This window comes from Anarhichas minor, unplaced genomic scaffold (assembly GCF_050575085.1).
Source record: "Anarhichas minor isolate MPS153535 unplaced genomic scaffold, ASM5057508v1 ptg000014l, whole genome shotgun sequence".
Classification (NCBI taxonomy): domain Eukaryota; kingdom Metazoa; phylum Chordata; class Actinopteri; order Perciformes; family Anarhichadidae; genus Anarhichas; species Anarhichas minor.
The window spans coordinates 4,281,496-4,352,961 of record NW_027466460.1 but is presented as its reverse complement, the minus strand read 5'-3'; the positions used below and the strand labels follow the sequence as shown (position 1 = coordinate 4,352,961).

The following is a 71,466-nucleotide window of genomic DNA, read 5'->3' as shown; positions in this document are numbered from 1 at the left end:
TGATATTGTCACAGTTAGTGTTTATTGACATCGGTGCCGTCTCGTCACCATCACATTATATTCATGTAAAAAAAGGTTCTTAACGAACTTCTTTCATCATAGTTTTCGTAAACAAAATTGTTGTGTTAAGTCTGATACTGCTGGGCTAGCGCTGTTGATTTCAGTGCTGCAGGTAAAAAGACAAACACTTCCACAGTCCGTTGAGTTGCATGGCTGTAAATGTGTTAGCATGGTGTTTGAAGATACCCCACCTTACAGATGTATAACAGGGAACACAGTGGATACTAGCTTTAAAGATTATTGAAACAATAGACTAGCTTTCAGCATTGTCAGTTGACTACAGACACACACCATCTCATAGCCCTTTTGTTCAGTCTACAACTATACACCTCTCTCTCTCTCTCTCTCTCTCTCTCTCTCTCTCTCCCTGTCCATCTGTTCTGCTGAGTCGTGCGATCAGAAGAGGGTCTATACATCACCTCTCCACCTCCCTTGGGACAACGCAGTGGAGGAGGGGAGAAAAGGAATGGGGGAGAGATGGGCCTGGTGTTTTCTCTCTCTCTCTCTCTCTCTCTCTCTCTTACACACCACCAGCAGCAGCTGTTAGCAATGACAGCGATTGGAAGGTCCTTTCTCTCTTGTTGGTGACACAAACACATCCATGTACACATTTGTCTGCCTGTCTGTTTGCATGTGTGTAAGTTGGATTCGTGTTTTAGCTCCATTAGGAAGAGACCAGCACTCTCCATTTCCTACTTTTTGAGAACGGGCTGTTATCCGACGACTGATCGATGACACACTCATAGAGGGTCACATTGACAGAGAGAGAGAGAGAGAGGGATGAAGAGACAGAAAAAGAAAGTGAGAGACGAGGAAAGCAATAGAGGAACAGTGTGTGTGTGTGTTTGTGTGTGTGTGTGTGTGTGTGTGTGTGTGTGTGAGATAGATTGATTGATTGATTGATTGATTGATTGATTGATTGATTGATTGATGGAGGGAGGGGTATCGCCAAACAAGCAGAGCAAAAGAGACAAACAGAGTGAAATGGAGAGAATTTGGAGAAACACACAGTAATGCACCGAATGTGGGAGGGAGGGAGGCAGACAGTGAGAGAGATGAGTAGAATGCAATAATGTGATAAAGCAGCTGAGGAATGGAGGTTTTTCTACACTCTGACGCTTTTAGTCCCATTTCTACTTTTTACGGCAGATTTCATCATATTACCAAAGGCCATTTTGGCTCTATTGTGGATAATAGGCTGCTGTGGAATTATTGCAGATGCTGGCTTAGATAATGGTATCTCTCTCTTGCTCTCTCTGTCTCACGCTGTCTCTGTTTCCATATTTCTGTCCCTCGCTCTGTCCCCCCTGCATTAGAGAGGGAGAGGTAAGGCAGAGGAGGTAAAGGAGGAGAGAGATTAACGGCATACAAAGATGGGCCGAGGTCGAGGGCGATGGAGATAGCTGAAGGAGCAGCGCACAGAAAGGCAGCTAAATGTGTAAGACAAAAGGAAGTAAGGATAGGTTGTGCACTCTAGATAACGTTTTCTGTGTGTGCGCTGACTGATTCCTTCTAATACAATAAGTGGACAAGAAAATTTGATTTATTCATCATTATATCCCTTCTCCAGGCCGAGTATCCAGCAGATATAAGGCCTACAGTATGTTTAAAAACAACAACCACAGGGTATATAAACAGTGTGTGTGTGTGTGTATATATATATATATATATATATATATATATATATATATATATATATATACACATACACACATACAGTATGGAGTGTATGTAAGCACACCGCTACACTGGACTATCTCACTGGAATATGGTAGGATGGAGGGAAAGAGGGGTGGAGAAATCAAGATGGAGGTAGGGCGTAGAGGATGGAAGTGGAAGGCAGTCGGATGATGTGAAGACGAGAGAAGAAGGGGAGGGAAAAGGGGGGAGAGGAAAGAGCGCCTGAAGAAATGCAGAAAGAGAGAGATGGAGGGATGGAGGGAAGGGAAGGGGGAGCCTATTGCCCCGAGACTACGGCAGAGGGAAAAGAAAAGAGAGGGAGAGAGCGAGAGCAAAAGAGTGATAGCCTTACAGCAGCACCTAATGGCTTCTCTGGAGAGAGGGAGGGAGTGAAGAGGAGGAGAAGGCATAATGAGGGTGCTATGACAGAGGCAGAGATAGATTTAGAGAGGTAGATGAGGAGGGAGAGACAAAGAGAGGTGGAGGTTATACGGCCATTCGGTAAAGATGGAGTCAAAGGAACCAGGAGGAGAGAGTGAAATAGAGGAAAGCGGTAAATGGTGAAAGGAAGGACGAAGGACGAAGGAGCAGAATGATAGCTGCTGCCGAGGCAGGGACGGATCCAGACGTTAAATGAGCTATAGAGGGAATAAAGACGGATGAGCGTAGATGTTGAAAAACAAATGTGAAACAGGTAGAAAAACAAATGAAAGCGGAGGTGAAGTAAGAAGGAAGAGGAGGAGGAGAAATAGAGAGTGAAGCACTGTCGGGCGAATGAAGCAGGTGAGAAGAGGAAGCATCAGCCCTCGGGTGAACAAAGAAGAGAGGAATAAATGGAAGATGGATGGAGTCAAAGGGTGGACAGAGAACAAGGAAGGAAGGGCGGCGTAGGGCGAAGGAGTGGCTAGATGGAGGTATATGAGAAAAAATAGAGATGACTGAGAGAACGGTGGAAAAGGAGATATTGAATGAGAGAAGGAGGGATAGATAGAGTGAGACCAAAAAGGAAGACAGGAGCACAGAGCGCGTGGTGAGACGGTGAAGGAGGACATTGAAGAGGAGGTTAATCAGAAAGATGGATGATGGCTGGATGGATAAAAAGGCAGTTTACTGTCATGAGAGGGGGGGGGGGGGGGGGAGGTATGGAGGATGGACTGATGTGTGGAACTTATCTTTACCTCCATTAAGAGCCGTGTTATAGCACTGATCACAGCTGGGAATAATTCAAACCATCTAGTTGGGAATTCTCTCCGGGAAGAGACCGAATGTGATAGCCTCCCATTCACAGTCACACACACAACAGGGCACACTCACCTCAGTGTTTGATTTCCTCTCACTCTCTATTTACTGCTATACCTCCAGCTACAAGCTTTGTACATTACCCTCAATACACATATATGTGCGCACATATATGCACAGTGGTAATAAAGCAGGTTGTGGTGTGAAAGCGCTCAGTGATGGAGAGAGAAAGAGAAAACAGAAAGAGCAGTCCACCTGCTGTTGCTCTATGTCGTCACTCAGACGTACCATTCTCAGCCACCATGATTAGATTACACAGAAATACCTCAGACACACACACACTATTCTCCTGTTTTTTAAATACAGACACACTCTCCCAGACATGTCCTCTCGCCCGTGTGCGCACGTGTGTCTTTAAGGTCTCCATGGCGACCGTTTCCAGGGTGATTTACTATAGCACCTGGTCCCTCTCAGGGTGGTACACTTGTCTGCTCGCCACAATCACTCCCCGGCCACCAATGATCTCATCCCTTTTGCTCGGCTCACACTCCCGCCTCCTCGCTTGTTGTCACGAGCGTGATTTACTCCTGTCGTCTGTCCTCTCACCGCTCGTCGTACTCCGCTGTCTGCAACCGTTTATCCCCCTCAGTAATAACATTCATAAGAGGGAAATCATGTGGAGCTAAGAGCAAAGCAACTCCTCAGAAACAGTGTCTTAACTGCTTCACTGGGTCCAAACAAACAACAGTGAGAACGATGGGCCTGAAACAATATGTAATGATTAGTTTTAGGAGTTAGATAATGAAATTTAAATAATAAATCCTCTTTTTAAATCCAGGCTATAGAACAAGACTCAGCGGCCAATTCGCAAAGAAGATATTGCGATCGCTGATAGCGCCATGAATTGCGCTTTATTTGCAACCGCTATCTGCCCTTCTCAAGGTGCGCTTCACAAAAGATGTTGCGCTAATGATATTTCAGCGTAAACGGGCCCATAAAGTTGTGCAGCTGCAATTTTCCCCAGTGATTACACAATTTATGTTTGTCTTATTTGCACAGGCTTAGCTGCACTCTTTTTGTGAACTGCCCCTCAGACTCTATGACTATACTATACTCGGACACAGTGGTGCTTTGAGCTAAATGCTAACTTTGCAAACTTAGCAACTTGCACACATTCTCACAATGACAGAGGTAACATGCAGATGTTTAGCAGGTATATTGCTTTCCATGTACACCATCATAGTTTTGCGTGTTAGCACGATAACATGATTTCATTTTACTGTTCATGTTCATAAAGATATTGAACAAATTCACATTTTTAATCAGGGACTATCCAGGGATAAATGTTGCAAATTAGTTTTGTGTCATCAGTCTATAGAGTGAATATGAAATGCTTACTATGTCTGTAACTATAAAGACAAACATGGATAACACCTCTTTGTTTGGGTAAATTGTAATTTTAGGAATGTCATGCTACATGATTGCAAAAACAAACTGACATTCCAGGCTCTGTGCTGTCTGTGGGTGGCATCCCGTGTATGTCGAGAAATGCCTTGTTCAGAGTTACTGTGAGTCTGTTAAGCACAGTGCCTCCACACAGCTACAGGGATTCATTTACTTAAATTGATCCCCTCCTGCATGCCGACATGCATTTCACAGCATCCCTGCATGGCAACATGTTTGTTCATATATGGTTAAAGGATGATCTCAAGAAAACCTGTTAACCCAGTCTATTGTTTTTGAGAAGTAAGGGGTTATGTGCATTGCCCTTTAAATCCTATATGTGTGTGTGTGTGTGTGTGTGTGTGTGTGTGTGTGTGTGTGTGTGTGTGTGTGTGTGTGTGTGTGTGTGTGTGTGTGTGTGTGTGTGTGTGTGTGTGTGTGTGTGTGTGTGTGTGTGTGTGTGTGTGTGTGTGAGTGAGTGCGAGAGAGACATTCAGAAATAGGCCAGTTAGGGTTTAGAGCAGAGAGATGTTAAGAGATTAAACAGACCTCTGTGGGGAGCAAGACTCCTCTCCAGCAGTTTAAATATAACTCTCTTCAGGGACTAACTGTGTGTGTGTATTTGAGGGGGTGGGGTTTGAGTAGGTGTGTGGATGTGTTCGACACAACTGGTGGCTAGGAATCAAACCACTGGCTTTTGACTAGCAGCTATCCTTGTTACTGTGTGTGTAAGTCTGTGTGCGTGTATGTGTGCGTGTGTGTGTCAAAGTGATGTCTTCTTTACCTTTGGCGCTGGGGGGATAGTTTGATACTGTGAGGTCTGGCTCCACCATCTGCTGTGTGTATGTGTTTAGCATGTACATGTGTCGTTATGGTTGTGTGTCAGGTGCTGCATACTTATGTTTTAACCATGCGCTCTGATACACAACACATGTTTGTTTGTTTTCTTCGATAACAAATACTTTATGCTTCAACTCGACATCAGCACAGACAAACTGAGAATGTATGCTGACTCATGTCCTGTCATCTTAGTAGATGACTTAAAGGTATACTATCTAACATTTACGTATGAAATGTCTTAAAACGACTAGACATTTGTTATATGTTTTGTTGATTTGTGTACTTTCACAAATATTTCCAAACCTGGAGAAATCTATAATTTTGTTCAAGGTAACTGTGTTTTATTTAGTCACCTGTTAATGGCGTCATATGTCCTTTATTCCCTCAAGTTGCTCTAACTTCCGGATGATATGTCAGCGAGTGAAGCAAGTCAACTCTCTTGTTTACCGTTGAATTGAATTGAATTTGCCACATACCGTTAGCTACAGTAGCTGTATGGGTAGTCGACTCATCTAATGTAATGTTACATTAGGTGCAAGTTATCTACTACTTGTGGCTATTTCATTACAATGCAATGACATAACAAGAATAACTGACTGAAAGTAACGTGAATAAAACTTTAATACATTACATCATCCGTGAACATGATTTCAGCCTGAGTCACGTAAGATTTTCATCAACAATGGTGGTGGTTTAACAATAAAGACAACAACTCCCATGATCCATCGCTGCTTCACAACTTCATCAAAGTACATCTTTTGTTTTTGTTTTAATTACGGCGATTGCATGAGAGTCGATGGAGCACAACCGGTTAATACCATTTTCACAGATGTCATGAAGTAAAACTATTAAACTATGTGATTATGTAAAGTGGCTGCTTTGTATTGTTGAGTATGGTACTATAGATTGTGTATTATATAATCTACAATACTGTATACTGTAGCGGTAGCTTGCCCCTCCCTCTATGCATTGACAAATATAACCATGACAGCCTTTATATTCGTCTTTTTATTCATCCTACATACATCAATACTTGCTATCTACACATTTATTGATTCCGGCTGGATGTCAATGCTGAAACTACATTCCAGCTCACACTTTCTGTGAGACGAGCCGTCCGATTCTTACCAGTGTCTTTCAAAGCATTTTGATTTGCATATTTCTACAGACGTCACCAGCAGGGTCAGAGTGCGAGGTCAACCAGTGTGAAGCTCAAGGACATTCAGACGCTGATTAGCGCGAGCTGTGAATGAGATGTGAACCTGTGACCTTCCATCTTTAGCTCACTCCATGCATCTGTCTCACAAACCAGCAGCTGCTGCAACATCCAGCAAACTTCCAAATGCAGAATCCCCAAAAAAGAACACAGACAGATGTACTTCCTGTTCACTTTCTCGGTCTGATGGCAGCCGTAGTCTGCGTAAGAGTCTAATGAAGCATCCCCTCATCCATCCAGCCCTCACTCTCTGTTTCCTCTCTGCTCTCCTCTTCACACCCCCCCCCCCCCCCCCCCCTTTCTTCTCTTACACAAGTGGGTGACAGATGTGAGCCACTCTGGAGAGCACACAGACACCCAGCACTCTGCTGCCGGGCGCCGCTGCTCTTAGTGTGTGTGTGTGTGTGTGTGTGTGTGTGTGTGTGTGTGTGTGTGTGTGTGTGTGTGTGTGTGTGTGTGTGTGTGTGTGTGTGTGTGTGTGTGTGTGTGTGTGTGTGCGCGTGTGTGTGCGTGTGTGCGCACGCATGATGTGCAGTTGTGTTTCACCGAAAGCCTTTATGCATGAACTGTAAGGCATCATGTAGTGCTGTAGTAGTCTGTCCATCTGTGTTTGTCTTTGGTTTCTGAATGTGGTTGCTGTATTGTGTGCGTGTGTGTGTCAGGCTGAACATTGCTGTGTGTTAAACACATACACACATCGAATAAAGTAGACACTCATTTCTGCTCCATGAGACATAGGAATGAAATGGACAATCTCTCACACTATTTCTTCCCCCACCCTCTCACTTACACACATGCACACACACATTTCCGCTCACTTCACGTGTAATGTAATCACCTGGGCTCTCCATGCTTCCTAACTCAATAACGCTGACAGCCTCCACCACACACATGCGCGCGCACACACACAAACAAACACACACGCATACGTCCTCCGGAACAACCTGTGATACATTCACCTCTCCTTTCATTTTATCCGCTCTGATCCTTCCTGCTTCAAACTGATCTATTTTACAATTTGTAGTAGCTGATGCAGTTTCAAACTCTGTTTCTCTGTTCCTCCTGTAGTCAGGAGCAAACCACTGAGTCTCATTAGCTGCTGACCCATTTCTGTTGAAGAGCAAGGAACTCGGGACTGACTCGAGCCAGTCTAAGATGCCGGAACGAAGCGTCTGGGGGGGCGGACGGAGAAACAGAGGCAAAGACAGACGATACTGTAGATGCTCTTTGTTACATTATTCAACAACAGCCATGAGTTAGGACAGAGAGAATCAAAGATGTACTGATAAACCCAGAAAGAAGAGGTTGAAAGCCAAAGTAAAATTGGAGGATAAATGTGAGTCTGTTTGTGGAGGGTGACCAAGCACGGTGGCCATAACCGCTCCTCCAAGCGCCATCTGCTCCTCGCCGCAGCAACTGTTGCCAGGGTACCTGCTCTCCTCCCCTATAGCCCACCTTTCACTCCTCCTCTTTTGGCTCGTCACCTCCTCGTTTCCTCCTCTTTTTTTCTCCCACAACAAGATTTCCTCTCCTTTTCCCCTCTTTTTTTCAAATTCTACCTTCTCTCTTTCCTCACACATGTTCTTTTCTTTTCCCTTCAATTAATTTGAGGATACCTGCTTTCTATTCAAGTTTTATTGGCGTGACATTCAATTCAGTGTATATTAGCAACGCTTCAGCAAATTACTAATATCACTGAAGTACTAGTGATCCTTTCCCTCATGTGCTTCTCTCTTTTGCATGCCTTTATTTAACTATATACAGAGTATACATGCTTTAGTTTTAGTCATTTCTTCAGCTATAACTGCTAATCTGCTACTACACGGCAACACACACACACACCACCTCCACCAAAATCTTTAATTCTCTCAGACTTTCCCCCTCCTCCTTCCTTTGAAATCCATCTCTCTTCCGTTCCTTCGTTCCCTGGCAATTGTGCGGACATGACTCAGGGCCCCCTGTCTACAGAGAGGAAGAGAGAGAACCAGAGAAAGAGTGGAGAAAGGAGTTTGATGGTGGGGTGTTTAGAGGGAAGGGAAGAAAAGAGTGAGTGGGGGAGAGGGAGAGATCGTAGATCAGAACCGTCATGATTGAGCCATCTGCTGAGAGGAGGCCAGTGAGACTCAAACACACACACACACACACACACACACGTGCATGCTTAAAGATCACCACTGCCACCCGTTGGTCATTTTCTGACACTACGCCTCCTCTTTCCCCTCTCTGCTCCTTTCTTACACCGTCTCACTGCCGTCCGGTAAGAACATGCCAACCGGAGATGAGACACGTAGCTCTGAACATCGATCAGTCTGGTCTGGCTGTCTGGTGAGCCAGTCTTAAGCAGCCGATTCTGTTTGCTCCACGGGGTTTTTTGTGCTCTAATATATGAGGTTTATCTCCACCTAACTCCTTTCTAAGAAAAGCGGAGCCTCAATACGGATTATGAGGCTTTGGCTCTTTCAAAACATATTGAGTATAGTGATGTGTTACAGACTCTTGCCAATGCTACGATGCGCTGCTGTAATCCCGCTTTTGCTGTTTCATTCTTGTTTGTTCTTTCCCTGCAGTTAAATGTGATTTGTTGTACACTGTCTGTTCCTCTGTGTGGCTGTGTGTGTTGTTGCATTTTTACGTGTGCAAACACTCTTTACTGGCATGAATTGTTCTTTCTTCTCCTCTTTTACTGCCGGCAGGCCTAAACGATGTCCAGTCTCGTTCAGCTGTCTAACCTTTAATAGATTCATAAACGCTCCCCTCCCATTGGCCAGAGCAGGCCATTTCATCCTATTAGAGATTAGCATATGGCTGAGTGGAGGAGGAAGTGCTCTTTATATGCTAATGAGGAGATAATGTATGCAGCGAGGACCAACCAATGTCCCATTGGGAGGACTCAGGGTGGCCTGACGAGCTGAATCTTGAGGCAGTCCTGTCTTTATCTTGTATTTCACTCTCATTCACAGACAGCTGGATTGTGTTTTTGTGAGTTATCATACAGCATAATGGCTCCGTACGGTTGTATGCCTAAATCAGACCGTGCAACGGTGTCACTGTGGATGGCAACAATGCTGGGAGTGTTCTGAATATGCATTCTCTCTGTACCTGATCTCATTGTGAGCCATTCACTTGCGATAAAGAGCAGTAACAAAGGCACTGAAAAGGAGGTTTAAATAGTTTGAAATGGTTTTGTTTGGTTTTAGCCTTTAGCCTTCCACTAATGGAGATAAGAGTGGTGTCAATCTTCTCCCATAACTCTTGGCAATAAATCAAATGAGTGTATATCCCAACATGTTTATCTATTCCTTTGACTTGCTTTCTTGATAAGTGATTGTTCAACAGTCCATCTGACCCATCTGTCGCTACAGGAACAAGGTGTGGTGGGAATGTCACGACCACCAGGAGCCATCCCACCTCCTCACCCTGTTGGGGGCGTGGCCTCAGGGGTGGGCCCCAACCAGGGGTCAGGACCACCTCCGGGTTACGTGGGCAACCAGCAGCAAGCAGCCATGATGAAACAGATGATGGCGATGGAGCAGGAAAAGAGGGCGCAGATGCAAATGATGGAGCAGCAAAAACAGCAGCTCTTCAGAGAGCAGAGACAACAGCAGCAGCAGCAACTACTGGCCGAGCAGGTGAGTGTTTTTAAATCAGTGCGCTCATAGCATAATGGTAGTGTGATGGTGTGGTGATCAAACAAAACGGATAGGCCTCATGCATTCATTTCTAATTTTGTTTGTTCATACATTCCTGTATATGTGTCTGTCTGCAGCTCTAACAAGAGCAGCTCATCCGCTCCTCTTCCTTACTGTTGTCTGGTTGCATGTATAATTACCCTCAACCAGCCCCCTCTTCACCACTTTCTTTTCATCTCTGCTACGTGTGTGTGTGCATGTGCATGTGTGTGTTCTTGCCACATGCCGCCTGCTGTGATAATGTGGTGTTTTCTTTTTATTTCTCTCTCTGTGAGGGAATCAAGTGTTAAAGAGTTCTGAACTCTGGAGTCACCACCCACTATGTTGGTTTTAATTGGATCTGCAAAAACATACACAGACACACAAATATAGGTGTCTGAAAGGAAACACGTCCTGCTGGGGTTCAGTGTATGTTGCTAAATGGATATCATACCATTTAAATGAGCAACACCTTCTGCTTTCCAGGCACACATTCAGTTTTTTCCATTTCATTTTCTATACCTGCACCACAATTATGGCTACGATAGAGCATCAGGGCTGCCTTACGTTTCCTGTTTCATTATTATTTGTGTAAGAGAGCATCATGCAGATACTGTACACTCATCTAGTCCTGAAAGCACAGCTCTGTCTCTCTACTATACCAAACATCTGTCTCTACTGTACCAAACATATGTCTCACTTCTACTGTATCAAAACATCTGTTTGGGGCGACCGTGGCTCACTGGGTTAAGAGGGTTGTCTGGGAACTGGAAGGTCAACGGTTCGATCCTCGACTGGGACGTGTCACGTGTCGAAGTGTACCTGAGCAATACACTGAACCCCAGGCTCCCCGGGCGCCATTGGCAGCCCACTGCTCCCTATATACAGGGATGGGTCAAATGCAGAGACAAATTTCCTCCTTAAAGGGATCAATATAGTATAATTAATTAAAATTAAAAAAAAAAAATCTGTATGGACCAAACATCTGTCTCACCTCTACTGTACCAAACATCTGTCTCTACTGTGCCAAACATCTGTCTTAACCCTACTGTACCAAACATCTGTCTTAACCCTACTGTACCAAACATCTGTCTTAACCCTACTGTACCAAACATCGGTCTTACCTCTACTGTACCAAACATCTGTCTCTACTGTACCAAACATCTGTCTTAACCCTACTGTACCAAACATCGGTCTTACCTCTACTGTAGCAAACATCGGTCTTAACCCTACTGTACCAAACATCCATCTATACTGTACCTAAAATATGTCTCAACTCTACTGTATCAAAACATCTGTATGGACTAAACATCTGTCACACCTCTACTGTACCAAACATTGGTCGGTCTTTACTGTACCAAACATCTGTCTTAACCCTACTGTATCAAACATCTGTCTTAATCCTACTGTACCAAACATCGGTCTTACCTCTACTGTAGCAAACATCCATCTCTACTGTACCTAACATGTCTCATCTCTACTTCTGTATGGACCAAAACATCTATCACATCTCTACTGTACCAAACATCCGTCAAAACTATACCACACATCTGTGTCAACTAAACCAAACATCTGTCTCACCTCTACTGCACAAAACATCTGTCTCTACTGTATGACACATCTGTCTTAATGTATATCTACCAATATCATTTATACTAGACTAATGATTTAAATGAATTATCATCTATCAAAATTAAAAGTGAATGATTCGTAGTATTTGATGATAACAAATCAGGCAAATATGTTTGCCCACAATTAATCTCAAGTGACCAAAAGCCTGGTTTTGTTGTTATATACTAGCTCTGGAGCTAAGACTTCAGTGTGCATTTTGTTCAGAAAATCTGTTTTGTTTAACTGTTCTTTCTGTGTGACCCTTTTTCATGTCTATATCCCATTATGATACCAAATCCTGAATTCATGAAATAGATATGAAGGCATGTAACTCATTGCTAATCTCAACAATTGTGTGTGTGTGTGTGTGTGTGTGTGTGTGTGTGTGTGTGTGTGTGTGTGTGTGTGTGTGTGTGTGTGTGTGTGTGTGTGTGTGTGTGTGTGTGTGTGTGTGTGTGTGTGTGTGTGTGTGTGTGTGTGTGTGTGTGTGTAGCTCCAGCAGCAGCAGCATCTCCCCAGACAGATGGGGCAAGGCCAGAGGAATCCATACCCCCAAGTCAATCAGTACCAAGGTGAGACACACAAACATGTATCCATTTTGTCTGTGCAACAAAGCACACAAGTTGTGCAAAAACCAAAGAATAGGCAGCACCCCAATAGATTTTCTAATAAACAAGGCAATATCTGACCTAAATTCTTCAGCATTTTATTGATGGTCGCATTAGGAAATGCATTTTTGTCAATCAGTTTTTAGTTACACGAACAAATAGCACATGCACACTTGGTCTGCAACGAGTATGGTATACATGGTTGAGAGCCAAGACGTTTAACAGATTTTACAGTTCACTCTCTGACATATTCAGAAACAGACACTTAAAAACATGTATGCAAACATCAGTTGATCTCTTCCTCTCTCTGTCTCTCTCTCTGTCTCTCTCTGTCTGTCTTGTCTCTCTCTCTCTCTCTGTCTGTTTCTCTCTCTCTCTCTCTGTCTGTTTCTCTCCTCTTTCTCGCTCCCTATGAAAAAAAAAAAAAAAAAATAGAATATTCGTGCTCTGCCTGTTACCACGGCAACTTGTCTGTCCTGGATCCCCCAGAGTTCCGGTGAAGTCAGAGAGATGGATGAGAGAAGGGAAGTGGGAGAGGGGGAGAAAGGGGGAGGCTGGCAACAAGAGGAATAGGTAGATGATCCGGTAGGTAGAAGGAGAGATTGGGAACAAAAAGAAAGAGAGAGAGGAAGATGAGTGGGTGAGAGGATGATGGAGAGATGAAGATAAATACAGCGAGCGAGAAGGAGAGTCAAGTCGAAAACCATTTATAGCCACAAGAGAGTATGTCTGCAAGTCTAGGAGATAATATGGAAAAGAAGAGGGGGCTTCAGCATTCAAATCTGGGCTACAAAGTTATCGTTGTTCAGCTATCCAGCAGTGTGTCAGTGATTTTAAAAGCAATGATTGCGCTAGCATCACCTGCAATCAGAACGCAATTATACTCACAAAACTTACATATGAACATAAAGTTATATGTGGCTATTGTGTACTTACTTACGAGTCTGGAGTGTGTGATACTCTTCGTTCTGACCCTCTGTTACTGTTCCAGTCCAAACTGTGAGGTGAGGGATTAGTGGAATGATGTCAGACGTTTATTAGAGGATTCAAAGCCATTTCCACGCTAGCAGACTTCCTCAGCTCTGCCACTACCCAGGTTCTGAAAGGAAAGAAATGTGGAAGTGAGTGAGTGAAATGCTGGCTGTGTTAAGTTTTATTTTAGCGTTTAACTAAATTGGGAGGGAAAAATTTGTCTTCAAAGTAAACAGGTTGTCACAAAACATAAATCTTTGCCTCAGCACTGACTTATCAGTCTTACATGCTATTTGGTGATTTAAGTGGATCTCGTGTACATGCTTTAAAGCTGTTTCATGAAAGTCCAAGCTCCTTTGTGATTTCTGCCTCCATATGCATGTTTTACTCTTTTCCACCTCCATTGTCTCTGTTCTCTGGTTTCAACTCCTCTGGTTCTTCTCTCCTAGGTCCTCCTCAGGATCTGGCATCCAGAAGCCAGGCTCTCCAGAACATTCGGGCCGCCCGTCTCCTACAACAGCAGCAGCAGAACCAGCAGCAGATGGTCCAGATGAGTTCTGTTCAAGGACAGGGGGGCTCTGTGGGACCCCAAACTGACATGGGCTTACCCTACGGCAACCAGGGGTCCAACCAGGGTTCCTTGTATGGGCTCAACCCCTCCATGAGTCAAATGATCCACCAGCAGCAGCACCAGAGCCAAAGTGTCCAAGCCTCCATGGGTCTTCCACCACAGCACAACCCCGCCGGAGGGCCGCCCCGGCAAGCAGGTGCAGGTCCTGGGGTTGGAGGTATGCCTGGAGGCCCCGGAGGTGGTGGAGCTGGAGGATATGGAGCACAGGGGATGTTAATGAACTCCATGACCCAGCAACCCCTCAAAGGCCCTCCCAAAGCCCAAGCACAGAGACTGCAAAGCATGCTGGGAGCAGGAGGAGGAGGCGGTGCAATGGCGGCGGGTGGCTGGCCGCAGCAGCAAGGACAGAGTCTGCAGGCCATGGGGGGAGGAATCGGAAGGACTACAGGGGGAGGGGGAGGAGACATGGTAGGGTTCAGCTCCACGCAGGGTTATGGGATGCAGCCGGGTCAACCCCCGCGCATGACCAAGCAACACTTTCAGGGTCCGGGCCAGGGTATGAGCCAGGGAATGGACCCCAGAGTAGGCAACCCAGCGGCCGGTATGGCAGGCCCAATGATGGGCCCTCACATGGGCGGTCAGCCCAGGACCAACCAGCCCCGGCCCATGGTCATGAACCAGGGAATGAACCAGGGGATGATGGGCCAGGGGATGACTGGGATGGGGGTATTCGGGCCGGGCTCTGGGGGGCCGGGAATAGGGGCAGGGGGAGGAGGAGGTGGACCCTATGGACCAGGGGGAGTCGGGGTTGGAGGTCAGCCACCAGGCTACCAGAGGACAGCCAATCAGGACATGTCATCCTATGGATATGGGGGCGGGCCCTCGGGGGGAGGAGCCTTCGGATTGGGCGATGGCTCAGGGGCGGAGCTAGACTCAAGCGATGGTTGGATGGAGGAGTTCTTCCCTAACCAATAGCCAACGGGGAAACTGGAGATGAGTTTTTACTGTATGAACTAAACATTAAAGTGGGACAAATGTTAAAACCTGAGAAAGTAAAACAAAAAGGATGACATGATATGGACTGGCATGTTTTGTTTTTTGTAAAACATGAGCAAGGTTATAAATGAGTTCTTGTGTTATGGTTAGTGTGTGTGTGTGCGTGTGATGGAGAGAGTGAACATTATGTCTCGTGCATTTAAATGAAAACCCAATATAGAGATTAAGAAGTGTGTTTCATTAGTTTCCCTTTTTTCTCCACGGAATGAATTTTTCTCATGTTCAAGTGTTTGAAAGCGAGCCTCGTTTACACAGCAGCGCTTTGAGCCTGAGCTTCAGCAGGGGCTGATTGAACACCGCTGACTGATGAAGGGGAAGGAAGACATGTTCTCAAGACAGCAATTTATTTGTGTTTGTGTGCTTGTGCCACCCAGCTCAGTGCTTCAGATCTCTCAACTATGTGAGGAGCTGAAGGGAGGAGAAAGCACTCTCAGCGCTCCAATTTCCTCCCTTAGATTTGTGCCCCCCATATCCATAACACACACACACACACGCACAAATCTGTCGCCTTCACGCTCTCTTCACTTGATCTCTCTCTCTCTCTCTCTCTCCCTCTCATCCTCCTTCACTCTCTCTCCTCCGGTCTTTCCCACCCTCTCTCCAGAGACTCGTTCCTCGCTCTCAACACTCCTTTCTCTGTTTAAATTCTGAACATCACAACAGAACAAATGATGTTCCTCTACTGTGCCACACAAGCGCACTCCGTCCTCCAGTGCTTTTGCTAGGCAACGGACCTGGGTGGTGTTTTTTGGGGGGTTTCATTTCCTGCGCGTGGCTGTGGATGACGGGTAGGCATGCAGAGGAAGACAAAGAGAGTGGAAAGCAGAGAAAGGGGGAGAGAATAGGCAGCTAAAGCAAGCACTTGGACTCAAAAGCTCATGCACACACACACATACAGACAAATAAACATCAGCCTGGGAGGGTGAGCGAATGTGTGAGAGACAGCTAACGGAGCTAATATTGCATTAAACACTCTGCCTGTGTGGCACAAACCACATCACATGCAGCAGGCTGACACAAAGTAAAGCGATTGCTGGGCACTGAATGTATTCAAGCACCACAAGTGACTTCTTCTTTTTAAGGAAAAAAAAGCTCATTGAAAGCCCACCCACACATTTTGTTTGTTGCTTGTTTTATCTCTAACAATGATGCTGGTTGTGTCTTTGTCAATTAAAAGAAAAAAAAAGAAAAGAAAAAAAACGGAAAAGTTAGCCTTCTTTTAGTTTGTGTTGTCTTTTGAAAATTTGTTTGTCCTCCCGTCTTGCTGCACAACCTTCCCTCGCATTGTGACACAGCTGGTTGTCAATCACCGTAGCCCTGCTTTACATCGTGGCTTCTCTTGTACTGCAGCTGTAAAACGCCCTCGCTCCAAACTAGAACGTAACTGTGCTATACTGTAACACTACTGTGAAGAAATACGAGTTCTCCCCTTCCAGCGCTTTACAAGAAAAATGAACCACTGCTAAGCCTTGAGTTTGTTTTGTAGACAGTAGAAAAACTTCAGACAGCTGATTGAGCCTAAAGGGTGACGACGGTTAGCGCCAGTTAGCATCAAAACAATCAGTATTATCACTGAAGTCAGTGTCTCCCCGTCTTTGAGCTTACTTCAGTAAACTTTAGGCTTCAGGCCTTATAGATTTCATTCATCAACAACAAGCTGTCCACTCTTCTGCCCTAATGGTTGCATAATAAATATGTGTTTTAATACTGTAGTCATTGGTAAGACAACACCATACTTCTCTAACTGTTTTGTAATCTCGGTTAAAAGATGAGTGAACGCGTGTTTGTACTTGCATTACTTTGTATTTAGCTCATCAGAGTGAAAGTTTGGCGGATGATGCTGTAATCAACAAACCAAAAAGCCTTCTTCTCTGTAAACTATCTCCTTGCCATCAAAACATTTGTCCTCATGGTCGTTGATGTTGTATAATCCAACCCTTTAAATACAAATTGTAACCACCACGCCCATCGTCCTCTAAGCGTTGCTGCATTTGGTAGCACCCACGGGTTTTGTCACGTTTGGGGAGTAGAAAGTCCTCAGTCTCACTGTGTGGAGTCTGTAGGTCAACAACAGGCAGACGTTTAGGGATGTAGCGTTCCCCACTTTCATCAGGGGGAGATGGTGAAATATATAACAACTCTTTGTCAGTGTCTAGATAAACTCTTGGATTGTTTGAGCCTTCCTTGTGCAGGAAATGCAGTCGAGCTCTCACCGCTTCAATGGCTCCACTGCTCATGCTTCCAAAACTTTGATACCGCTCCAGTGCTCCAGGCCGGCTCAAATTAAATTTCAGTGTCAGACCAGTAAAATGGAGGCGGTGTGTAGGAAAACACCTGAGGTTTACCTCTCCAGACAGGAGGCAGGACGGTAGGGAAACACTTCTGGGTCAGTGTTAAGGTCACAGCCTTTGTGACCTTTTTGTCTTCAAAGTAGGGTTCATGATATGGTTTGAAATCCCTTCAGGAAGAGAATAGAAGCTTCCTCCAAATATCATTATGTACCGGGACCAAGTCTGTAGACAACATTTTAACAAAAATTGTTGTTGTTGATATTCTTTGTTGTTGTTTTTTATTTGTTGTTTTTTACTGGTGCTGACATATATGTGATTATGAGAAAAAGTATATAAAAGATGATGGCTATTTGTAAATATGTTTTTACAGGTTTAAATACACCAGATAATACAGTCTCTACTCTGTAAAGAATTTACTGTTTGTTAAAAAATAGAGAAGTATTTTTATTTTGAAGTTTTTTGGTTTCACGTTTAACCCATCTGAGCTATGCCATTGCACTTCAGACAATGTCTTACTACTAATTTGTATTGTAAACCTCTCTTTTTTGGAATTTTTTTCATTTGTTTTTTCTAGTTTGAGATTTGACTGTTCTAAAGCAGTGCTTATTTCTTTTTATCCTGTACAGAATTCTGAAATGTTAACAAAAGAGAATTACAAAAGACCTTTTTTTTTTTTTCTTTTTTTTTCAAAAAGATACAATAAAGAGAGACTGTTCTCGCTGATCATATTAAATGAAAGTTTCTGTTATTTATTGGGTTCATTTTTTAAATGCAGACATAAGACCACGACTGTGCCCCAAAAGACAAAGTCAAAAATGAATACATAAAAAATATACATGAAGTTCGCAACTAAATGCTGACAAAGTTGGCCAGCCAGCTACTGAAAGCTTTTAGTTTAGTTTAACATGAAAAGAAAACATATTAAATCACACACATATACAATATGTCAAGGATGACACATTATTTTATTTGTTTATTTATTTTGCAGGGACAATGCACACCAAAGTCAAACTGTAAGTTAGCCAGAGAGGCTAGTTTTCATCTGCTGTCCCCAGCCAGATGTTTGCAGGCAGCCTAAAATTACAAAATTTCAAATTAAAATGGAATTAAAATTCATAGATAAACAGACAGTAACATATAGACAAAACCAATACACATACAGTATAAGCAAAAGAAAAGTGTACGACACTAGAGCAGAGCAGACATAACAGGCTGCAGCATGCGTCAAGCAAAACAAACCCACCTAACGTACAAGCACATATATAACACTGAGGCACATAACATACACAGCAAAATGGAAAATAGCAACACTGAACAAGACAAAAGCACAGACAGCACATCAATGATTACACACCTGATTGGCGTGAAAGATAGATGGAGAGTGTAGGTAACTTTGTTAGCCTTCTGGCTAAAATGCTTTAGCTAGCTGTTACAAGATTTTAGACAGTGATGCTATACAGCAGTATAGCACAATATGTGGATGATTAACAATACATTGCACTGGCAGTTGTAGTTTTATGACAAAAGTTAGATTGAACAGGTATCTTGCCAAAGAGCTTGCTGGTGATCTCTGTGTTTAGCCACCAATGTTTTTAGTTAAGCTAGCCTGCCACACATCCCTCTGCAGTGATCATACACAAACAAACACGCAAACCCTGGACCAATCACTGATCTGTACATGCATGGACACGGCCATCTTGTGATTCAAAGGAAAGTAAGATTTTATTTATTTATTTGAAATTTCAATGCAATTTCATCGATTGGTTCGTGGTTATTGTTCATTTCGGGGCTCCATGCACAACAACACTTTGTCCACGAATACACAACAACATCAATATTACCCAGTTAGCTGACGAGAGAGTTGTTTCATTTCAGGGTCGCAAGACTGACGGAGACAAATGCACACACATTCATGTAGCGCCTAAAACCAGACTGACTAACTGCTGTAGTAATGTTTTGTCTAACAGCCCTGATTTGCATAATTAGACTTGCATATGCTAAAGAGCAGAGCCTTAATTCTGTCTGGCAGTAATAGCGACGATGAATCATGGACTCCCTGATGGTGTCAGCAGACAGACAGACAGACAGACAGACAGACAGACCATACGCAGGGCCGGGACCTTTTTGTTGTAATTCATCTTTTCCGCCCCTCTCAAACTCACTTCTCCTCATCCTCAGTCAGCCACACCCCCTTTTCCTGATCTCTCCTCTTCATCATGACCACCTTCCTCTACCTTTTCTCCTCACATTCCTGCTACATCTTTCCTTTCTCCTCTACCTAGCTGCCTCGTTTCTCCTCCACTCTCTACCCCCACCCACCAGCACCACACTGACACACACACACACACACATATGCACCACACTCCTGCTTCCCATTTGACATTGATAAATGGAGACTAACAGAGATGACAACATCATTACTCATGTTCAGTAGCGACACCACCTAGGACAGAGAAAAACGAGAGGAAGAGGAAGGATGAAGGACAGGACGGGAGGAAGATGGGGAGTGGAGGGGCTGCAGTTGGGGAGTGTTTGTTACAATCCACCCCCGAGCACACACCTTAACATCTTCGGAGAGCACGATCTTGAGGTATTCATTACTAGTGTGAAAAAGTAGAGCAACTATTGATATTACCAGCAGCATGGAAGATGGAAACTCATAAGCTTCCTTCACAAATCCAATCAGACAAGAACTACTATAAGACACAATTATTTTCTTTTTCACTGAATCCGCTGCTCCTTTCAACAAACTATTTACATAAATTGTCAAAAAAATAATGATAATTGCCTATCGCACATTGCCACAATTTCAACTAACTTCTTCCAACAAACAAAAGCACACCATTTTCTTTTATTATGTGTATTTAATTGTTGTATATATTTATTTTTCATATATTTAGCAAAAATTAGACACACTTCACATTTGAGAGTCTAATACTAGCAAGTATTTGGTATTTTAATTTGATATGTTGCTAAAATTACTACTTTTCTAAATAATAATTCGTAGTATGTCAAGCAAGAGCAGCAAGGAGAATATTACAATTGAAATAATAATTGATGCGTTTTTTGAAACGTGAGAATGTATGGCGGTAAGTGGCCACAAGTGTAAAATCTCTCAAGAGCTATTGGCTACCGAAACTTGTGGAGAAAGCAGAGCGATATCCTCCTTACCACGCCAAGCACTATAAATGGCAACATACAAATAATGCAAATAAATAACCAAATAATTCAAACACTATAAAAAAGGAATATGCTAGCTGCTAGTGTAGGCTACGCTCCACAACAACCTCGGTATGGTCAGTCAGCCAATCCAGGATGGCCTATTTTTTATATCCGCTTTGTGTCCATTGGGGGGGGGGGGGGTCAAACAAACACAGGACTTTCACTCAGGAGAACGCTGTTAATGTCCTCTGTGAAACCAAAAGTAAACATTGACTTTACACTTGTTACGTAACGTTACATAACATTGTGCTTTTATGAAAGCAAGGATACAAGGATACAATATTTTTGATTCTGAAACGTCGATATTCAACATGGTTTGCAGAAATATACAATGCCAAGCTTTTTGGGGGGACTGGGTTGGGCAGGTGGCAGGTAAACGCCCACATCTGTCTTTCTTGTTCGTCAGCGCTCAGGAGGTCAACAGCAAATGCAGACAACAAGCCAGCCACAAGTCCAACTTAATGACAGCTAGTTTTCTCCTGAAGCCAAAACACACACACACACACACACACACACATCATCATCATCATCATCAGCCTTGCACACACTCCTGAGGCACCGTTATGGGCTCTAATCACAACGACAAATGATGTGTCACAGAGAGTGGAAGATGAGTTAGAAGAATCATTCACTCTCTCTCCCTCTCGGAGAGTAATAACGTGAAGAAATGTACCTGGAGAAATGTGGAGTGGGAAGACATATGGAGGGGGAAAGAGAGAACAGGGTAGTGTGAAGTGAGAGGGAGAAAGTGTGTGTGTGTGTGTGTGTGTGTGTGTGTGTGTGTGTGTGTGTGTGTGTGTGTGTGTGTGTGTGTGTGAGTGTGTAGTGTCAAGTTGATGAATGTGGTAGCAGGAGCCATTGTGGTGGTGGAGGACTAGGAGGCCACCAGATAACAGCAGAGCAAGGCCTAAGCTGTCTCACACCATGAATAAAACACCATGAAAATATCTCTCTCTCTCTCTCTCTCTCTCTCTCTCTCTCTCACACACACACACATTTCTAATTACCTTCAGATGACTTTATCTTTCTGTTCCATTGAGATATTTCAATGCGGAGTATCCGACTGTGGGGATAAGTGCTCTGTATGCTTTCCCAGCTTGTTTAAGATAACCTGCACTTGTGTACTGTAAAACATACACACACACACACACACACACACACACACACACATGCTTACTGAAGTGTCTACTCTCCCTCACAACTTAAAAGTTGTACAAAGTCGGCTTGTTGGCTAATGATAATCAACAAATTGTCTGGTTGTGAGCAGTGATGTGGTTTTACGTCTTTTCTTTCAATATGGCGCCCTCTAGATGACGCTGGCAGGAACTGAGAACAGCTTCATCCTGCTAACTGTACTGCTACTTTTATTTCCCCAGTTTTAAAATTATAACAGCAGCCGTAAGTGTGGAGCGATGAAGATAATCAGATTATTACACCATTACAAGTCACAAGGAGTGCTACTCAGCCTGTGAAAAAATTATGTATGTCTCCTTTGGCTCTGGTTTTCTTTTAAAGTCTGAAAAAACAACCCTGATGCTGTCATAGTGATGTGAGCAGGGTTATCTAGATTTTGGACTTTATAACAGAAAGCCAATGTTGCAAACTCATGGAATGGAGTTTGAACAGTGGCGGGCCGTGCATTTTATACCTGGGCCTTCACTGCTGTCCTGCAGCTGAAACACAGCTACGGTTATTATTTGTTTCGTGCGTCTCCTCTCTTCTCTGACTGCAGCTGGGACTGCTGCACGAGGCTGCTGTCAGACTGACTGCCTGTGAGTGCTTTGGGGCGGCTCACGGCAGCACCCGCTGCTCGTTCACGACAGTGCAGAACGGTACGTGCTTTCACGTCAGAGTCAAAACACCAGAAAAGTCTCCAACAACACCAGAAAAAGTCGCTAGATTTGTCGCTAGTAGCTTTTGACAAAAAAAGTCGCCAGTTTAGCAAGAAAGTCGCCAAGTTGGCAACACTGGCACCAGCTAAATATGTCCCCAGCGCAACATTGGACGTAACAATAGTTCCTATCACATATAAAACCAAACAAAAATCCATCTTCATAAAAACAAGTTGTACAAATGATAATATATAAACAAGCATATTAAAGCTACTGCAGATGTAAAAACAAACGCAGTTGACTTACCAAATGCTGTTCACGTAAAGACAAAGTCCATCCTCCTTTCTTTGTTGACAAAGAGTTTAATCTCACGTTTGTTCAGTACATCCGTGCGTTTTAGTTCCAGTAAGAAGTCCTTCTCGAATCATGGACGGCAGTGAAGACAGTCGAGCCTCCCCAGTTGTATGTTTTGAATACGCTTAAATGCGTTTGAGGGCTGAAAATGTCCGCTCAACAGAGGCAGCAGATATTGGGATTGTCACCGCCCAACATGTCACGCTAGCCCACTGACCAATCACGTATGGCTAGGCCAGCTAGAAGGCTCTGGCATGTCAAAGAATACGCCCAACATGTCAAACTAAAGATCTGATTGGTTGAAGACTATGAGAAGCAACAATATCGTCCCCATTCACTTAAACTGCAAAGGGATTCACTTGTGAGTCAGCAGGCCTCGGGCCTCTCTTCTTACCTAGAGACATAGAGGTGAAATCTGATTGGATAAAAGCTCTCCTTAAAACAAGCTGCACTGGAAGCAGAGCAACTGAGGATGACAGCAGCTGTGCAATGAGAAAATAAGATAATGGGAAAAGAAATTATAATACATGTAGTGTATTTATGAAAAATTATTAAATTATAAAATAGCTATAGCTGATTCTGTCTGGGCCAGCAGAGAAGGCCTTGCTGGCCCTGACGGCCCACCACTGAGATTGAAAGAGATGTACGTTTACCTGCGACGAGGGTCAAACCAAAAGATGTCATTGAGTTGTATTATGGGAAGTGTAGGATCCAGCGTTTGTGGAGTTTGACTCCAAAAAATGGTGTTAGAAATTTACCAGTTTATGGACTAAATTTGTGTGTGTGTGTGTGTGTGTGTGTGTGTGTGTGTGTGTGCGTGTGTGTGTGTGTATATTGTGAAGGCTGTCATTCCTGACGTGACACACACTGTAACAAATTTCCCTGTAAAATGACATTAAACTTCTGGCAGCTACAGCTTCCAGCGACTCAGACAAGAGATGGCATTACAATATTAAGCTTTTAGCCAATGCAGTATCAAAAACATTCAGTAACTGACTATTTTAAAGTGCTTGCATTTAGGCTTAATACAATTTATAAAATCATCATTCCTTGTGCTGAACAGGTTCTTAATCTGCGTGTCCTAGTCTATGTACCCTGAATTTAGTTTCCATTTTATGATAACATTTTCTATGACGCCCATGTCTTTAATGCATTACAAACATACCTATTTCGCTTAATAATCTGCCCTGTATAGTCATGGTTATAAGCACTCGTAAATATTCACAATGCTTTATAACAATAATCATAACACATTAGAAAGCTATACGGTCAAGTATCATAATACAAATAATAATTGTTTTTGTTTATTAAAGTGAATAAATATCATTAAATCTATGTAAGAACACAAAATAATTTTTCATAATTTTTCATACATTATATATGCCCTAATTTTTCATACATTATATATGCCCTATATATTATATATTATATTCATAATACTACATAATACATAGACAATAGGATGACTTAACCTTGAGTGAATAAGTCTTCAAGTTGAGTTTTATAACATAGGAACATGGTGTGATTTGTGAAACGGTCAATAAAAGTGAAAAGTACACATTTATAAATAGGTTGTAACTGGTTTATAAAACTCCACCAACACTCACAAATGTTTTGCTTCTTGTTACTTTACGTGAGCGTTGGACCTTCACTGTGCAAAACGATGTAAACACAAAGTTCAACACTAGAAGGTCGATTTCACCTTCACTTCCTGAAGAGAGAAAGTTTTTCTGTGGTCACTTTAAATCTGAGTTTAAAATGAGATTATTTTTATTTTTTATTATTCTATTTCTTCAAATTCAATATCTGCTCTGTTATTGTATTGTACTGTATATATTGTGCATTTCCATACGTAATATTTTATATTTTATTTCACTCTGTAAATTGCTGCTGCTACAAACTAATTTCCCCCTGGGGATGAATAAAGTCTATCTATCTATCTAAAAGATGATTTTGTGACATCAGGTTTGGGGGTGAAGGCCAAGTGTGATATGTAAACTTGAATCATCCACAGAAAATACAATGAAAACTGTTATGCTTTGAGAAGTATAGATTGTATAGAAAATATGTTGTGTTCAGAAATTACATTTTTTAAATCAACATGTACGTTTTTAGAGTTTTCAATATTGGAATACTAGATTGCATTTTAATAATGTTTAACAAAATAATTGAACTTTTGGACACAAATTATTATTCCAAGCAGAGCATTTGTATGTGTGTTAAAATCATGTATGGAGGGGATCTTCAACTTTATTTATCACAACCTTCCAGGCTACTGCTGTGCTCTAAACACGTCCATTGTAAAAGCATGGACATAAAACCAACCGCCGCCATTTTGAAAGGTGTTGGATTCACCACGTGAGGAGGAAGTGAGTGAGGAGAAAGAAGACGGAGCAATCGAGCGGAGCGGCTGAAGCAGGGGAACCCGAGCCATCACTCGACTCTACTCGTCTCGACTACCCGGGCTAACTTTAGCTACATGTGCTGAGGTCGAGGGGGAAACTGATCCCAACCGCAACGATGCCGACAGTTACTTTACCGCCGAAAGAGAACGCTCTCTTCAAGAGGATTCTGGTGAGTTGATCGTTAAAGAGTTGCACGGAGACCTGGTGGAGTTTAACGATTCACTGTGTGTGTGAGTCGGTGTAGCTCTCCGGCTGCTAGCGTTAGCTTCCGTGTGTTAGCAAAATGGCATCATTGAATGGGCTAGCTAGCCCGGCCCTGACATGCGCTGTCACCGTAACTTAAAGCCACAATGGTTGTTCTTGACTATGTTGTGATTTGTGTGTTCAACGTGATTAAAATACAGCAGCATTAAAAGTATATTGGCGCTGGTTTAAATAGCCAGACTTGGCTATGCTACACCGCTCTTCATACACAACAACCGATAAGTTACCGCTAGGCTCCACGATGTGTAGCCAGTGTACCGGTCGTGTATGCTCAAAGCTCCTCCAGACTAATGTAACCTCTTATTACTGCTTTGACGTTTTGTCTGTATTTATATGAATGTATGGCCGGTGTTTTTGAACTTTGTGTCAGACATGGGCCATGCTAACCAGCTATGCGAAGCTCATCACACTGGCTACTTGACGTTAGCTAATCGGCTAATGCTAGCCAACTAGCGTGAGATATCTTGATTTATCTGATAAATGTCGGTCTAAATCTGTCTGTATGGGGTATCCGTAGTCACACAAATCACCGGTGTAGGTTGGATTAGAGCAAACTGGTAACGTTAACTTTAGCTCGTGCATGTGTGAGAACGTGCGGAAGCGAGGCACGGACCGGTGTGACTGTGTCAGCAAATCTGTAACGTTAGCTGCTTCAGGCCTTCTGTGCTCTGCTAGCTACCCATCCATCCATCCCTCTCTTCCACATCCGAGTACCTGTTTATTTACTGTTTGCACACAGTGTCATGTGGGTTAGAGACATTGTTGAACAGCTGTGGTGTTTGCTGCATGTTTAAATAGACAGTCTTCCTCTTCTTTTGCCGTGCTTGTTTGCTGTCAGTGTGTCCTGTTTAACATCTCTGCAAGCACATCTAGCTTTACTTTATGCTGACCAGTTTAACGTCACTGACTAGTTCAGATAACCTTAATTGTTTTCAAAAGCACAGGCTCTGCTGGGAGTTGGTGGCTGTTTACCAGCATTCATCCACTCCACCTCTGGCAGCACACCACTTTTCATTACTGTTATCTTGAACTTAAGTTGAACCTTGCACACAAATCATTTTTTTAATCCATGCTTTATTGCAGTCTTGTTCTGACGTGAAAAGATTTGTGCTGCATTGAAGCTTGCAGGGCCATACATCCTATCAAGCCAATTCCTCCTAATTTTAACTTTAACTTAGTTGCACAATAAGTGATACAACTGTGTTGCAGACAGAGGGATGTAAAGTGAGAAAATAATAAAAATAGAAACTAATAGTAGTGCGAGAAACTAAAAAGTCCCATGGTGCCTCACAGATCATTGACTAGAAAGTTGACCCTGACTAATGGATGTTATTCCTCAAACTGGACTTCAGGTAATTCATTTCACTGATACTTGTAGCAACTCGCCCACATCAAAGAGAAACCCCTTATGTTTTTGTTCAGCGCTCAAGCTGTTGGACAGCTTCAGTTAAGTGGGACGTCTGCCTCTTAAAGTTATTTATTCAGGACTGTCTAGATGCATTATGGGTAGTATTTTGTGTATAGAACAATATAGGTGCCATGACCATTTAGGATGTCACACCACTGAACTATTGTTTAGATTACAAATACTTCTCTTTTTCCGATTTTAAATATTTCTGACGAGGTATTGTATAATAAAGAAGAGTATGAAATCTTTATGAACACGAATGCACAAACTTAACTACATTTTAATTTCACTGCCTTCTAAGGTAATTAAGTAGGCTGACACCCTGGTGTTGAGGGTTCACCATCATTATCTTCAGTTGTAACCCCAAGACTCTCCTCTTCACCACCTTCCTTCCAACATGATGAGAATGTGGCGTCAGTACTTTGGGAAATGTTTTTAAATCCAGCCTAATGTTTGCACTTGAGCCCTGCAGCTTAGAGCCACCGCTCTGACAGATTCTCTCTGTAACTTGGGGCAGAGTTATTTTGGGTGAGGTAGATAACATGCTGGATATGAAGCACAGCTGGTGGTATTAATGTTGCTAAATTTACCTGAAATAAACGGTACTCCCTTTACATAGTTTTATCAATGTTTCTTCATGGTAATTCTGGCACCGCTGCTGTGATGGTAACATACCGTTACACCATTGCATCATCTCATGTTGTTGTTCGGCCGTTTAATATTTTCTGTTTACTTTTAACAGCCATGTTTAAGTGAGAACATTCTGTAAATTGTTTCAACACCAATGCAAAAATTAGAATAATCGATAAAAAAATATTGTTAGGTGCGGCCCTATTGAACAGTTGGTCTTTTTTACACATATGCAGCTGTTTTGAACTAGTATGCACACTTTTGTGTGACATTGTCCCATATGATTTCAGACAGGGCACACTGTTGTTGATGAAGCAGCACCATGCAGGACATTAGCCTTCTTCTAGTCCTCATGTAGTTCAACATTGAATTACTTGTCATTTCATAACCGACCTTGGCACCCGTATGTGAGGTTGACGTCATCTTTTTTTCACCATGAGTGAAGTTGATGGTGGGACAACGAAATGCCATCTGCCAGCTTAACTCTTCCTAGCTGTCTCTCTCACTCACTCACTCACGCACACACACACGCACGCACGCACACACACACACACACACACACACACACACACACATATCAGCTTAAAAGGAGGGGGGGTGTTCTGTTTATTGTGCAACTGCATACTAAATATAACTTTAGGGCAAAAAGCTGGTAATTCCTTCAAGGTGGTTTAATACTGTGTGTTTTATTAAAAAGTCGGATTCAACATTGAGCTCGGCTGTGTGCAGAATGTTAATGATATGGATAGTTTTTAGGGAATAATTCTGGAGTACATTATCTGATAATGTTGCTGGTGAACAAGTATAACCCACTCTGAATTTGTGACCAGAACTTTTAAACTGTTGACTTACCAAGGCTATGTTGTTCCTTGTTCTTTAAGGTCCTTTTATGTAATTAGTAGAATCCTGTAACATACCGGTCCAGCTGCGGTTGACATTCTCCTCCCATGTACCAGCTTTTAGTATGGATCACAAAAAAGTCAAATTGCAGAAATTAGTGTCCTTTTTTCGTAGTTTTTCTCCTTGCTAAGTCTAGCTTAGGACTGGGCGATATGGTCAAAATGCTTTTTCACGATATAGGTCAGTTCATATAACGATAAATATCACGATGTAGCACGTTTTCTAGTAATTCAATCGACAGTCTATATGGCTGTCAACTCCAGGATGAATGTTCCGCTGCTTCTCTGTCTCTATCTGATACAACACTCTTGTTCTTTTGGCTTAATGTGATTTCTCTTTCTTTGACAGCGATGTTATGAACACAAGCAGTACAGAAATGGGCTCAAGTTCTGCAAACAAATTCTGTCCAACCCCAAGTTTGCAGAGCATGGAGGTAAGCATTAGACATGCGGACGGAAAGATGAATGAAAAGGTTGTCCTGTCTATGGGAAATATGCATTGTATTTCTTACTCTCCTGTGCCATTTACTCCCTGCAGAGACCCTGGCGATGAAGGGATTGACCCTGAATTGTCTGGGAAAGAAGGAGGAGGCCTACGACCTGGTGAGAAGAGGCCTGCGCAATGACCTCAGGAGCCATGTCTGTATCCTCATTCATGGCACGCACGATGTGTTAGTGCAGGAGATATGCTCTGGGTTAACCCTGCAACTTAGTGCTGGGCGGTATACCGGTTCAACCGGTATGCCGGTTTTAATTTCCCGTATGATATGAATTTTTCACACACCGTCATACCATTGCATAGCCGAAACAACTGCTGTCACTCTTCAACAGGCAGCTAAATATATTGTTCGCCGCTAAGAAGGCTACAGTCTGAGCTAGTTGCCTTAACTGTATTGAGGGGGACCTCTAATCATGGTTATAACTTTATAACACAACAATTAATAACCCACAACTAACGCTCTTTAACATGGCAAAACACCACGACACAACAGTTTGTGACAAATAAACAATTTGTAACACTAATAATTGTACATTTATAAAATTTCACCACTGAACAGCATGCTGGGTACAGCTCGCTCGCTAGCACAACAGTCTGTTAACAGCGAGAGGCTCCGTCGCTACAGTAACGTTACATTAACGAACAGAAAAGAGCAATGCAGGATGAACAAAGACAGACCGGAGATGCACCGACAGAGTCTGTGCCCAAGAGAGGAGCTGGATCTGCTGTTTGGAAGTGTTTTGGTTTTAAAAAATCCGACGATTTGCGAGTTTGTCGAGCCACTGTTGCAGCTGGTGGTAACACGAGCAACTTACTCCAGCACCTCAGCAGAAAACATGTGTTGGAATATCAAGAGTGTGATGATGGCCGCCGGATTCGAGGCCGTCAACCAGTAACGTTAGCGCGAGTGAAACAGAGAAGCCAAAGGGTCAGACATCGCTTGAAGAGGCATTTGCTCGAGGCAGCATATGACAAGAAAAGCAAGAGGCGGAGCGACATTACGAACGCAATAATGATCCAGCTATGCAAGGACATGGTCCCGCTACAGAGAGTCGAGAAAGATGGGCTCAGCGCAATGATTAAAACACTGGATTCAAGGTATGTCTGACCGGGGTGAAAATACTTCAGCCAAACTGCTATCCCAACATTATACGAACAAACGAGCACACTCTATAGTAATAAAAGCCATTATACATGATGACATTAAAATGTTTTTATATTCTATGTACTTCTGACAGTAGAGTAAGCCACTATAAACCTATATAAAAACACAGTCGAGGAAGAAGAAAAAAAAAACGTGAAACCGGCAGAATCTTAAAAAATACCGTGATACACATTTTTGGTCATGCCACCATTTTTGGTCATGCCACTACTGCAACCCATTAAAAAGTCTTAAAGAGGCTTACAATAAAATCAAGGAAAGTAAGGTCATAAATTGTCTTAAATCTGTAGTAGGTATAACATTTGCTGATGGTGCGTTTTAAGGCTGGGAAACCTGGGAAACCTGTCGCACACAGTGTCCACTAACCTGTATCTGTTTGATTAAGATAGTGTTAAACAATGAGAGACTCATTTATAGAAGTGTATGCTGTTAGCTAGATACAGACATTGATGTCTCTATCTCAGTTGCTAGCTAGCTAACAAGCTACGGATGAGCCAAGATGGGGAGATGCAAGTTTAATGATAAATGGTTGGAGGAAGATTAGTTTCGGAGCTGGTTAGCTTGGTGCAGATCAAGTTGTGAGGAGGAGTAAAGCTTTGTTTTTACTCTCGCTTGGCGCCGTAGGGCGAGCCTTCCGCAGACGGCGCCCCACCACCGGGCATTAATGGAAGTGTTAATACTCTGTGCGCCGCTTGTTGCATTATTCTCCGAAAGACCAGAGGGTGTACAAACAAAATGAATTGTGAAGAATCAAAAAGACAAGGAGTGTGACTTATATTTCTGCCCATAGACTAGGTTTAACCGACAAAGAGCCTTAAATGAACCTCCACAATGCTGAGGAGGAATTGTAATTATCTGTAAATTTATATTAATGGACTACTTTATTGCCCTGTAAAGAAAAAAGTCAAGTATATCATGCTTTATAAAGAAGCAACGGTTAAATATCCAGTAAACAATTTGACTTGGCTGCAACATATATACTCAAATTAAAGTTTTTACGACGTCCTGTTTCTAAAGCATTTAATAGCGAATTGGCCTTCTTTGTTTAATCACTAGACATGTTTCAGCGGTGCACGACCAAGCGCCGCTCGTGATTAATATATATATATATATATACACACACACCTGGACTTATCTCGCTGCTCTCAATGTCTGTGACTAAGTGCTTGTCTTTTATGCAGCTGACAATTTCAGAAGTTCCTCTTTTCTCTCCAAGAAATTGTTTTGACATTTTTTGGTCTTGACTTATTTTTGTTGAGCATCGGATTTTAAATAAAAATGCAAGAACCCCGACTGAAGACCTTCAGCTGATGTGTCTTTTGTCAAATGAGCGAATGTGCGTCTGATGCCGCTGGACCTTGAGAGGCTCATTGTGCCGAGGAGTTCTTGTGAAGAATAGTCACCACGTCCTCTCTCTATTGCTCCCTTCCTGCCTCTCTCCCTGTGATTCCCAGGCCTGAGGGAAATCTTTGCCCATTTCCTGCAGATAAGTGCTGGGCAGCCTCAGCCTGAAGTCAACACTCTGTATCTAAGAGCAGACAACGCACTGCTGTCTTCTTTAGCTTCTCCAGTCACTTCTTATCTCGAGCATTCTGTGGCAGAAATGTGTCTTGTTTTTGCAGTGTATACTTTGAGGGATGTATGCTGATATATACGAATTGTTGTTTTGAAATCTTAGGGACTTTTTTATTTATTCAATTGTGAATTGCATTTTTCAGTATTTTCTGACCCGTTTAGACTGAACAATTCATCGATTAGTGGAGAAAATAATGAAAGTGAGTTTGTTGCAGCCCTATTTCAAACCATGTCAGCAGTGACTGTTATCCTCCATGTAGTGGTGTGGTGTGTACTGCTAAAAATATCCAATGGAATGAGCACTTATCTTGTTTTCCTCTAATTTTGAAAGTGTTTTCTTAAATGTAAACTCCGTGAAGAAGTCACAATGTTAAAGAACCATCATTAAGTCGTTGATACGTGAATCGGTTGTCCCCTCTAACCAGGAGAGGCTTATTGGGCCACAATGTCTCTCTGCTCTTCTTTACACCTTTTTAATAGTGTTTTGATAACATCTGTTTGAATGGAGATTGTTCCTTAACTTTATGTGCACCCCAGGCTGGCATGTATACGGCCTACTGCAGCGCTCGGATAAGAAGTACGATGAGGCCATCAAGTGTTATCGCAACGCTCTGAAGTGGGACAAGGACAACCTGCAGATCCTCCGAGACCTGTCCCTGCTGCAGATCCAGATGAGAGACCTGGAGGGCTACAGGGTGAGAACTGACAGTTGATCATTATTCTGAGATACCATTTGGATTATCATAATGGAAGACCCATTTTCAGTCATCCTGACACACTCGGGGTCAGGGCACAGGGTCAGGCGCTCTAGGGTCTACACCCAGTTTTGAGAAGCAAATTCCAGAAATATGACACCTGTTCTTTGTAATACAAGAGTAAAATGAACTTAAAAAATAATTAACTTTCTGGAATACACACTCCCATCTGTCGCTCTGCTTCGTCCAGGACGCAGTATGGCTCCAGCTTTGGAGAGGACCAAGCATATCAGCAGGCAGACATCCGGTTGCAGTCAGGCGTCACAATGTAGAACAGCTCTCGTGGGACACAGCCTGGGATTTAGATGCTTATTTAGTGTGAGGTATAAAATGCCAAGATGAAAGGATTAGAAATATTGATGAGAATGGAGGGGCTCCAAGTCAGTGTATCAGGTCGCGGTGTAACGGACCGTAGTTGAACTCTGACTCTTGTGGAAATCTGTGTTGAACTGTTGACAGTAGGAGAACCGGTATTGTTTGCAGCACCTGAGCTAAAAGCGAAACCAAAAACGATCAGTATCGGCCGATACGGCTTATCGACGAACGGCAATTGTATCTCTGGCCAAAAAGTCATCGGGTCATCTTTAAAAGTTATTTTTTATGTATTAAAAGTTGTAGTTTGTGATCAGTTTCACCCCTAATATTAGTTTTTTTTGTTTGTTGTTCTCCCTGAGCTAGTTTGTAACAGCCTGGTGTCAATACCATGAATCAGCAAAATATCTCCTCGAGTCATCATACACAGGACATAAGTTTGACATAAGGTCACCTTGTTGGTTCTGGTGGTGCACATAAAAAAAAAAAAACCCTGTTTGCATAATTTTTTTGCTGTAGGAGACACGGTACCAGCTGTTGCAGCTGCGTCCGGCACAGCGGGCCTCCTGGATCGGCTATGCCATCGCCTATCACCTCCTGGAGGACTACGAGATGGCTGCAAAGATCATTGAAGAGTTCCGGAAAACACAACAGGTTAGACCCAGTAACTGTTTACCATTTCTCCTCTATAATATCCGTCTTGCTCATTCTTTCCACATGATGCGAGATATGGGAACTGATGGAACAAAGAGCCATGAATATGAAGTACTTTGTGTATCGCAGATGCTGTGCAACACTCTGCAGTGTAAGATGAGTAACAGGATTACTCACATTTCTTGTCAGATCGTACGTGTCTGGCTTACCGTTTTGATGCAGCCGAGTTACAGTGCAGGCTTTTTAGTTCAACTGTCTCAACCGAGTTTTAAATATGGATGTTGTCTCTGTTCATCGGTCACAACTACAATGGAGCTCATTCTCTCCCTCTCACCACCTTGCTCCTGATAAGACCAGTCTGCGTCCTGTCTTTGTGCCATATATGTAACGCAACAAGCTAACGTGACTAGACAACGCCACACACACACACAAACACCCACACAAAGAATGATGCAGAGTTTCCTGAACAGCATAGATGCAGAAGGCCATCCAGGAGCTCCTGTAGTTTTTCCACTGTCGCTTGTAGAAAATGTTGAGTTCACTAACAACCTAATTTGTTTTCCCAGACGTCTCCAGACAAAGTGGACTACGAATACAGCGAGCTGCTTCTGTACCAGAACCAGGTGCTGAGAGAAGCAGGCCTTTACAAGGAGGCCCTGGAGCATCTGTCCAACTATGAGAAGCAGATCTGTGACAAACTGGCAGTGGAGGAGACTCGAGGTGGGTCACTGTGCTCCTCACTGAAGGCCTTTACACACCAGGGGTGGATTTTTGTACCTGATGTCGAGGCTGTATCTTTTGCAAGATTCAAATTCATATTGAGTTACTGTTAAGCTTCTCCAAACTTTTGTCTTAACTTTCTCTAACTTTCAGTTTAAATTGAGCAGCTTTTTACTCTTTCTATGTACTTTGACACCAGAGCTCTGATCTCATGTTTCCGTAGGAGAGTTACTGTTGAAGTTAGAGCGTCTGGATGATGCAACAGAGGTCTACCGCCGTCTGCAGGAGAGAAACCCAGAGAACTGGTCCTATTATCGCGGCTTGGAAAATGCCCTAAAGCCAGGTATGACGCATTGTCCTTTGTGTTAATAACGCCAGCATCATCATCACTGACTATAAAAGTATCCACATTCATTGTACAAGCTACAATCGTCCACACAACTGATTTTCTTTTTTTCCAGGCGGTGTAGAAGAGAGACAAAAGATCTATGAAGACGCTTGGGAGAAGTTCCCCAAAGGACTGGTTCCTCGCCGACTGCCCCTTAACTTCCTCTCTGGTGTGGGCAGTAACACATCTCTTTTCAACCAAAACAGTGACAACATTTATAAATGAACCAGCTACAACAAGCTTCAGTTGTTAGATTGTTTTTACTCCACTTTTCTTTGTTACTTGTTTTGTGGAGTTTTATGATCTTCTCATCTCATCGTATTTCTCTGTAGGTGAGAAGTTCAGAGAGTGTCTGGACAGATATCTGCGGTTGAACTTCAGTAAAGGCTGTCCGCCAGTCTTCACCACCCTCAAATCACTGTACAACGACAAAGAAAAGGTGACGGCACTGCTTAAGACATGACGAATGACTGCTCTACAGCTAAATCACAATGACACCTTTCCTCGCTTCACTTTAAACCAGCTTACATAATGCATTGAGGGATGAGAGCTCAGTCTGAGGGAGAGCTTCCTGTGAACGAGGTTTAAAGGGATAGTTTGGATTTTTAGAATTGGGGTTGTGTGAGGTACTTATCCATAGTCATTGTATTACTACAGTAGAAGATGGTCGGTACGCCCCTAGTTTGGAGAAGCAGACAGAAGTACCAGCACAGGAGCAAAGCAATGTACGTACACTACGTTTCAGAGTTTTGTTTTTTGCTGGTTTACTTTGCTGTCAGACAGCTTTACACTGTTTCCAACTGGGAACTGAAGCTGTCAGTGTTGTGTGACTTGGGTTTTTACCACAGTCGCACAGATACAAACAAACCAACTGATCAAGGCAGCGGTAGACCAGCAACACCCAAGTAATGCGAGGTAAAAATTACTGTTTTTTTGAAAGGAGTCTGGTGGCTTTGAAGAGAGCATAGAGAATGGCCTCAATTCTCTTTAGGAAACAGATGTCTTATGGCAAGGTACGGTGGTGAAAATATTCTAAATATAGCGTACTCTTAAACAGATATTGAGCAATACATTACTTTGCTCCCTTGCTGGTTCTCCTGTCTGCTTCTTCAAACTAGGAGTCTGCTGATTGCTATTTACTGTTGGTAATAAACCGACTGGTAAGTGACGGATAAGTACCTCATACAAGCAAACTTCAAAAGACCCAAACTATCCCTTTTTAAGTTATTATGAACTATTCACTCACAGATGCGTACTCCATACTGCAGGTGAAGTAATGTACTCTGTCCTCTTTCTCTTTGCAGGTGGCAATAATAGAGGAGTTGGTCGTCAGCTATGAAACCACATTAAAAAGCTGTAGAATGTTCAACCAGAACGGTGAGGAGCAAATGGGTCATGACGATGAGTTTGATGTCTTTCTAAAAAACAATTTTGATGGAATTTAAGAAGTGCCTCAAACAAGGTTTGGTTTCATTCAAATCTTATGGAAGATAACTAACATATCTGTTATCTTATAAGGTTAACTGTGACAGTCTTTTATTTACAACCCTGAAGACGTAAAGTTACACAGTTCCTTATGTCACAGATGACGGTAAGGAGGAGCCGCCCACCACGTTGCTCTGGGTGCAGTACTTCCTGGCACAGCACTACGACATCATTGACCAACAGACACTGGCTCTGGAATATATCAACGCAGCTATTGAGAGCACGCCTACGCTCATCGAACTCTTCCTTATAAAAGCTAAGATTTACAAGGTAACATACTCCACACACACGTCAACGGTTGAACTGAGAAGCGGAGTGTTGCTGTGCTGTTGTCGTGACTGTTGTATTGACCTCTCCTGTAGCATGCTGGGAACATCAAGGAGGCTGCCCAGTGGATGGATGAGGCCCAGGCTCTGGACACCGCCGACAGATTCATCAACTCCAAGTGTGCCAAGTACATGCTGAAGGCTGGCATGGTCAAAGAGGCCGAGGAAATGTGCTCCAAGTTCACCCGGGTGAGAGAAACTGACAGCTGAACGTCGAAACAAAATCATGGTTGTATGTAAAATAATTAGAATTCAGACGGAACACAGTACATATGACATTTTAGTGTACAAAATGACTTAGTTTCCTACAATTTGTTTATAGGAAACAAATCTGTTTGCAACAGGTGACATGATAATTGAGCATGTCCCTGTTTTGTCATTTACTTTGCTCATGCTTGTGTTTTTGCTTTTTCTTTGTCCAGGAGGGAGCGTCGGCGGTGGAGAACCTCAACGAGATGCAGTGCATGTGGTTCCAGACGGAGTGTGCACTCGCCTACAAGTCCATGAACAAGTTTGGGGAGGCCCTTAAGAAGTGCCACGAGATCGAAAGGGTGAGCCCTCATTATCAGGGATTGTAGTTGTGTGTGTTATTGCATGAAATGTTTTGCATGAGACTCCGTAGCTACCCAAATTATATCTTTGTTTTATGTATGGGTCAAATCCTTAATGTCATTTCTTTTCACATCTTCCTTTCTCCCCTCTTTTAATCAGCATTTTGTGGAGATCACCGACGATCAGTTTGATTTCCACACCTACTGCATGAGAAAGATGACGCTACGCTCCTACGTGGACCTGCTGAAGCTGGAGGACGTGCTTCGTATGCATCCCTTCTATTACAAGACTGCCGTCAGTGCCATCCAGATCTACCTGAGCCTCCATGATAATCCCCTGACTGACGACAGCAAAGAGCTGCAGGCCGACACTGGTGAGGGGGCTGTCCTGTATCAAATGCTGTCCTAATAATAAAAGAGGACATTAGTACATTTTGTCCCTCGTTAACGCCTCACTCTCTTGTCTAGCTAACCTCTCGGACAAAGAGCTGAAGAAGCTGAGGAACAAGCAGCGGAGAGCCCAGAAGAAGGCCCAGCTGGAGGAAGAGAAGAAGAACGCAGAGAAAGAGAAGCAACTTAAGAACCAGAAGAAGAAGAAGGAGGATGACGACGAGGAGATCGGAGGACCCAAGGAGGAACTAATACCTGACAAGCTGGTCAAGGTGAGAGAAAGAAACATGAAGAATCCTTAAAACTTTATTGTCAATGGCCAGCCAATGGAAATGTGTCTGTGACGCTGCTCAAACAGGTACACATCAGCGATTAGGTGAGCCGAATGAGTTGAAGTGATTTGTGTTCCCTCTCTGTCAATTCCTGTTTACAGGTAGAAAGTCCACTGGAAGAAGCTGTCAAGTTCCTGATCCCTCTCAAACACCTGGTCAAGGACAAAATAGACACACACCTACTGGCCTTTGAGATCTACTTCAGGAAAGGTAGGCGGGCACCTTAGAATGATGCTTCACTGACTTTTTCTTTAGTTCATACCGTGTTGACCTCTGTCCCTTAACTTTCATTTCTTCTTCAATCCGATTTACAATCCGTCTTCTCTTTTCAGAAAAATACCTGTTGATGCTCCAATCAGTGAAGAGGGCGTTGGCCATTGACCCAGACCATCCATGGTTACACCAGTGTCTAGTACGCTTCTTCAAAGGAGGTACGAGAGATGGTTCCTCATTAATGCCACAGCTGTTGAATCAGCATATGTAGTTGGTTTCATTTTTAACATACCTTATTTATTACTTTTATCCATACATCCTTCCTCCTACTAACTTACTACCCACCACCTCCTCTTGCCCTTTTCTCCCTACTTCTTTTCAGGGTCTGTTTTCTACATTCCTCCCACAATTGCTTCTTCAACTTCCTCTCCTCCTTTTCTTTCAGTCTCTGAGAGCAAGGAGCTGCCGGAGGTGGTCAAGACCGTGCTGAAGCAGGAGATCACCCGGCTGTTCGGAGACAGCAACGCTATGAGCTTCAACCAGGCCTACCTCACCAAGCACTCGAACTCCATACCACACCGACTGGCTGGTAGGCTTCTCTCTCTCACACACACACGCACACAATGTTGTTTAAGGATTGGTTTACATTTATTTAGTGAGGTTAGCAATATACTGACACAACCTAAAACATCTCACCTCAGACCGTCTATGCTCCGTGGAAGAAAATGTTGTATATCTTTAAGTTAAATTAAAGCTGCGAGCAGCGATGAACGGGCCGGCGGGACTCCGGCCTGCGCGTCCGAGAACGTCCGCGACCGTCGGACGGCGCGTCCGCGAGCGAGACGTTTTTAATCCCGCGTGGACCGCCTGATGCTGGAAATGATGCTTTGCAAATAGTCTGATGCTTCCTGTATCCGCTGCCTGGCACTACAGAACGTGTGCAAACATGCATCATGTAGCTGTGTGTCAAATGTAAACCACGTTGTGTAAAAGTCATGTAAATCGGAGGTGTTTGTCACAAAATCCAGATTTCCTTTCGCCAGCAGGTGGCGCTGTGAGTATTAGGGAAAATGAGCTTGTAGACATCCTCAGGCCATGAGTGTTATCAAGCATGTGAAGTTTGAGACTGTTTGGAACAAGTCCAGCTGAGTTACATCAGCTTTTTTCATGGGGAATCACGTAAAGTAGCCGCCCGCTACGGCTAAACGATTCCATCAAACGTAAAGCTTTTGATAACTTTTAATCACAACGGTCTTGACATGGTACTGACAAAATTTAAAGTGGATCTGATGAAGTCCCTAGGAGGAGTTCGTTAAAGTATAGCGACTAGAAATAGGCCAAAATCGATGGAAAAATGACACATAAATCAAAATGGCCGACTTCCGGTTGGGTTTAGAGCATGGTCCCAAGAGACTTATTTGTAAGTCTCCATAGGATACATCTGCCTACCAACTTTCATACATGTAGCTGAAACGTAGCGCTGGGGCTGCTCTTTTGAAATATTGTAGGGGGCGCTATAGAGGCAATTTAAAACGGCCAATGAAGAAAATCATATAAACTATTCCTTCCAATGACCTGTGACACATGTACAAAGTTCCATGAGTTTTTGAGCATCCCAACCCACTAAACCATCAGCTTTCTTTTTCATGGCAAACTATGCGTCGCCACGGCAACAGCATTCAACGAAAACTCAAAAAATTCATGATGATGCATCATCAATGTCTTAAGGCTATCCTTACCAAATTTTAGACTCATCAGGTCACCTGGCTAGGAGGAATAATTAAAAGTATAAAATATGACATTTCCTTTAGCCAGTAGGCGGTGCTATGAATTATAGAATTTTTTTCAATTGAAGTATGTTTAGGCTTCAATTGAAAAAATTGAAGCCTAAGAAGTTTTGTGCGGATTGGATAATGTACCTTGGAGTTATAACAACTTATAAGAACTTAGTTTTTCATAAACAATGAGGCAAAATGGCCGCCACGTCAAGGTTCTTTGATGAAAACTCTCGATTTTGATAACCTTTAATCACAAAGGTCTTAAGAGCATCCTGACCAAAGTAGAAGTTGATCGCTTAAAATCTGTAGGAGAAGTTCGTTAAAGTGCGAAGGCTGAAATCTGCAAAAAGTGACAAAAAGCACAACTTCGAGGGTTTACTGTAGCGCCCCCTAGTTGTTGAATGCAAAATAAATTTCAGGGTATGTTAGAGGATGCAATGTGCACATATGCTGAAAATCTGGTAATTTTAGGACAAACGGTTGAGAAGTTATATGTATTGATATTAAGCCACGCCCCTAAGAAGTTTATTGGTACATATCTTGTAAACGAAAAGAGATATCAAAAAGCTTTTGATGACGTAGATCCAGTAATGATCCACAGCAAATTCGGTAGAAATGGGCCTAAGCATGTAGGAGTTCGCAGAAATGTGTTTTACACTAAATTCAATATGGTGGAAAATCTAAGTAGGCGGAGCTTAGGGGTCTGATTGGCTTTTTTGTAGCTCTAGCTCAAGTGGACATGTGTGTCAAATTTCAAGTCAATCGGACATACTGGCCGAGGGGCGTCGCCGGTCCGACTTGTAGGGGGCGCTAGAGAGCCATTTCTTAACACAGAAAGATGCATTCTTTTTCAGATGGCTATATTCACCAGGCCTGACAAGTCCCCAAAATTTGGTGAGTTTTCATGCATGGCAAGTCCTCCAACCATGCGTACGTTTACCCAAACGGGTACAATATCAATAGGGCCTTCGCGGCCCGACGTTGTCGGTAGCTCGGGCCCTAATAATAATACCCCTTACAATATCAATAGAGCCTTCGCGGCCCGACGTTGTCGGTAGCTCGGGCCCTAATTATTCAATCTGGTGCACTTTGAGAGTAAAATTAGCAGGGTATGTCTATGAAGTATATGAGGTACGTATAACTTTGTGCCCTTGTAAACGATTTAATCATAAACACATTGTTGTGTAAATATGAACGGTAGAGACATGGCAAAAAAGTTCCACTCACAACGCATGGTAAATGAGATGGGGTCTGGGTTTCAAGGCGGCTAGAGTGCGTCGCCAACGGCGCCGCAGACCCCACGCACTGAGGACAGTCTGATCTTTACACAACATGGGGCCCCGTGAGAAGTGCACAGTGAGTCCACGTCCCCGGTAAGTGGAAAGGTCTGGGCGGGGGAAGTTTAAAGCCCAGAGTCGCGAGTCACCTTCACCCGGGCTTTTTCAAGCAGACCTAGAGCCACTCATAGCACACCGCCACGGAGGAAAAGCGCAACAAAAGGAGAGCACGATTGCTAAACGGAGTGTGGCACAATTATCGATTGATCTCGATTATCTTGTTTTCATAATTGTTGAAAAGACCAAATCATAATTGAAAAAAATAGATAAATCGCCCAGCCCTAGATAATGGAAAAACGTTTCCATCGCCTGGAGCTGGTGGTTGGATGTTGTAGCCATAGAAATAAAATATTCCTCAAATAAATTGTACCATCTTTGGATGTTTCCATCTTGAGTTTTTTTGTTCCTATTTATTCCTAATGTATAGGGTTGAGATTCCACTGCACATCATAAAACCTTCATACATCACTGAACTTGCTACCAACACTCTTGACTATTTGGTTCTCTCTTTCTCAAAATACTTTCACATACCTAAAATAACCAATCTTGCTTCTCCAACTTATATTCCTCCTGTAGTTCAGACTCATGGACACTGTTCTCTCTCTTGCAGCTGCTAAGATGATGGTGTATCTGGACTTATCGACAGAAACCAAGGCAGCAGAGCTGGCCACTGCACTAGATGAGTCACTCAACAACAGAACCATACAGGTATTCATGGGTTATGCAATGTAACACCTCTCTGGTAAAAAGTACATAGTACAAATTGATACCACAGTGGAAATACTTGCATCGATGTAGTCATTATGGTACACCGAGTATAGCCCTCTTTTCACCTCTCATTCGCTGTAAATTGTAAACAGCTCTGTTGATGGATCACTTTTAGTTAAGTCTGACTTTAAAGAAATACATTTTGCTAAATATGTAGAGCTAACGTAGTTTTTTTTTCTTCCCTCTTCAGATCTGCACAGAGGTCCTGGAGTGTCTTCGGAGCGCCGTGCTGGGCGACTGTAAGGAGCGTGCCGAGTCGTACCGCGCAGAGTGCTACAAGCTTTACCCTTACACGTTAGCTTTCACGCCTCCGGGATACGAGGAGAACACCAAGATCGCCAATGGAGATGTTTCCACGGAAACGGAGGAGCTAGCCAATGAGATGTGAGCGCAATAGAACAACAGCGAATGAGAGAAGGAATTGGGCCGAGCACGGAGCCTTGTGGTACGCCTGGCAGCCATTTTGTAGAGCCAGACACGGGGAAGCGAAAATTAGTGTTTCGTTCTTTGGCTCAGCTTAATCGGTTCTGTCCTGGCATGGCTTGGCTCTCTCCCACATGGTGGAAATCAGGACTGTGTGCGTGTGTGTGCGTGTGTGTGTGTGCGGTGAGAGCATGTGTGCGGTTGTGTATATTTGTGGGAAAGGGGGGGGGGAAGAGAAAGATAACGGAATGGCCATTTTACTTTTTTAATAAAGCTGACAACCGAGCTGAAAATGAAAATAAACAATAGTTATTGGCAAACTGTCGGGAGAAACTGTGACGGACTGACACGGACTGTCTGTTTCCTCGGAGATGATCAACAACGGTGACAGCAACCGCTCGAGTTTGACTCGGTGCTATTCTGACACAAGCCTACGCACTGCGTTCCCCCTTATTTTAAAAAGCTAATTTAAATGACAATAGGACACAACTGTCACTGGGGGACGGGAGACTGAGCTGAGTGGATCTGATCTCTTACGGATCTGTAGGAAGCTGAGCAGGAGGAGTTACTGAGGACCCAAAGTAGACACTGAGGACATCCAGCAACCACAGGCCTATCTGTGTCTCTTGTATCTACATGTGGCAGGGCAGTGTGTGAGCAAGGCGCAATCTCTGCAGGTGTACAGCACGAAGAACGTTTCCTCACATGTGAACAGTTTTGTTTTTTTGTTTTTTTCCCCACAGTTCCTGGTTAAACTTTGGAATATGTAATCCTCTGTGTGTTAATATGGAGCACCTTGTAGCACAGATAAAAAACTGTAAAGGTTGTGTGATGTGTGCCATTTCAAGTACAGTGATTCTCTTTAATATTTTTACATAATCCTGAGAGTTGGATAGATCTAAGCAATACCATAGACACCTTCCAGTCCACAATGGATTAGTGAAACTCCTATTGATGAAGATCATTTCTAGATCTGGTTCTCCTGGCAGAGTCACTTGTGTTGTTGCTGTCGTCACTTGTTAGAAATGATTTTATCTGCATGTACACAGGGGCTCTAACAGTCTGAAGTAGGATGTTTCAACTCTTGAGTTGCTCTCTGCTCATTTTAATGGCTCCTCAAAAGGTCAGAGTTCAGCATCCAAGCCCATTGCCTGAAGTGACGGAAGGAAAAAAGTTACAAGGCGACTAAATTTATGAGCATCTGGAATTTGTTTTATTTTTTCCGTTCCTCCCCCTTTTTCCCCCCAATAATCTATTTTCTTCCCTGTTTTCATCTAATTTGGGTTCTAATGTGAAAGGTGAAATCTGAGATGGCGATGTATGATATCTCTGGATTTTTGTATTAAAACCAAATGAAAGAAAACATTTTATTTCTTTTCATCTGTATGTGTAGCCACTGTTAATCTCACTGAGCTGCTGCCAGGTCCGATTTTGGTCCTCGGATGTAGCCACTGTATATAAAATACATAGTTTGTTAGTTAAATATGGATTTGTTATTAAATAAATAAATAAAATCCAAGCCAGAGTTGGTTTATGTCAGACTAACCAGATTCTTGTAATTACGTATCCACAATATTTCCAATATATGAAAATGTAAGGTAAATATGACTGGATCCACCAGTAGGGGGCAGCAGCATGTTACACTGACTGGTCAGGGATGAGAGAGCTGCTGTCATTAAAAAAATATGTATATATATTATGCACACGCAGAAGGTGAGAAAAAACTAAAATGAATAAGCATGCATACAAGATTAAATAATTTGTAATTATATATCTGCATCCATACTTTGCAGGCAACACTTGCCCTTACAGTAGAATGGCCTTTTTATTGGTACAAGATATAAGAGTTTTATGTAAAAAAAAAATATATATCTATATGCTTTTTTTCTGAAATATGTGATCTAAGTCATGTCTATAAAAGAATGCTAAAATATTTTAATAAAACTAATACATTTGGAAACTTCCAAAATGTGGTAGAGTAGGTTCTGACAATGAAGAACAAGTTGTGCCACAGTTTCAGGTTGAGCTGTGAAAAAATGTACTTTATATTTAAACTATTCTTAATGTCTTGAGAAATGCTTGGTATGGTAAACGTTCTGCATTAGTTTAAAGGAAACATCTCTAATCTTACATTTAATAAAGTATATGTGATGTAATGGTTGGCTGTGTGGAGCTGATGAAAACATACCAGTTTAATTCACAGGCATAGGTGAGTATGTTTCACAATCTAGAAACTGACAGAATAATACAAATAGAAACGTATGCAGCTTGTAACCGTTATCTTGGCTGGGCTGCTGGCAGGAAGGTCCAACAACTATTAAATATTTTATTTTGACAAATTAAAAGGTAAAGGGTTACAACAACATGTTTTGAGAGATATCCATATTTATCAGCCTATAAACTAACTGCTGCTCGTCATTTGACCAACTCTCCACCCTCAGACACCAATTACCACCATGCTGTCAAATGAAACGCCAGAGACTATCTCCTCCTTCCATTCACGTGGATCAGCAGCGCGAGGAGTTTTCAAGGAGCGTTTCGGTTGAAAAATTACACTAAAAACCACCTAAAGAAAGTGTTTTTCCTCCCAGAAGTCTTAATAGCGCTTGTTCAGATCTGCATCTTTATTAGAAACGTCCCTTGGAGATAAAGTTTGACGCGGACCGCGTTTTCTGCGCTTTGTTTTCTCGTGAATTTACTGTGACCAACGGGCAAATGGAGTCATCTTTTGAGTTTTCCAACTCTTTGGGCAGCGTGTCCTCCCTGTTGACTCGCTGCCGGACCTTTAAAGTGCTGGTGATTGGAGACTCCGCGGTGGGGAAGACCTGCCTCACACACCGACTCTGCGCCGGAGAGTTCCCCAGCAGAGTGGAAGCTACCATCGGGGTGGACTTCCGCGAAAGACAGCTGGATATCCACGGAGAGAAAATTAAGGTAACTGGTGAAGTGTTCATTTATCAATTAAAAAAACCTGAAAAGAAACGGTGGACACATTAACAGGCTAACTGTGCGCCGGACTGTGCCAAACTAATATTTTTACGCACAGCGGTGGTTAAAAATAAACTGGTTGATAAAGTAATGTTGGTTCTTTTAGGTTGAATGTTAATCCCATGTCATTGTCACAATGGATCCAGTGCTATTCATGGCCCAATTTAACCGACTAACCAGCCTGGACAAACAAAACTAAAAACTCTGGGGACATACTAATATTCCTGTTAGACTCTTGCAGGTGTTTGTGCTGTTTAACCGTGACTTTATCATGTTTTATACTGCGTTTTTATGGCTCTTTAGTAATGTCCCTCACTCCAGTGTATCTCTGCTGATTTATTTATCCCAGACTGAATGACTGAGAATTCTCTGGATGGAATAAAATTAGCTTGCAGAACGAATGCAGCCTGTAAGTCTCTGTAAACATTACATGCTTGACTCTAGCGGATGTTAACTGTTTAATCAACAGCCTCTTACAGCCAGCTAATTCAGCTCAGATTTTTAATTCCTGAAGTTTGGACATGTTTAATTTGAACCCCATGGTGGGAAGACACGTGAGGGACTTGCATGTTTATTCGATGATTCTATCTTAAATCTGTGGGTGTTCGTTGGTTCGTGCTGTTTCCTGAGTGTTTTGAAACGACCACATGACAGAGGAAGTGTCTATTGGTGGTGACTGTGGATTTGTTAAAGGGCAGACAAGGTTTCAAGCTTTGTTCCTGGTGCATCAAATTGACAGTCTTTTGTTCAAAATAAACGTGTAGTTAAAGATGCAATGTGTAAGATTTGCCGCACGCTCTAAACAAATAGGAGGCAGCATTTCACCTATAGTCTAAATTTACAGTCATCGGTTACAGTAAAAAGGCAAACTACTAACAGCAGGTCAAGAATGCTTTGCAAAATTAAGGGGATGAAATGAAAATACGAGTTTTCTGATTTCTGCCAATAAACAAACTATCAAAACTTACTTCCAATGCGATTGACACCTCAGGGCATCTCTATTTCTTCATCCTCTCATGTTGGACATGGCAGACTGGGCGCTACAGTGCCTCTCAAGGTACAAGTGGTATTACAAGACAGGACGAGCCGAGGCTAGCTGGTTAGCATGCTCATTTCAGTAGATATCTCTGCAACACAATATAGAGACGTCTTTGACGTAACGTCAACACTAACTTCTTCACATTCTCTTGATGTTTGTTCATTATTTGTGTTAAACTAAACTTACACATTGCACCTTACAAAACATCTTGAGTTGATTAAGTCATTTCTTTAATGCAAAGTATTTTATAATTTTATCAGAGCTGTTTATGAGACTTCAAGGGCAAGTCTCAAGTCAATCAAGCCAATCTCATGTCTCTCAAGTCAATACTAAAGTCCCAGAGGGCAAGTCTAAATCAGATCACATGTCCTCGTAAGATAATTCAAACTGTTACAAATCCTTTGTCTTCCAAGTGCTAATGAATGACTCAGCAGCTGAAGAGTTTCTTTCAAATTTGTGTTTACAGGATTTTATACAAAGTCCTTTCATCATCGTAAAATACATCAAGTGCACTTAATGTATTCAAGGACAGAGATATCTGAGTTTTGATGATCACATCAACTTGTTTATTCCATTTCTTTGTTTCCCCTCAGTGATGATTCACTTAGTGTGTGTGTGTGTGTGCATGCGTGTCAGCATCAGCCTTGGGGTATTTCAACACATGATTTATTTTGCCCTTCGTGCCTTCCCTCTCATTAATTTCCTCTTTGTCACTTTTCTTTGTCTCTGCCACCTCGTCATCATCACCAGCTCCAGCTGTGGGACACAGCAGGACAAGAGCGTTTCCGTAAGTCCATGGTGCAGCACTACTATCGCAATGTCCACGCTGTGCTCTTCGTATATGATGTCACCTGCCCCGCCAGCTTCTGCAGCCTGACAGCCTGGATAGAAGAGTTCAGGCAGAACTCCCTCGGGCAGGAAATCCCAAGGTAACTCACTAAAAGAATAGGAGTCTTTCCCCAGGAGAATACGATAAAAAATTATACCAGTCCATTACTTACACTAAGACAATTATTTTTGTATTACATGTTTCCTGAAAATGTATGTTTAAATATACAAATTATGCATTATCTTATTTGATATTTGTATACATTAAACACAGTTTGGTGTATGAAAGTGGAGATTTCTGGCTCAAAGTGGATTTAAAACTAATTTAGAAGAAAACTGTCTTTAAAAATATGCACTCAAGGCACTACACATGAATTTGGTACTTTAAGACAGTTCTTTTTTTTGTTTCTGAAATTGTATGTTTAAATATGCAAAATATGCATTATCTAATACTAATTTTTTGTGAATTTAGGAGAAATCAAAATGCGCAAATAGACAAAGTAGTAAAATAAACACCTAAAAGTGTATTTTGGATGTTTACTTCACTAGTCTGAAAGAAGACTCAAAATTGACCAGTGCAAGAAATGTGTTTTCCCCTAAATCATATCGAACCTTTCTACTTGAGTCAACATCCTATGACCATATTACTCTTTTGTGCAACTCTTAATATCATCATCCTTCATTTGTCCATTTCTGCTGCCCATTCTCCTCCCAGGTTCCTGGTGGGTAATAAGAGTGACCTCCGTGACCCCAGCAGGACTGACAGCCAGGTGAGCCAGGAGCAGGCGACGAGCTTCGCCAAAGCCCACGGCATGATGTGTTTTGAGACGTCCGCCAAGAACCCGCCAAACAAATGCGGGAGCGGTCGACGAGGTGACGGGGAGGTGCTGTATCAGCAGGATAAGGTGGAGGACATTGTTGTTGCTGTTGGTGCCAAACTGAAGAGACAGAAGAAACCTGCAGCAGCAAACACCTCGACGAACGGGTCCTTTAAAGTCCTGAACAAGAAAAGACCCGAGAAAGAGCTGTGGACCTGCTGCTGAGAGACAGAGGGAACCATTGGCCTTTTCAGATGGAAGAATGTGACGTTTTTAGCTCTTGTGCATGATCGTGTGAGTGAACGTACGTGTGTTTGTGTCAATAAGAGGATTACCATACTGATGATGTTGATGCATGATGTTAATATTTGACCATAGACAAAAATCTTTTTATATTTGAAATATTTGCTGTTACTCCAACACTGAACTTTAATATTTATAAGTATGTGAGGCGTCCTTGGAAATTGTATGTATATTTGTGATCTTCTTGTTTTACAATTGCTGCAAAATAAAAGACTGAGTGTAAACATTATTTGGTGGAGGATGTGTATACGAGTAACTTTGGTGCAGTGGTGTTAATCTAATCCTGGCTGTTTAGGGTTTCCCACCACAGGACTGTGTCCAGATGGATGGCACATCACAGCAGTCACGCCAGTCTTGTGCATGAGCAGTGTGGGCGTTGTGTCTCACATGTGTTGTGATTTTGTGTCTAATCGATGATTCAGAAGTCATCACATGATCCGGGTAAACCTCTTCTGCTCAATGGCCAAGACAATCATAGATCCTGCAACACACCCGAGGTACAGGCAGCTGAGTGTGTGTGTGTGCGCGCGCGTCCAGGTGTCACAGTGGTGCAACATTCAACAGCCAACTGATAGATGTCTTACTCTAGACAGACGATAACTGGAGGAGAGTATCTTTTATATTTTTCTAATTTGCTTTTACACGATTAAATAACATACAAATTAGCCACTAAATAAGTTGGAAAAGTGAGAAAAAAAACTATGGTGTAGAAATCAAAATTCTCTAATTTGCTGACTGTTGTGAACAGCTACATAATGTCTGAAGCTTGTTTTTGTAGAAGCAGAGTAGGGTTTTACGGATAAAATCTAAAGCATATGTTTGAACATCTGAAAATATTGTCACTCTAATGTCAAACCAATTTGAATTCAAAAGCCATATAAAGCCCAATTCAATCTCAACTGGGCTGGACCAGTAAAACCTTTGCATGTTAACTTAAAGATAATACCTCCAACTGTTTCCCTGTCTTTTAGTGTAAATTAGTATGAATGATTACTGAAAATGTTCCTAATTAATGGCTGATTTCTGGGTTACGACTAAAAACAGACTGTTTCCTCAAACCTGCTTCATTTATCTTCTCTGTTCTCAGTTGTCCATGCAAGTTCTTGTATCCTTTGCCATGAAGAGTCTGATAGTGACACCAAATATTACATTCCTTGAGCACTGAAAGGTGCTATAACACACAAAGCACACTGACTTCCCATTTACCTCTGTGAAGAAACAGGAACTGGTCCATTGTTCATGGAAAACTGTACTCTGTGTCCACTTTTTGACTGACATTTTCCACCGGTTTTCCCTGAATAAACAGTAGCTTACACTTGACAGAGGATCTTGACAGTGTTTCCAGCATTGGACCTGCTACTCTTATTAGGACAGCTTGACCTCTACTGGACAAATAGGAATAGCAGTGCATTTTATTTAAAAAGATTGAAATTAATGACACCCCTGTGCTGACAGATGTGATTTCCACTGTAGCTAAGTACAATACTTCAGAGCAAGCCTACATAAATGAGCATCCACCATTTTCAAATGATACTGATACTGATACTCATCTTGTGAAAACAGATGTGCGCCTCTGGAGGAGCTTTAAGTGAAAACGTAATCCCTGAAGATATCAGAGTGATGTCTGGTTGAAGGATATAAACTTTCAACAGAAAGCCTTTTGCAGAGTAACAAACTGGGGGCGTGGACTTTGACAGACATGGGAGTTTACCAGGCAGGTACAGACTATTGAAAAGACACATTGGAGTTGCATTATGGGAAATGTGGGGTCCAGTGTTTTTAGAGCTTCATCAAAACTAGTGAATAAAAGTCAGGATATCTCCACGCCTGCTGCTTTGATTTTGACCATTCTTTTATGAGTCCCTTAACTTTATGGAGGATGACTGACTTATGACTTATTTCTACTTGTGCTACTATATTTCTCTATATATCTATCTCTAACTATGTTGTCATTAGTGTATATTCACTTGAAACTAAGAATTGTTTTGTTATCAATACCTTAGAGGCAGTGGCGGGCCGTGCATTTTATACCTGGGCCTTCACTGCTGTCCTGCAGCTGAAACACAGCTACGGTTATTATTTGTTTCGTGTAAAAATGAAGCCAACACCTATAGATACACGTGTTGTATTCTCACGATACTGCAGAGAATACGCCGAGAGTGCGTCTCCTCTCTGCTCTGACTGCAGCGCAAGGCTTCTGTGAGAGTACCCGCCTGTGTGTGCGTTGCAGCAGCGGAGGGGCTCACAGCAGCACCCGCTGCTCGTTCAGGACAGTCAAAACACCAGAAAAGTTGCTTGATTTGTCGCTAGTAGCTTTTGACAAACAAAGTCGCCATGAGGGTTTGGAAAGTCGCCAGATTTAGCGAGCAAGTTGCCAACACTGGCACCGGCTAAATATGTCCCCAGTAATAGACTGCGGTCAAGTCAGCAGACACTCAGATCTCCGTGGTCAACTCAGCAGACACTTAAATTTTAGTGCACCTATACGCTGAAACTTACAGTAAACGCAACCAAACAGCACAGATCTATGAAGGTATATTTGTGTCTTTATTACGGAAACAAAAAAAACGTTTTAAAAGCAAATTTCTCGCACTGCAATCAAAAATCAAGTTTGTAAGTGAAAATATATAAACTGAGAATAATTTATTTGTTAGTTTTGCTTATGAAACTAGAATTTTTGGTTAAAAAAATAAAATCTTTGGTTAAAAAAAATAAAATCTTTGGTTAAAAACAAAACAATCTTTGGTTGAAAAAAAAATATCTTTGGTTGAAAAAAACCCTTTGGTTTCAAAACGAAAAGCTTTGGTTTTGAAACCAAAAGCTGAGTTGGGTGTAGTGGGCGGGGCATACGCTGCTGAATGTACCAGGATTCATTGGTCGGTTTGACTTGTCTCTCGGTATCTGCATCATCTAAACAGTGGGGGCTACATGTCAACACAGCAGCCCTCCATGTCGTTCTTAAAAAGAGACTCCACGACACTAACAACATGAGAACAAAGTGAAGTGCTGCTATATTTAAAATAATTTTGACAAAACAGAGCAGTCAACTTACCTCCATGTCACCGTAACCTCCTGTCTGTTGTTTTTAACCAAAGATTTTATTTTTTTAACCAAAAATTCTAGTTTCATAAGCAAAACTAACAAATAAATTATTCTCAGTTTATATATTTTCACTTACAAACTTGATTTTTGATTGCAGTGCGAGAAATTTGCTTTTAAAACACTTTTTTTTGTTTGCGTAATAAAGACACAAATATACCTTCATACAGATTGGGAGCGAGCGAAGAACTTTGCAAAGTTAGCGGAAAGATTAACGGGAGACAACTTCCGGTTTTCTACAGACGAACATCCGGTTTTCAAAGTAAGATGCTAACAAAGTATACATATTGCATAATAGAAATGAGATTAAATGAATTATATTCCAATAAGTATAAAAAATGATACCTTCATCTCGTGAGTTAAAGGGAAAATACACCTAAATTGTGCGTAAAGTGTCTTTATTCTTTGATTTGAGGGTTGCTGGAAATTAATAATACCTGACTGACAGTCAATTAAGATATTTTACTAAGCAAAAACTTTGAATTTGAAGTGTAATAAAAAGTATTTTCTCAATAATTCCAGACAATGACTGATATATATGTGTTGAGGACATCGTTGACTCCACCCATACTGAAAATTAGACATTTCTACTGTACCAATTAAGAGATATTTCAAAGTAAATGTCTTACATTTGAATCGAGAAAATATCTAATAAATGAATATTTGAAGTGTAATAAAAAAGGTTTTCTCAATAATTCCAGACAGTGACTGAAATATATGTGTTGGGGACATTGTTGACTCCACCCATACTGAATATTAGACATTTCTACTGTACCAATTAAGAGATATTTCAAAGTAAATGTCTTACATTTGAATCGAGAAAATATCTAATAAATGAATATTTGAAGTGTAATGAAAAAAGTTTTCTCAATAATTCCAGACAATGACTGATATATATGCTGAGGACATCGTTGACTCCTCCCATAGTGAAAATGACACATTTTTACTCTACAAATTAAGAGATATTTCAAATTAAAAGTCATACATTTGTACCCAGAAACAGGTACATTTCTGAATATTTGAGGCGCTATAAAAACTATTTTCTCAATAATTCCACACAATGACTAATGCATATAAGTTGAGGAAATCTCTGACCACACATATACAGAAAATGAAACATTTTTACTGTGGTAATTAAGAGATTTTTTTAAGTAAATGTCCTACATTTGTTCCAAGAAATATCCAATAACTGAATATTTGAGGTGCTATAAAAAGAGTTTTCTTTATAATTCCAGACAATGACTAGTGCATATGTGTTCATGACATCTCTAACTATATTTATACTGAGAATCAAATATCAGACCAAAATAATGCAGACGGGCTGAAGGCCCCTATCAAAGCAACCTGGGCTTCCATAACACCTCAGCAGTGCCACAGTCTCATCGCCTCCGTGCCACGCCGCATTGATGCAGTAATTCATGCAAAAGGAGCCCCGACCAAGTATTGAATGCATACTGTATACTGTACATGGACATACTTTTCAGTAGGCCAACATTTCTGTATTAAAAATCCTTTTTTTAATCGGTCTTATGTAATATCTAATTTTCTGAGATACGGAATTTTGGGTTTTTATTAGCTGTAAGCCATAATCATCAAAATTAAAAGAAATAATGTGTGTAATGAATCTATATCATATATGAGTTTTACTTTTTGAATTGAATTACTGAAATAAATTAACTTTTCGATGATATTCTAATTCATTGAGATGCAACTGTATACATTAATCATTGTTTGGAATTATTGAGGAAACTCTTTTTATAACACTTCAAATATTCAGTTATTGGATATTTCTTGGAACAAATGTAGGACATTTACTTTAAAAAATCTCTTAATTACCACAGTAAAAATGTTTCATTTTCTGTATATGTGTAGTCAGAGATTTCCTCAACTTATATGCATTGTGTGTAATTATTGAGAAAAGTATTTCTATATCACCTCAAATATTCCGAAATGAGCTTTTTGAACGTTCAAATATAGGACTTTTACTGTGAAATATCTCTTAATATGTACAGTAAAAATGTTTCATTTTCACTATGGGAGGAGTCAACGATGTCGTGAACACATATGCATCAGTCATTGTTTGGAATTATTGAGAAAATATTTTTTATAGCACCTCAAATATTCAGAAATGTACCAGTTTCTGGGTACAAATGTATGACTTTTAATTTGAAATATCTCTTAATTTGTAGAGTAAAAATGTTTCATTTTCACTATGGGAGGAGTCAACGATGTCTTGAAGACATATGCATCAGTCATTGTTTGGAATTATTGAGAAAATATTTTTTATAGCACCTCAAATATTCAGAAATGTACCAGTTTCTGGGTACAAATGTATGACTTTTAATTTGAAATATATATATTATATATATATGGTACAGTAAAAATGTCTAATTTTCAGTATGGGCGGAGTCAACGATGTCCGCAACACATATATATATATATATCAGTCATTGTCTGGAATTATTGAGAAAACCTTTTTTATTACACTTCAAATATTCATTTATTAGATATTTTCTCGATTCAAATGTAAGACATTTACTTTGAAATATCTCTTAATTGGTACAGTAAAAATGTCACATTTTCAGTATGGGTGGAGTCATTGATGTCCTCAACACATATATATCAGTCATTGTCTGGAATTATTGAGAAAATACTTTTTATTACACTTCAAATATTAATTTATTACATATTTTGTCGGTAGAAATGTATGACTTTTTCTTTGAAATATTTCCTAATTGGTACTGTAAAAATGTCTGATTTTCAGTATGGGTGGAGTCAACAATGTCCTTAACACATACTGTATACATGATTCATTGTTTGGAATTATTGAGAAAATAGTTTTTAGAACACTTTAAATATTCAGTTATTAGATATTTTCTTGGTACAAATGTATGACCTTTACTTTGAAATATCTCTTAATTGGTACAGTAAAAATGTCTGATCTGTATGGGTGGAGTCACCGATGCCTTGATTACATATACATGATTCATTGTATGGAATTATTGAGAAATATATTTTTGTAGCACCTTAAATATTTAAAAAATGTGCCATTTGCACATTCAGTTCAGAGTTTTTTCTTAGTAAAATATCTTAATTGACTGTCAGTCAGGTATTATTAATTTCCAGCAACCCTCAAATCAAAGAATAAAGTTTTCAAACACTTTACAGTTTTAAAGAACACTTTATGCACAATTTAGGTGTATTTTCCATTTAACTCACGAGATGCAGGTAGCATGTTTTATACTTAATGTGAATATAATTCATTTAATCTCATTTCCATTATGCAATATGTATACTTTGTTGGCATCTTATTCTGAAAACCGGATGTTCGTCTGAAGAAACCGGATGTTATCTGACGTTAATCTTTCCGCTAACTTTGCAAAGTCCTTCGCTCACTCCCGATCTGTGCCGTTTGAATGCGTTTACCGTGAATTTCAGCATATAGGTGCACTAACATTTGTCTGCTGACTTGACCGCAGTAACAATAGTTCCTATCACATATTAAACCAAACAAAAATCCATCTTCATAAAAACAAGTTGTACAAATAATAATATATAAACAAGCAGTGGTGGGCCGTGAGTCTTCTCTGCTGGCCTAAACAGAATCACAAATTATAGCTATTTTATAATTTAATAATTTTTCACAAATACACTACATGTATTATAATTTTTTTCCCATTAGCTTATTTTCTCATTGCACAGCTCCTGTCTGCAGCCTGCAGCGCTGCTTCCAGCACAGCTTGTTTTAAGTAGAGCTTTTATCCAATCAGATTCAGCCCCTATTTCTCTATGTAAGGAGAGGCCCAATGCCCGCTAGAGAGCCTTTGCAGTTTAAGTAAATGGGGACGATATTGTTGATTGTCATAGTCTTCAACCAATCAGATCTTTAGTTTAGTGACATGTTCTTTGACGTGCCAGTGGTATCGAGGTAGCCTCCTAAGTACGTCAGCATTAATGTGTGCCGTGATTGGTCAGTGGGCCAGTGTGACTTTTGTCAAACAGAAAGCTAACTTCGGTTAGTAAGCCTCGTACCGAACGGTTTAATACGAATACGTGTAGTGTTACACCCCTAGGAACAAATAACCGTAGCTTGCGCATCATAATGAGATTATTAGGAGCTGGCTCAAGTGTAGTAGGACAGCTCAGAAGGCCCAGGTATAAAATCCACGGCCCGCCACTGTAAACAAGCATATTAAAGCTACTGCAGATGTAAAAACAAACGCATTTAACTTACCAGAGCTGCTGTTCACTATTTAAAGACAAAGTCCATCCTCCTTTCTTTGTTAGTAAAGAGTTTAATCCCACAGTTGTTCAGTACATCCGTGCGTTTTAGTTCCAGTAAGAAGTCCTTCTCGATTCATGGACGCCAGTGAAGACAGTCGAGCCTCCCCAGTTGTATTTCTTGAATACGTTTTAATGCGTTTGAGGGCTGAAAATGTCTGCTCAACAGAGGCAGCAGATATTGGGATTGTCACCGCCCAACATGTCAGGCTAGCCCACTGACCAATCATGTATGGCTAGGCCAGCTAGCAGGCTCTGGCACGTCAAAGAATACGCCCAACATGTCAAACTAAAGATCTGATTGGTTAAATACTATGACAATCAACAATATCATCCCCATTCACTTAAACTGCAAAGGGATTCACTTGTGAGTCTGCAGGCCTCGGCCTCTCTTCTTACCTAGAGACACAGAGGTGAAATCTGATTGGATAAAAGCTCTACTTAAAACAAGCTGCACTGGAAGCAGAGCAACTGAGGAAGACAGTAGCTGTGCAATGAGAAAATAAGATAATGGGAAAAATATTTTTATAAATTATAATACATGTAGTGTATTTAAGAAAAATTATTAAATTATAAAATAGCTATAACTTTGTGATTCTGTTTAGGCCCACCACTGCTTAGAGGTGAGGTGCAATCTGCAACCTCATGTCGAGCTGCTACTATATCCTACACAGTGGTCCTTTAAGTCTTTAGATCTTTTAAATATGTATATTGAATATATATTTAAATAGTACAAGTGCACTTTTACTGTCTGAAAACATCTGGTGTTGACACATTGCTGGGTGCAAACATTCAATGTTTGTATAAGAGAATACAACACGTATAATACTTACTTATTTTATTATTTAGTCTCTGCCAATCATGCATGGCGCAGGCCCACAATAGCTCTGGGACAGTGTGCATTATGCAACCGCAGTTCACTGTATCTTTCCACAACACCACATGGGACTGTAATCCAGTTGAAACCAGCATGAGGGATGTCTGATCCTCCACAGCACAGTCAACAAGATTTCATCTCAGTATGCAGCACACCACATATTATAAACTGCAAAACCTACCCCAGAAAACTAGAACTAGATGTTATATTTACAAGTTTACTATAAATCTAGATCCTTACAACGTTGACTACTTAAGAATAAAAAAACACGACCGTTGTTCTGCCAGTTCGCCTGCAGGGAGCGTGCTCGTGTACTAATCTTTCTTGAAAGGGGTTGTACTTTCTGCAATCAGCATTGGACAGCGGCTGAGTGCTCCTCCTCGATCATCTTTAAAACCAGCTGGAAACACACGCACACGCACTCATTCACCTGCTGCTGACTACCGAGTGAAGATGTTCTGCAGACGGGCATTGCAAAGAGTCGGGCCGCTGGCACGGAGGGCTTTCGAACCAACGTCCAGAAATGGTGAGTAGCCTTAAAAAGGTTGTCAGTTAGTGACTTCTGAGGGGAGTTCACGCGATTTGCCGTCAAATTGATGAAAGTAGAGTTAAAGGTCGCTCTCGCGTGCGTTTAGCGGCTCGACTAGATTAAAACTAGACTAAATGAATCGGTTTATTTAATGACTTGTATAACTCAGATTGTATAACTGTCTAAACCGTGCTTACTCCTACACATTTTTTTAAAGTTAATTTCTGAAGCAGCGATTCCTTTTAAATGTTTGCATTTTCATGCGAAAAGTGTGTGAAAGTGCCCTAAAACGCTTCATTCTCACAAGGTTTCCATTGTGCAGAGCAGAAGGAGGCGTGTCCGGCTTTGGGAACACACCGTTCTTGCACATTATGAAAGGGCGCATCACTCACACACGACAAAAACACTTTAATTTAAAGGTTTTATAAATTGCATCAAGTGCACTTGTTTTTTTTTAATGCGTATTCAAGCCTCGATCATTTGCAAAGAAAAAAATGATTTAACGAGTGATTCTTCGTCATGTCATGGTTACAAGTTGTCCTAGGACGTCTTATGTAGGGCATAGCTGCTCTCAATGTGGTCTAGCTCATAAGTGTTAGCACTCCTAAGAAGCCTATATGAAAAATGCATTTACATAATGTCTAAAACTTATAGCCAATAACTCTTCTGTTACACCGGGGAAAAAAAGCTGTGTATTTTAAAACTCACTTTGTAGCATTTAAATATAAGGTGAGTGGATTTGATCACTTGGCCTTTCAGGAGGCTTTCTCTTTTCAAATGTCCTTCCCTCCCCTGATCATCCTTGACTTGGAATCTGAGCTTGTGGAATTCTGCCTGAGGTCAAACTGTTGCTTTGATTTCCTGTTTGAAAATACAAAAAAACCTCAAGCTCTGACTGAAGCAGACAAAATGAATTATACCTGCAAGCATTAGTCTTGATGAAGCTTTTTCTGTATTCTGAGAAAACTGCTGGTGTGACTGGTATACACCAGTCCTGACCTGCTTGTCCTGCAGGTCAACATATGTACTGAGCACATGTCAGCTGACAGAGGCAGCAGGAGCGCACCAACATACACTTGTGTCATAGCAGCCATTTTGTCTGTTGTTGCCTGACATGTGTGTCCATTTTTACAGGCTTGAACCTCACTGCAGGGATTAACTGATTACCTGTATAAATAACCTGTACTTGGCCTTGTGCCTGCATGGTGCTGCTGTGTCATGGGTATTAAGAGGACGAATGAGGGAGGACTCGCTGCTACAGTGGCTCTGCATCCACAACTGGACAAAGTGTTTTCATAGTTTTAGCAGTTAGTTTAGCTTAGTTTAGCATAGTTTAACATAAAGACTGGAAACGGGGGTTCAACGGTATCAAAATCTGCCCAGGAGCACCTTTTTAAAGCTCAATAACTAACATGTCTTTATTTGTTACATCAGTTACTGCTTCGGGGCCAAGCAATAAAACCACAATGTGTAACTTTTAGACTTTGTTTTTTGCACAGAACAAATAAACAAGATAAAATGTGCTAATCAGTGATATTTTGTGGTGCTGGTACAGAGATTCCTTGCTTTTATAGTTGGGTGCAAGTTGTCAGTGGAAAAGTCAAAGGGTGAGTTATGATTTACCTGAACACGTGTGAAGGACAAAAGGGGGCGGGGTGGGCTGTACATTCTGTTCTTTCACAACTTCAGTTTGCCTATTCGGGTTGCTGAGTAAATCACATGCATGTGCACATAGAGAGGGAGTGGCTCATGCTAAAGATATCTTATGTACTGTAACTGTGCATGTACACTATGTGGCGTGGGAGAGACGGCTATCTAGGTAGGAAGAGATTAGGCTGTGTTTGGGACGCACGCTGGTTTTATTTACGACCTCCTCTGCATGCACCACTGGCAATCCTTTAAACACCAGCAAATCTTTTCACACGGCTGCAGCCTGCCACAATCGGCCACCACAAAAATAACCAATTGGGAAGCATTTGGCAGATCCTCAGTAGCTCCTGACATATGTGTTGAGGGACTAATTCATATGAATTCAAGCCCACTAGGTACATTTAGTTTGTGTGTTGGGGATTTAATTTAAGGAACAAGTTGGTGTTTAGCTTGGCTGCTCTTAAATCTTTCCATCTCCTCTGCTACAACTGACCAGGGCTCTCTTGTGTAACTGGATTAAAGGCTGGAGACATGTTGACACTACCAGAATGCAATAGTCTTTGTGCAGAGTCTAAGTTCTGATGGGAATTTTCTGAATGAAATGCTTTGGCCAATCACTGGTTGAATAAAGGTCACTATCGTCCTAAATTACAGTTGGGCATATATATACATACATACATACATACGCTAGCTGGCTGTAATTCTGACCTTCTGTGTCTCTCAGCAGCTCCAGTGCGACACATGGCCTTTGGGGTCCCTGGTGGCTCATCCAACATGGCGTACTTTGTTCTGTGTGGAGGGGGCCTCACTGCTGCAGTCATCTATGTGAGTATCTGTTGCTCCATTCCAGGTTCATCTGACCTGCAAGTCTGCATTATGACCAGGCGTCAACGTCCGGGTCTGAAAAGGGACATCCTCTGGTTGCAAAAAGTCTAATGTAGTCGATGAGTAAATTACCCGACTTCTCACTTGATTCATTACCTCTGTAAACATTGTGAACATGACTTTATGGTCTCAGTTTCTAGTGTAAAGTTTTCTTCAAAACTGCATTTATAGTAAAATGGACAGTAAAGCAGGGTATGATTTAGGGCGTTGCTACCTTATGATTAACGGGTCACTACCACACTGTTGTCTGTTTGTCTTAAAACTGTATTTTCAATTCCTGAAAGTTAATTGCGATATTTTAGGCGACTGAAATGTTCCATTCAGTTATACTTGGTGCCACCATCTTCTGTCACTACTTGTTGCAAAAAACAAGACAGCAGTGGTCAAAAACAAAGATGGCGACGACCAAAATGGCAGTCCACAAACTAATGGGTGATGTCGGGGTTACTACGTCCACTTCTTATATACAGTCTATAATTGTTACCTTTTTGCCCTTCTGATGGGATTTCTTAAAAAGGTCTTCCGCTCAAAATCTGTCGTTCAGTATCGGTGTCGAGTGTAACTTTAAAGATGTTGGTTGGAATATTACTTGAGAGCTTTAAAGGAGTAATCACCTTGTCCTCTCCCTATTCCACACAGTAAACAACATTAAAAAGTGAGAAAGTAATTCTCAAGGAACGTAATATTGTCAAAACATTAAACTTATGTTAATAGACTTGCAATGCTGTACGGACAGACTGGACTATGTGTAGCAGACATCCCCACAGTCCAGATACTAAATGGACATAGAAGGCTCTTTATGCCTTTTTACATACAGTAAACAGAAACAAGTCCAGACAATAGCTGTCAGACTCTTGGCAAAGCGCAACTATATATCAGCTGTGTGTTCATATAAGAAAAAATGTCAGTGTAAACTGGCATTTTGTAATACTGTCATCATTTTTGTACTGTTATCATTTGTGTGCTGGAATGTAGTAAGTACATAACTGTTCTCTTTCTCTCAGGCCTACAAGAAAGTCGGCGGAGATAGTGAGGACAAACTCGCCAACACGGCCTCCACAGCAAAGGGTCAGCTGCTGACACACTCACAAAACACGCACTCAAACTCCTGAGGTTACATCTCCAAATAATACTACAGAAAGAACAAAGTCACATTTCTTGTAAATTACATAATTATAATGTGATACGGTCACATCGACGGCAAAGTCATTGATTATACACTTACACATTTATAGAAAAACCATGCTGCAGAGTTTTGTGAGCTAATTGTTAACCTCCGCATGCTCACAAGGACAACACAATCTTTCTGATGTTAAGCAGCTATGTTTAGTATGTTGGAGTGCTAACGTTTGATAATTGGCACTAAACGCGAAGTACATTAGCCGGACCATTATTATAAATGGCAAAACAAAATCAGACTCTTGCTGCATTTCCTAGCTGGTTCTGGCTGCACCACCCAAATATCAACACGGTAGAATGATCACTCTCAATAGCTTTATCTTGTCTGTCTGTTTAGATTTCTGTCTGCAAATCATTGGTCTATTCAGCCAGTATGAGAGATCATGGCTCCGTGCCCAGAGCAGCTAACTAGCCTGTAATGGGGATAAGCAGTGTCTGCATCTGGTTCAGTTGTGTACATGCAGCCTGGAAGTGTTTTTAGTCACAGGAGTATAAAGCTCTGCTCCCTACAGCGCTGCAGAGTGAACTGCTCTGGCTTTAAACTGGCCAGTGATCACATTATGTAATCAAGCAAAAATGTCCTGGAAACGAAGTCACATGGTCTTCATGCACATGGTGATTAAACTGATTGTGATCGAGGATCATATTGTCCTGACGCATTTAATCTGAATACACATCACTGAGTATAATTGCAGTGCAGTCAGGTGGGGGGTTTGATTTGTTTGACTGCTTTTGAGACAAATTTTTCCTGTTGGGGCAGAACTTTCTTAATTCATCACAGCATGTTTGTGTTGAACCTAATAGTTGTGAAGAAGCGGTTATTGGTAATGTCACATGCATTGCTACTAAAGCTAGTGACATTTAGTATGCGCACTTGAGATTTTATCAGATTCTTGTTTCACTATCTAAATAATTTGTCTTAAAACAGTTGGTTATACTACCTGAAAGATGTATAAAGAATATTAGCTCTGAGTTATCGGCTGACTCACTGAAACAAACTACTCTTTCATAGAGTTGTGCCCTTTATATGATGCGTGTTATGTCTGTAGGTTGTTTCGTTGATGAACTGGTCAGTATTGTTGCTGTAAAAGCCGGCAGTTCAATTTAAAGCGTCTGTTTCCACCTCTACTCTTTTAAGGAACTGTATAAACCAAAATGTAATGTCCTGCAGTTATTGAGACCAACATCTTTAGTGAGGTCAGCAGTTGTATTTCTGTTCAGAGGATGACATGTTGGGATTAAGGATTATCCTTCATTTAACTAACATTATGATGTTTTACTTTTTATTTTTATTTTTTTTTATTAGACCTAAATGCTTCAACTGTATGTTACCTGTTGACAGGAGTCAACTTCTTCAAATCTCAATCTTTTTATGAGGAGTTTGTATGAGGTTGCTATTATTTATCTCTGCAGCACCAGAAGTAGCAACTCCTGCAGCTGAACCCGCCCCAGTAGAGGAGGCAGTGCCGGCCCCCGAGGTTGTCGCCGAGTCTGTTCCTGTTCCTGCAGAACTGGTAGCAGAGACCGCTGCCGAACCTGGCGTCGAGGCCGTGTCTGAAGAAGCGGCTGCGGTGGTTGTTTCAGAGCCAGCAGCAACAGAAGAAGCTGCGCCACCTGCAGCGGTAGAGGCTGCTCCCGTCACCGAGGAGGTCGCTGCCACAGAGGAGATGCCAGCAGAAGCCCCTGCGGAAGAGAGTGCCGGTATGGCAGTAGTAGATGAAGTCCTTCCTGCTCCCGCTGCTGAAGCAGAGACTGGCTCTGCAGCCCCAGAGGCTGAGGCCACCCCTGCTGCAGAGGTGGCTGCATAAAGCTGTGATGGTGCTATAGATTCCCAGGAAGTAGGGCTTGGAGTTAGTTGTGCTGTGTCCCACCTCTCTGGGCCCAGGAAAAAAAGGACTCATGAAACCCTATTTTGATAAAAGTGGGTAATTCACTTCTGGTTGTTTTTAATGAATACCAGTTAGGGGTTCATTAGTCCGGTTTTTGGGCACCTTCATTCCCTTACCTAAGCCCAACCGTAAGACCCAAACTACAACATTTGGCATTAGGCTGTCTGTTTAGATTCAGTTTGGAAAATTCAATTTCTATAGGAATTTTTTATGACTAGCAAATCCAAATTGTGGTTTGGCTGCTAAGAGGAGTGAACTAGGTGATAAAAGGGATACAACTGAGTTTATGGCTAATGTGGCTCTCGGTGCCTTTTTAAACGGGACAGCCTCATATCTCTTTGCCTTATCGAAATGTCAGCATGGTGAATGAATGTAGCCCGTTTTGATAAGTTGTTCAAGTTGTCTTGTGTCAACATAATTTGCACTTGGTCGTCTTCTGCTCAGCAAATGCTTACTTCCAGCTATATGCTATGAATCCTTGCTTAGGTTAGATTTAGCATGCAAACAGTAGAGATGGAACAGAAAGTTGTTTGACCAAAAACCAGTTTGCTCTTTTCCTGGCTGCAGGTCTTGACTAGTTGTCATTTTTCTTATGACCATATATATATATATTTTTTTTTTTTTTTTTCTCCTCACACATTCAAATACTTTGGAATTTACCAGCCATGTATACGATGTGGTTATTTTTTATTTTTTTTTGTGTTACTTCTCCTGTTTCTTTACTCTTTGAAATGTGAAATCTTTCAGTAAACACTACAGGAATTCCATTCTATCTTTGAGCAAGTTGCCGTCATGATCAATGCAGTTTTCAAAGAATAAAACATCACTGGATGAGAACGAAGTGTCTCAATATTGCATTTGTGCTCTTTATAGTCAAATGGTGAACATATTATTGAAACAATGATTTATTAGCGTGAGTCAAAAAAATATATATAACTGGTTCAGGATAAGTATCTTGTCTGGAACTAATTTGTAGAATCTATTCAGCGACTCGCTTGTTGCTTTGATTGTAGAACGTGACATGCAGTAAATATTGTATTGTAGGTGTAGAAACACTGACTTCCTGTAGAAATGTTAAATTTCCTGAATAATCCCTGTGCCATGTTCATGCTCCTGTGCCTTCGAGCTCAAGACTGAAAGACCATCAAAAAAATCCAGTCTCCCTCAGGATATTGCTTGTTTAATGTTGTAACACGCAAATGACCAGTCGCACAGCTTGTCATTAAGCTAATTGAATTTATATAACCTTTTATCACAAGCATTTCTCAAAGGATTTTAGTGGAAAAAAATGTACAAAATCTAATTTATCCAGAAGCAATCTCGTTATCTGTGGAACATTGTAAAAAAAAAAAGCTAAACACAAAACTACCTACCCCATCTGGAAGTCTGTAGTTTATTAATCTACATAGAAAGTCATATTATGTTTAACAAAAGAAAGTATATATGAAAAGAGCTGCAGGCAGCACTCTGAGAAACTGTCAGATGGATGACTGGTTCAGTTTAACAAGTTGAGGGATAAAAAAAACTTGAGCATACACATATATTTATTTTTTCAGATTTGTATTTGCTTTTGGTTGAGTCTTAATTGTGACAAGTGAAGTCACAGGCCGGTGAGGACTAATCCTAGATTACAATGCTTGTTTTAGGATGTCCTGGTGGATTGACTGTTGGTGGCCATCAGGGATGTTTACTATTTAAAAAAAAGTTATGCAACTAAATTATTTGAACTTTGTGTAGGGAACGTCTTTATTAGGTACTTAACTTATACTAAAATTAAGTGCTATTAAAGCATTTGACACTTTTTCTAAAAAGGTTAAACCAGAAGAGCATGAACTGGGCAGTTAGTCTCATGTAGACCATTTCCTGAACCTGTGGTAACTGTAGACCATAAAATAATACAACTGCTGTGAGTAAAATGTACACAAATTAAGCAAACTGTGTATACCAGGATATGTGCTGCACATGCCTTGTGTTCAGTTTACTTGAGGTGTTATCATTGAATTGATGCAACAAATGATATTTTCATTATTGGTTAATCTGGCAATTACTTTTGTGACCAAACAGTCCACAACTCAAAGATATTAAGTTTCCAAAACAAAAAGCAGCAAAACCTCATGAAAAGCTGGAACAAGCCATTTGTTTGATTAAATGGATTGCCATTAATTGATAGTCAAAATTGTTGCAGAAACATTTTTCCGTCATTAAATGAATATATTAATCTAAAATTGTTATTTAAGTGTCTTCATTACGAGTTTAAGACATTGATATTAAAGCATATTTTACTGCACATGAAGCTCATTTAACTACAATGTTAAGAGCTGTTGTAATATGTGAACTTATAGTCTACATCTTAAAGTCCACATTGTATTTAAAATGTCTCATCCACTACTTCCTGTCCTCCTGTGTCTATGCCAGATCTGCTCACTGCTGTGAAGGTCTTGGGCGGCTCTCCAGTTGAGATAGCGGCAGCTTCTGTTGGTGAGACAAGTCTGGTGAAAGCTGTCCGGAAAATGGAGGAAGACGGAAAAAGTTTGGACCTCACACTGGAGGTGGTGGAGCCAGAAGTTCTGGAAGCAACCCCAGAGGTGTTGGCTAAAGAAGAAGCTGAAGAGGGAACCTTAGTGACTGAGGAAGAGTTGCAGTCTGCAGAGGCTGATGCAGAAGCACCAGCTGCTGAAGAGCTGGTAAAAGAAGAAACACCTGCACCTGTAGCAGCAGCTGAGGAGGAGGAGGCTGTATCTCTGTCTGAGGAACCTGCAACTTCAGCCCTGACAGTGGAGGAAGTGGGTGAGGTTGAGTCTGAAGACCAGGCTGCGGTCCCTGCAGCTGCTCCAGAGGAGGCTGTCTCCTCTACAGATACCTCACCTGAAGATGCAGCTCCTGCTGAGGAGGCTACACCAGCTGAGGAGGCCATCACCGCTGCTCCAGTGGATGAGACGACATCTGCTGCTGAGACATGGGTGGAGGACGCAGCAGCTGAAGTGTCGACAGAGGAGGCAGTTGAAGCTTTGGCAACAACACACAGTGAAGCTGCAGCAGTTGTGGACACGACTCAGCTGGCAGCAGCCTCCTCTGGGTCAGACTTGGAGGTCCTTTCTGCTGCATCAGAGGCTCCAGTACACGAGGCCAAGCACTGCCACTCTTGCCACTCTGCTCCATCAGCAGCAAAGGAGGAGGTGGCGCCTCCTGCTGCTTTGGGAGTGCAGCTGACCAGTGAGGAAGTTGTGGATATAACACAGGAGGTCAGGGAGGCAGTGTCCCTGGCGGAAGGACAAAGTAAGAACATACTAAGTGACACGCAAGTTAAATGCCTACTTTAGTTTCATCTATAATGCTGCATAATAGTTACAATTATTGCCTAGTTTTTTTGTTAATTGTAAAGTAAGGAAATAGTAGCATAGACCCTCTCCACTGCCTCCAATAAGTACAATAAGATAAATGACACCCAAAGTTTCAGCTTGTAGCCACCTGTTGGACAAAACATATACTTATATGACTGAATAATGTAAGTAGTGTAGGGCAAGGAAAGGCAGATTTTTATTCATTTTTGCCAAATAGCCAAAAATAGTCTGACATCCCAAATCATTTTGTAGCCACAGTGTTACGGGTGTAGTTAGGACCCAGGAGCAGTACGACAACACCAGGAATTGTTTGATTTGAGTTCTTTATTTTCTTCAACACACGGCAGGAAGAATATTCTCAGGAAGAACAGCGACAGGATTCTCGTGGTCAAGGACAGAAGGCTGAGCAAGTTACCAGGGCAGAGGCAAGGCGAGGTAGTCCGGAACAGGCAGGGTCGGCAACAGGGAATCAGTCCTTGGGTGAATGCGGGAAAGTGTAGCATGAATGCAGAGAACGATCTGGCAGTGTGTGAGGCAGGGGTTTAAATAGTGAAGAGGCAGAGTGAGCAGGTGAGAGTGATGAGCTGATGAGGTGAGTGTGACTGGCAGGTGCACTGAATGAACTGATTAGGTGAGTGAAAGGTGGAAAAAGCTAGATAGAAGTGACAGAGCTGTGACACCCAGTGACAATTCCAGATGCTAAATGGCAGCAGAATAAATCTTAGACACAGCAGACGTACTGACAGATGTAACAATAATTACTTCTGAAATTATTGGCTCTGACGACGTGTATTTCTGCCTATATCCACAGAGCCAAAGGTGTCTATCTGGACAGTAAAAAGCTGCTCAGTGATGTAATAGTACAGTTAAGAAGGTAAACGGCCAAACGCAGCACAGCTATAAGCACAGCTGTCTGTGTAGAGCTAGAGGCAGTAGAATGGACATCTTCAGGATAGATATTATTCTCAGACAGCCACATTTTAGATGTTCAGTGTATGAGACCAGTGTGACTCATATACACTATTAGTACACCTTTCTTTGCACTCCATTGAAATCCTGCTGCCCATGTCCATTCTACTTGTATAGACTCTAGGTTATGCATGTTGCAAAACTATAGTCACGTTCACTAAATGTAAGCATGTCTACCATACAAACTAATGTTGTGCTTGTTTGTTTCAGCCACAGAGACTATGGAGGTGGCGACAACCCAGTCATGACATGACGGACAGTGTGCCTTCCACAACACTCGCTTCACTCCCGTCAGCCAAGCTAGGACAACCGATTTAAACAACACAAGGAGAACTAGCCACTGGTCTAACTAGCTAATGTGTCCTTTTTAAAATGGTTTCAAAGGTGTTTTTTATGTTTCCTATCTTTTTTCTGATCAATCTTTATTAGCATTTGTGAAATTATTCCCATTATGTCTCTTGTCCTCTAGGTGTCACTGTAGCAAAGCTTTTCATGACAAGTTGAATAGAACACAAGTTTCTTTGTAGTTTCTGATGTAGTGTGATGTAATGTTGTGATAGACTTATTTTCATAGATGTTGCCTAATCAGCCCAACAATATCTACCAACCAAGACTGCACCAGGATTTTTTGATTGGGGGAATAGTACAAATAGGTGCAGACATGAATATATTATGTAGTTTAAGACCATTACACTTTTATTATGTTGCTAATTGGAAAGTGATGCTTTCCTAGAAAGAACATGACATAAAATACTAGTAAAACGTATTGCACCAATGCTGATATTAGCTTTTTAAAGCTGACTTCAACTGATGACATTAATACATCTATATATATATATTGGTATATTTATATTTTCCTCTTCTTTTCTTATTGTAGACAATTCTACCTTTTCTTTTCTTATTGTAGACAATTACCGTACAGGTTCAACTAACATTCCTCCAATTCTCTCCAGTTGCAGACATATCATCATATATCGTCATTATATATTAACTATATATCATATGAACATATTAAATAGTTAATATACCTATTTGTATTTAGTTAATTAATATGTCTTTGCTGTCATAATGTGCTCAGATAAACACTTTAAATAAAGTGACGTATAAACAATTGAACTCAGTTTTGCTGTGCATGAAATTATTCGTGTTAATCTGTTATTAATCAACATTGTTTTGCACTGTGCTATAGTGAATGTCAGTGCACCACTTGGTGGAGACAGATAACTGTTATTGGACAGTTTGTCTAAGTTATTGGTATTATAGCTTTTCAGAAGGTTTTTGGAATAACTCGAGACCATCATCTTTGTTGTCCTCGGACAAAAATAAGCAAGAAGACACATTGATGAACAGGGCAGGATTTAGCTTTTTTTTGTTGTTTTTCTAACAAAGAAAACTAAAATAGTACAAACTGAAATGGAGGAGTTTTTACTCTGGTTGTTTATTGTACGGCGTGACGTCACACGTGTAATTCGCCTGAACGAGCGCCGAGTTATCTGACAACCGAGAGTCAGTCTCCATTAGCACAAGAGCTGTCCGGATCAAGCCTTCTGTGTCTATATTCACCTACTGTCCCACGTAAAACACGTGTGTGTGCTCCTGTGTGTCTGGTGGGCTTCAGGGCTCCTCATCGTGAATACAAACAGAGCTCTAGCGTCAACGTTAGCAGCGGGGCTCCTCAGCCTGACAGTCGACAGAGGGATCAGAGCAGAGGAGGAGAGGAGGAGATGTCAACACACAGCAACTAACTATCACTAGCCGGCCAGCTAACGGCAAGTTTGCCGCTTGTAAACTTAAGTTAGTTTCCACCAAAGGAGAGACAAGAAGCATCTCACGGTAAGCGAGCTCGCGGGGCATTAGCCAGCATTAGCCACATGGTATGTTGTTGTTTCTTTTCTGACAGCTTGTTTTTCTAACAATGCTAACTTAGCTAGCTTAGCATTAGCCAAGTTCAGTTTCTGTTTCTATTTGCTTGTCGTGTGCGATGGTTCTTGAAATGCGTCTTATAGCACATAATGAAAAGACCAACTCGGCATACTAACCAAAAAAAAACAACTATTTATAAATGATGCAAGAGCTGGCTAATGATTCATTGATAAGGTTAGCGAATAGCAACAGTGAACTCCCCCTTTGACTCGCTCAACATGACCTAATCTTGCTGTTATCTTTCATATCTATTCATTGCAAACAGTCGGCCAGCTAACTGTGATGTTGATTAACTTTAATTGTTGGATCTAACCTCACTGCTTTTTATGTGTCAGAGTTGTTGCAAAAAGCAAACAAGGTTTGGTGTCAACACTGAAACTATAGATTGGCTTTGCAGGATAGCAAGTGAGTGCATATCATTGTAACCTAGCAGTGTGATGATAAGGAGGCCGTTGACTTGTATACATTTGCATATCTATGGTATTGAAAAGAAACTGACAAATATTAGTGTGTGTGTTTGAGTTAAAGGCACAGACAGGAGCAGTCTGGCTGTTGTCTGTTAATTGTTAATAATCATAATGATTTTTTAAAAGGTCACAGCTTATGTTACTTTTAATTTAGTGGTTATTTTAACATGCTTTAGTGCTGTTATGTAAACTAACATGCTTCAGTTATATAACATTTTATAGATACATGACATTTTTTTAATCTGATTTATTATTATGTTTATTCTAATTCTGTTCACATTGCTTTAAGAGACATTGTAACTGATAATAAGTGTGACACTATATCGTGAAACTGATATTTTCTGAGACAGCTATCATACTTTGGTCAACAGGGTAAGACTTTGTTAGTAGGGTTAGGGTTTGTGTTAGACAGACTACACATTGTTATTATTATATTGTCACTTTCTGTAAATCCCCATAACTCATTTTGGTCAAAATGTCTTTATTTGGACATCCTGCCGTCTGCTGATTTCTATTGGAATTTCTGCCGATGAAATAAGAAGATCAGCTCCGTAATTTACAATGACATAAAACAGAGAAAAAGAAAAAAACTTACTTTGAAATGCTTAATCCAGCATGTATTTGGCATTTAGCCTTAATAAATGATAAATTATCAAAGTAGTTGGCAAATAAGTTTTGGTCGATCAAGGATGAATGGACTAACTGTCTCAGAATTAAACCTAATGTCAAAGAGTCATTTTTCCAAACATGCAACATTTTTTGATTCAATTGTAGCTTCCTGAATGACTCTTGACATGCCACGGCTAAAGATGTTATTCAGTACATTTTAAGTGTTGGTTATGTGAGAGTATAGATAACATAATTTGATTAAGACTGATGTGTATTATAGAGCAAACTGTGACAGTTTCATGCTTATTTAAACACCAGATACTATTATGCGGCAGAGGATTTAAACTTCATGACCACAACATTGTAGCAACTCAGTTCTATAGAACTTGTGTGTGTGTGTGTGTGTGTGTGTGTGTGTGTGTGTGTGTGTGTGTGTGTGTGTGTGTGTGTGTGTGTGTGTGTGTGTGTGTGTGTGTGTGTGTGTGTGTGTGTGTGTGGGTTGGGTGTATGTCACGTAAATCCTGAGGTCATGCTTGCCATGTATTTGCACGTTGTGTCATCATCACTGTGTCTGTGTGTATTGGTAGAGGGCAGGGCACAAGGCAGGGTGTTGTATCATTAACAGCAGCCCCAGATACTTGGAACAAAAGCTCTGTTGTTGAAAGATCATGTGACTGTGTGTGCGTGAGTGAGTTGTCATGTGATCTGAGCTTAGGGCAGGGTCTAAGAAGTGCTGACTCTCTCAGAGGTTCCTTCCACCCAGGGAACAGGCAGACAGCAAAGCATGCATGCAGAGAGAAGAGATGGACGGCCGGATGGATGTCAGACAGAGAGGAGATGTGGGAGAGAGTCAGAGTCAGGCAGAGAGAGAGAGAGAGAAAGGTGCAGAAAAAGTCCTGTTGTTTTCTCTTACCACGACAAGAAAAAGCACAGAAAAAGCACCGCTCTCATGCTTTCGTTCTCCTTGTGGATTTTTAAACTGCAGCCAAGTAAAGATGCAAGCCTGAATTTTGACTCGCATCAACTTTTCTATGGCAAGGCAAGTTTTGACTGTTTTCCTCTTTTTTTTGATATGTTTGTTGGGATTTGTAAAATAATTGATCTACTCATGTGCTTCCACCCTGGTGATCAGAGGTTAAAGGTGAACTGAATTTGACGTATTTACAGTGAAACATGTAGCTTTAGCTCTCGTTCAGAATGACTTTCAATGCAGCCGAAATATTTTCTATTCCAGGAATAGCAACATGACATAGTGACTTCTTCTGACCTTTTTAAAACGATTAATTTCTTCCCTTGTAACATGACGGGTGTATGCTGGTGATTTTTTTCTATTTGAATAGTTTGTTGCAGCGTTTTGACTCATTTATGTTTCAGCTCAGAAGCCACAAGGCAGCCACGTGTTCACAGTCGTCCTGCAGTTCCTGTATTACTTGTTTGAATCAATTCAACCTGCAAGTCCTGCTTGAGAATCTCCACAGATTGTGTGTGTGTGTGTGTGTGTGTGTGTGTGTGTGTGTGTGTGTGTGTGTGTGTGTGTGTGTGTGTGTGTGTGTGTGTGTGTGTGTGTGTGTGTGTGTGTGTGTGTGTGTGTGTGTGTGTGTGTGTGTGTGTGTGTGGGTTGGGTGTATGTCACGTAAATCCTGAGGTCATGCTTGCCATGTATTTGCACGTTGTGTCATCATCACTGTGTCTGTGTGTATTGGTAGAGGGCAGGGCATGCGATAAACCAGTTTTGGCTGCAGTCTGGCTGCAGTTTGCATGTTTCATATCCTATGTGACCTTGCAAATTGTATTTCTTCAGTTGTTGGAGGGTCTTTGTCCACTTTGATTGATATTCTCAATATCTTAGAAGGTG

The 71,466-nt window shown here is 41.5% G+C and overlaps 4 protein-coding genes and 1 long non-coding RNA gene across 8 annotated transcripts in view; all 5 read left to right on the top strand.

The window, feature by feature from the left end:
• maml3 (mastermind-like transcriptional coactivator 3) overlaps positions 1-18,127 on the top strand; it is a 102,449-nt gene extending 84,322 nt beyond the window's left edge. Inside the window, exons 4-6 of the mRNA XM_076091118.1 lie at positions 9,841-10,107; positions 12,251-12,329; positions 13,787-18,127. Of these exons, the coding sequence (XP_075947233.1) occupies positions 9,841-10,107; positions 12,251-12,329; positions 13,787-14,883 (1,443 nt within the window). The 3' untranslated portion in view covers positions 14,884-18,127. The remainder of the gene's footprint in view (positions 1-9,840; positions 10,108-12,250; positions 12,330-13,786) is intronic.
• Positions 18,128-25,038: 6,911 nt separating this feature from the next.
• Positions 25,039-43,300, top strand: naa15b (N-alpha-acetyltransferase 15, NatA auxiliary subunit b). 3 transcript variants are annotated; one of them, XR_012954040.1, is made up of 21 exons: positions 25,039-25,237; positions 28,619-28,703; positions 28,808-28,912; positions 32,043-32,200; positions 33,092-33,226; positions 33,793-33,946; positions 34,170-34,289; positions 34,408-34,503; positions 34,667-34,773; positions 35,639-35,711; positions 35,920-36,089; positions 36,182-36,334; positions 36,568-36,696; positions 36,857-37,070; positions 37,165-37,358; positions 37,520-37,628; positions 37,751-37,849; positions 38,077-38,220; positions 40,264-40,303; positions 41,357-41,454; positions 41,705-41,746. XR_012954040.1 is itself a non-coding variant. In XM_076091115.1 (20 exons), the coding sequence occupies exons 1-20, from the start codon at positions 25,184-25,186 to the stop codon at positions 41,900-41,902; spliced, it is 2,595 nt and encodes an 864-aa protein (XP_075947230.1). In that variant the 5' UTR covers positions 25,040-25,183; the 3' UTR covers positions 41,903-43,300. The 3 variants fall into 3 exon arrangements, 2 of the variants coding, with proteins under 2 accessions (XP_075947230.1, XP_075947231.1); XM_076091115.1 differs by lacking the exon at positions 40,264-40,303 and having other exon boundaries at positions 25,040-25,237; positions 41,705-43,300; XM_076091116.1 differs by lacking the exons at positions 25,039-25,237; positions 28,619-28,703; positions 28,808-28,912; positions 40,264-40,303 and adding an exon at positions 28,942-29,866 and having other exon boundaries at positions 41,705-43,300.
• A 300-nt stretch (positions 43,301-43,600) lies between these two features.
• On the top strand, positions 43,601-48,114 carry LOC142949468 (ras-related protein Rab-33B-like). Its single transcript, XM_076091117.1, has 3 exons — positions 43,601-44,871; positions 46,715-46,893; positions 47,508-48,114. Exons 1-3 carry the CDS (start codon positions 44,653-44,655, stop codon positions 47,833-47,835), a joined length of 726 nt encoding a protein of 241 aa, XP_075947232.1. The 5' UTR covers positions 43,601-44,652; the 3' UTR covers positions 47,836-48,114.
• Positions 48,115-65,445: 17,331 nt separating this feature from the next.
• On the top strand, positions 65,446-67,728 carry LOC142949466 (uncharacterized). Of its 2 annotated transcripts, XR_012954039.1 has the most exons (3): positions 65,452-65,578; positions 65,991-66,078; positions 66,823-67,728. It is a non-coding gene; the product is annotated as an uncharacterized LOC142949466 (long non-coding RNA). The 2 variants fall into 2 exon arrangements; XR_012954038.1 differs by lacking the exon at positions 65,991-66,078 and having other exon boundaries at positions 65,446-65,578.
• Positions 67,729-68,101: 373 nt separating this feature from the next.
• Positions 68,102-71,466, top strand: part of LOC142949465 (ETS-related transcription factor Elf-2-like) — a 14,852-nt gene continuing 11,487 nt past the window's right edge. Inside the window, 1 exon segment of the mRNA XM_076091113.1 lies at positions 68,102-68,445. The gene's annotated coding sequence lies outside the window, so the exon portion shown is untranslated.

What these genes read in the sequence shown, in the direction of transcription:
- LOC142949468 (XM_076091117.1), top strand. Translation starts at nt 44,653, where the DNA reads ATGGAGTCATCTTTTGAGTTTTCCAACTCTTTGGGCAGCGTGTCCTCC. An exon ending in TCCACGGAGAGAAAATTAAG is followed by an intron (nt 44,872 to 46,714) that starts GTAACTGGTGAA and finishes CATCATCACCAG; the next exon opens with CTCCAGCTGTGGGACACAGC. An exon ending in CTCGGGCAGGAAATCCCAAG is followed by an intron (nt 46,894 to 47,507) that starts GTAACTCACTAA and finishes TTCTCCTCCCAG; the next exon opens with GTTCCTGGTGGGTAATAAGA.
- naa15b (XM_076091115.1), top strand. Translation starts at nt 25,184, where the DNA reads ATGCCGACAGTTACTTTACCGCCGAAAGAGAACGCTCTCTTCAAGAGG. An exon ending in TACCTGACAAGCTGGTCAAG is followed by an intron (nt 37,359 to 37,519) that starts GTGAGAGAAAGA and finishes TCCTGTTTACAG; the next exon opens with GTAGAAAGTCCACTGGAAGA. An exon ending in TGAGATCTACTTCAGGAAAG is followed by an intron (nt 37,629 to 37,750) that starts GTAGGCGGGCAC and finishes TTCTCTTTTCAG; the next exon opens with AAAAATACCTGTTGATGCTC.